The 67,918-nt window shown below is 45.3% G+C and overlaps 1 protein-coding gene across 1 annotated transcript; it reads right to left on the bottom strand.

The window, feature by feature from the left end:
• Window positions 1-7,649: 7,649 nt before the first annotated feature.
• On the bottom strand, window positions 7,650-44,742 carry ATG4D (autophagy related 4D cysteine peptidase). Its single transcript, XM_082243225.1, has 11 exons — window positions 44,619-44,742; window positions 35,610-35,866; window positions 32,729-32,812; window positions 30,720-30,893; window positions 28,729-29,053; window positions 25,137-25,201; window positions 21,862-22,004; window positions 15,049-15,127; window positions 14,887-14,963; window positions 14,690-14,809; window positions 7,650-8,036 (listed from the first exon to the last, which is right to left on the bottom strand). The coding sequence occupies exons 2-11, from the start codon at window positions 35,803-35,805 to the stop codon at window positions 7,863-7,865; spliced, it is 1,437 nt and encodes a 478-aa protein (XP_082099351.1). The 5' UTR covers window positions 35,806-35,866; window positions 44,619-44,742; the 3' UTR covers window positions 7,650-7,862.
• Between the last annotated feature and the right edge of the window lie 23,176 nt (window positions 44,743-67,918).

Raw genomic sequence — 67,918 nt, 5'->3', positions numbered from 1 at the left:
GGTCTGAGTAACCAATAACCAGGCCCACACCTTATCAAAGTAAGGGAGGGGAGGAGATCTTCAACCCTGTGTAAGCTCCAACACCACCCAACGTGGAGCTTTGACAGGGTTTGGATTCCTAGGTCTGATGAAGCAGCAGGGGAGCATATCGACAGTGAATAAAAGTGGGAAGAGGGGGGTTTCTACAAGAGACCCCATCACCTTTTCCCTGAAACTATATTTATAAACCTAGGCTGTCGGCATATCTCCTCTCTCAGAAGTATACTTATGGGTGGAGGATTGGTGAACCTTTGGCCCAGTGCTTTAAGTGGCCCAAAAGAGGTGCCGGTACTCTATTATAGCCTATACATTTTTTCGCGCCCCCCCCCCCACCCCACATCAGAGTCCCCACAGAGCACCCCCCCCCCCTGGCCTGGGACTCCGGAGCCGGGGGACTCACTGGTGGTGACTGGTCTGGCTCTGGAGTGGGAAATATTCTTGGGGGGGGGCAATTGAGGGCGCAGATGTCCAAAATGAGCGTACTGGTACGCTAAGGCGCACGGAGAGGTGGCGGTATGCTCAAGAACCATATTTGGAAGTGGCGGTACTGAGTACCAGTGCATACCGGCCCACTTAAAGCACTGGTTTGGCCAAATAACACATGTAGCAGACACACAGGGGTTGATTTACTTAAACTGGAAAATGATAAATCTGGTGCAGCTGTGCATGGGTAGCCAATCACCTTCCAGTTTTTTTTTTTTTTTGATTTAACAAGCTGAAGTTAGCAGCCGATTGATTTCTTTGCAGAGCTGCACCAGATTTTGCACTCTTCAGTTTTAGTAAATCAACCCTATGGTGTAGATGAGGGGTGTCCAAACTACGGCCCTCCAGCTGTTGCGGAACTACACATCTCATGAGACATTGTAAATCTCCGACATTCACAGACATAACGAGGCATGATGGGAATTGTAGTTCCTGAACAGCTGGAGGGCCATAGTTTGGACACCCTTGGCTGTAGATCGTACCCTAGGGATCCTACTAGAGATAAGCGGTGACATTTTGGAAATTTGAATTAAATGCATTGGAGTCAATAGGAGGTGAACTTTCACCACTCATCCATAGTACCAACATGTTCTATGGCAGTGGTCCTCAACCCTGGCCTACAGGGCCCACTAACAAGCCAGATTTTAAGTATTACCTTGGGGAGATGCAGACTAGAGTACTGCAATCACTGAGCAGCAAATTATATCACCCAGGATGTATTTCAGTTATCTTGCAAACCTGGCCTGTTAGTGGGCCCTGAGGACCAGGGTTGAGGACAACTGCTCTTATGGTATGTTGAAGAGCGATCCTAGAAAAATCAGGATACTCTGATCATGGAAGTGTTTGCTGGGTATACTAATAGCCCATCGATACAATTCAAGGTTTCGGTAAGGAATAGCAAGAGAGGGGTAAGGAGGGGCCACAACCCACAGACACAAGAGCTGGCCACCGTTTCCTTCTTGGGGCACTCCTCTTTTCTGCAGGAACCTGAGGGTACCGACTCCACAATTAAGGGTTTGTTGCGTATGGGTTATCTGGCCGAAGATTACCTCTGATGGAAGCAGAAATTCCTTGAATCATGGGCTGCATACTGGTTCCTAAACACTGAAGGTAACCTTGTTCTGTGACGCCCCTGAGGAACCAGTATACAGAATAGAAATAAAGAATTGTGGTTCCGTCTAATTTTATGTTACACAACAGAATCTCTTCAGAAGTGCAACAGGAACAAAAACATAGAAATATGCGAAATGTTATCTAGCTGCCAACCCATGATGGTTTCTAAGCACCAGTCTGCGTTTTCCAGCTCACAGGGTGTCCATTATACACCATACACTACAAGGAAAAGAAAAACATTCCAATAACCTCACAGACATTGCTCATTCAGGTCTGAGAAGTGAAATATGGAAAATTCCAGTTTTCAAATTTGGAACCCCGACAATGCTTAACTGATAAGACAGCAGGGCCATTACTGGTTGTTGGATATCAGCCACCTCCCTTCCATGGAAGGGCTGAACCAATATCTGTGTCTGAAGCCCTGCAAGACCCTTTCCCTCCGACAAAAACGAGACACCATTCCTTTAGCGGATACCAATAGTAGGGCACTATTCCTCCCACTGATTTTAATGATGGGGCACTATTTCTCCCACTGTACACCAACAATGGGGCACTATTCCTCCCACTGACACCAACGATGGGGCACTATTCCTCCCACTGATACCAATTATGGAGCACTATTCCTCCCACTGATACCAATGATGGAGCACTATTCCTCCAAATGACACAAACAACGGGGCACGATTCTTCCAAAAATGACACAATGACCACTATTCCTCCAAATGACACGAACATTGGGGTACTATTCCTCCAACTGACACCAATGATGGAGTACTATTCCTCCCACTGACACCAATAATGGGGCATCATTCCTCCCACTGACACCAATGATGGGGCACTATTCCTCCAAATGGCACGAACAATGGGGCACCATTTCTCCCACTGACACCAACTATGGGGCACTATTCCTCATCCTTCTGACCAAAGGAGTTATGAAATTGTGTTTTATTCCAATTGACCACCAAGCCTGATGCATTATCTACTTCCTGCTGACACTGGGGCATTTTCTACTTTCACTGGCCACAGTCTGGCCCTCTTAAGTCTGAAGGACAGTAAACAGGCCTTTTGTTTAGAAAGCTTTGAGACCCTGATACAGAGGATTGCTCATAGGTTTGGATGCTGCTAGTTTTTAAAAAGAGACCTTGTCACGGTAAGAATACCAAAATGTATGCAATGCAGGCAGGCCCTCCGGAACCTTTGCTTCAGCCATATGTCAGGTCAATATGACTAGGCAAAGTTATGACACTTCCAGGTAGGGTTGGTGCTTGCTGCTAAGCCCATCACATTTCTATCGATTCATATCTATGATGAGCTGCCTTACTGTCCAATAGAAATGTGCTGAAGGAAGGAGCAAGCCAGTTGGGCTTCTGGGCTTTGCCTAATCATAACTCCTGACATTTGGGCAAAGCTAAAGATAATGAAAGCAGTTTGGTGGACCTCTGGGCACAGCAAGCAGATTTCATCATTCTTAAACATTAAGTGCCGGTTCACACTAGTATGACTCGTCAGGCGACTTGTCAGCCTGACAAGTCGTGGCCCGTCGCGGTCCATTGTGTAGTATAGGAACGGTTCTAATAGGAGCGACACAAGTCGCTCTGACTTAGAAAAAGGGTCCTGTACTACTTCGGGGCGACCTGGAGCGACTTGCATAGACATTCATTTTATGAAGTCCATGCAAGTCGTGCTGAAGTCGCGCTGCACGCGACTTCACAGGTCGCCCCCCGAAGTCTTGCCGCTGCAGTGTGAACCGACACAAAATCGTCCCCTCGCTACGTTACATAGAGAGTCATTGGCTCAGAACAAGGATGCAAGTCCTAACTGCATTGGCTACAAACGTGCTCCAAGTCAATGACTCTCTAAAGTTTTGCATCAAGGAGGACAGGTTGTCTCCTGCTTCTAGAGAAGAAGGTGAAAAGAGGGGAAATGTGATATTTGCTAATTTTTTGGTATGCCTACATGCAAGAAAAATGAAGCTATGTTCACCTAAAAGTAAAAAAGGTCTCCACCGTCAGCACAACAAACCACTTTATAAGTGTGAATGAACCCAGAGATAACTCCTCCCCAGCATAGTGCCCATAGCAAATCAGATTCTACCAGTAGACCCATTCCAATTGACTGCTATAGGCAACCAAATCAGATAAACTCATCAATGAAACCCAATGTCTTATGATATTTGCAACCAATTTTTAGTATTGTAGGCGGGTCCAGTGGTCAGCAATTTCATTAACTATGGACATCTCAATCCACAAAGTGTAGTCTTGCCCTGGGTGATACATGTAGACTGCTGCCCAGGAGCTGGAAAATAGCAGCAGGTACATTCCCAACCCTTTACTAGATCTATAGATTATTACAGCAGAATGGACTATCATACAATAGAGCACCATTTTGGATGGAGTGTGGAAAAAATTAAGTCAGCCGTAGATGATTCAAATCTCGGTCGGTTCAGAAGGGACCGGCCGAGATTCGAACCATGCAAGTACAGGCTGCAGGCAATCAACATAGGTACAACAAGCCTGTGGAATTTTACAATGCGATTATAGCTTAGTGTTCTCCCGGCGGGAACAGCTCCCCCCACCCCCAGGGGAACACAATGGCTCCGCAGGAGGGATTCCCCGTACAACACTGACTGTTGTTCAGGGAATCGAGTGATTTTCTTTCCTGCAACCATGCTCCACCTATGGCTGGCTTTAGACCCCTAGCAGTTTTTATTGCTACGTGGGTCCCTCTTCCTGTCCTGGCAACACAAGCTGTGAGCTTAAATCTGAAGGCTCCTCCATGCAGTGGGGCTGCACCCGTGCTGCAAGTGGTAACTGCTAGTTTAGGCCTAAAGGGGAGTAAAAGCATTTTACTTACCCAACCCCAGCTCCCCCCAGTGGATGGCATCCACCCATGCTCCAGCACTTCACTATCCTGTCCAATCGCAGGGCTATGATCCCTAGATTGGTTTGGATGACATCGGGACCTTAGCCCGTTGGTGGGGAGAAGATGCTAAGGGGACCTGTGAAGGAGCGGAGGATGGGGTAAGCTAAACTTTTTGTCCCCTAGGCCTAAATAAGCAGTTAAACCTTGCAGTGTGGGCAAAGCCCCACTGCAAGGCAGAATTTTCAAGTATTGCGGAGTTGGGCGGTAAGTTCCAGTTTACTATTTTACTGAGTTGACACCCACTGTTGGTGAATAAGCCCACCTGGATCTGTATCATGTGTGTCATATCAAGAGGATATATTATTATATATATTAGTGGCCTGGGATTTTAAATTTTCACCAAGAATACAAAATAACTTAAAATTAATTAAATTCACAATATTTATTAATACAATTAAAAAAAAAAAGAGAAAATAGTCTGCACAATATTAAAAGAAAATGTACATAGATTCAAAGCATACACATTATAATATATTTTATATATATATATATATATATATATATATATATATATATATATATATATATATATATATATATATATATATATATATATATATATATATATATATATATATATATATATATATATAGTAGTATAGCACATCTTCAATGCTTTACGTTTACAAAAAAAAAAAAAACACCACATTTCAACTAAATAGTCTTCTTCAGGGAGTTGGTATAGAGGTATGATGTGTACTATATACACATGTGAATAAACCAAAAATACAAAAAAAAATTAATATTAGGTTTTGAATTTTTGGTTTGGTTTATTCACAAGTGTTTAGGTTACAGATCATACTGCTATACCAATCCCCTGAAGAAGACTTACAACTGTCAAGTTGAAACGTTTTGGGGTATTTTGGAAGCTTTAAGCATTAAAGATGTGCTGCACACTATAATAAATATATATATATATATTTATTAGTATAGCACATCTTCAATGCTTAAAGTTTAAAAAAAAACCACCACATTTCAACTAAATAGTCTTCTTCAGTGGGTTGGTAGAGAAGTATGATGCATACTATATACACACACATGTGAATACACATGTGAATAAACCAAAAATACAAAAAAAGTAATAAAATATTAGGTTTTGAATTTTTGGTTTGGTTTATTCACATGTGTTTAGGTTACAGATCATACCGCTATACTAACCCCCTGAAGAAGACTTACAACTGTTAAGTTGAAACGTGTTGGGGCATTCTGGAAGCTTTAAGCATTGAAGATGTGCTGCACACTACTATATTATATATATATATATATATATATATATATATATATATATATATATAGCAGTTTTCAATCTATGTACATTTTCTTGTGCTTGTCCTAATATGTTGCAGACTATTATCTCTTTTAATAAAATTATATTAATAAATATTGTGCATTTTAATTCAGTTGTCTGCATTCTTGGTGCCAAAAAAAAAAATCCCAGGCCCCTAATTCACCTTCTTAATATATAGAGATGTGGCACCTTGAAACTACTTAGGGTTTAATGAAGACTATCAATTATCTGTATCCTATGTTTGTATCTACACTGGGGCCTTGCGTCTCTGGGGGGTTCCATAAAAGCAGACAAGGAAAAAATCAGCTCACAGCATTGCCCCTGTATGGTCACCAGGACGGGAAGGAAGAGGGAACCTCCCCAGCAAGTAAACAAAACAGCAATAAAAGCCTAATAAAGTATCTAACCCTTTCTTACCCCTACTCAAATATAAAGCTGGCCATACATTTTGGCCAGTTCCTGGCTTGGCCTCCTCCCTCCTGACATCTTTTAAAGAAGATCAGGCTGAAATCAAAAAGTCTATCAGTGCATGGCCAGTTCAACATTAAAAGATACAAAACACACGTAAGGAAAGTAATACAGCATGGCGTTTGTGTTCTGTAATCCTGTAGTAAAAGTTTTTCTATTTTTTTTTTATTTTCTTTTTCTTGGATTAGAGTTTTACCTTAAAAACTGTGAGGGGGTAACCCTCAGCAGCTGTACCCAACACACGCCCTACAAATCAACACAATTAAAAAGAAAGAAAAGGGAAGGGGGAAGGAGGAACCCATTAAAATACATAACTTATAGCTGCCAAGATCAATTTTTCTGCATGGAGGCCTGAATGTCACAACGTATGCACTCGTCTTGTAGACGCGCCTATGGCTTTTGGTGGGGAAAAAAAATCATGGAAAGAGATTCTCCGTATTTATACAGCCTTCGGCTCCAAAGAAAGGTGTTCCATGAAAAAGAAAAAGATCTCAAGATGACGTGTTGTTTGCCTTCAAACAAAAACAGGAATTCCACAAGCAAAACCACTGGCCGGGTCCATAATACCTAAAGGGACAAGCTAGACTCTGAAATGTATGTTGTCCCATTAGAGCAGGCAAAGGGTCCATGGATACCCAAAAAACCCTGTATGAAAAGCAAAGCGGTTTCGGAGTGGTTACAGGCTGAGAGATCCTGACTTAACCTGGCCCTTAAGCTCTAGGCCACCTAAGAATCTGAGGGTTTTAGATCAAACTAATCCTTAAGCTTTGGGCCACCTAAGGAGCTGAGAGTTGTAGAACAGGATATCCCTCAAGCTCTGAGCCACCTAAAGACCTAAAGGTTGGAGACCATGGTAATCCTTGGGACACCTGAGAAGCTGATGATTGTGGAACAGGGTAACCCTTGAGCTTCAGGCCACCTTCAAAGCTGAGGGTTGTAGAAAAAGGGTAACCCTTGAGCTCTGGGCCACCTGGAGAGCCAAGGGTTGTAGAACAGGATAAATCTTGAGTTTCTGGCCACCTAAGAATCTGAGGGTTGTAGATCAAGCGAATCCTTAAGCTTTGGGCCACCTAAAGAGCCAAGAGTTGTAGAACAGGATATCCCTCAAGCTCTGAGCCACCTAAAGGTTGGAGACCATGGTAATCCTTGGGACACCTAAGAAGCTGATGATTGTGGAACAGAGTAACCCTTGAGCTTCAGGCCACCTTCAAAGCTGAGGGTTGTAGGACAAGGGTAACTCTTGAGCTCTGGGCCACCTGGAGAGCCAAGGGTTGTAGAACACGATAAATCTTGAGTTTCTGGCCACCTAAGGAGCTGAGGGTTGTAGAACAGTAGAGCCTTCCATGTAACAGCATAGCGTACCATAGTGTATCAGAACAGAAAATGACCGAATGACGAGATGGGAGATCCTTGTAACAGCAATATTCGGACACACGCACATAAAATGGATTGTTCCTCGTTAATTGCTGCCCTCTGGTCTTCACACCATTGGTTGGATCTGTTTCCAGTGTTGCACTGTGTAAGCGGGGAAGGCACCTTTCCTTGTGGACTATAGGAACTCAAACTCATCTGAGCTTGGCCTCTTAGTCATTGCACTCCTTTTGTGGCGAGCAAAGGCAAAAGAGGAGAGCGCCAGTCCCTCGGGGGCATGGAGTTCCTGAGCCTGGCCATCAGAGATACTAAACACGGGGTACTTCTCTTCTGCAGATGGAGAACTTAATACCTAGTGGGCAAAGAAAAGAGAATATATATATGACAAAGATAGAACAAGTGTTTCACCTATCGTACATGTTAACTTACCGATACCGAGACGGCTTTGTTTAGGTACTTACCGATACCCATATTGAAAGGGGTCCATATAGAAAAACTCTTTCCACACACTTTACGTAGTTTGTTTGGGCCAAGCTGTCCCTCACTAACCTGTGAAACTGCTAGATGTGCAGTAATCAACTGTTTATAGCTGCAGCTACATACAGCATACCTCACGGTGTTCTGGGTGCGAGCCGAGACTTCCTGTCTCATACCCGGAATAGAGAAGGGTCCACCGCAGCAGCGCTTAGCTGTTCAGAGCAAGCAATGTGTTCTATCAATGAATACAAAGCTTCCTCTGAGTCAGAGAGGCGGGCTGATGATTCCGCAACCTCTGACTCAGCCAATCAGAGGAGGCTTTACATTCATTGCTTGCTCTGAGCAGCTCAGCGCCGCCACGGTAGAATCTCCTGTATTCCGGGTATGAGACAGGACGTCTCGGCTCGCACCCGGGATACAGTGCGGTATGTTATATGTAGCCGGAGCTACATACAGTTTATAGTGCACATCCAGCAGCCTCACAGGTTAGTGAGGGAAAGTGTGTGGAAAGATGGAGGAGTTTTTCTTTAACCAGTTACGGACCGCTCACCGCATATATACTGCAGCAGGCAGCCCCCTCCTGTTGAATCGACGTAGGGCTACATCGGTCGTGCGCCTGCAGCTAGGGGGCAAGTGCGCCCCGTTGTAAATACAGCTGACCGTTCTCTCTGGAATGATCACAGAGCATAGATAGTAAACGCGATAACTTTTGCGCAAACATATCAGAATACGCTTATTGCGATTTTTCTTTACCAAAAATATGTAGCAGAAAACAAATTGGAATAAAATGTTAAAAAAATTTTTGATTTTTAAATTTTTTTTTTGGGAATGTTATATAGCAGAATGTGAAAAAAAAAAAAAATTATATATATATATATATATATATATATATATATATATATATATATATATATATATATATATATATATATATATATATATATATATATATATATATATATATATATATATATATATATATATATATATATATATATTTTCAGAATTGTCGCTCTTTTTTTTTTTATAGCGGGAAAAAAAAAAAAAAAAATCGCACAGGGGATCAAATACCACCAAAAGAAAGCTCTATTTGTGGGAAAAAAGGACATAAATTTTATTTGGGTACAGCGTCGCCCGTCCGCGCAATTGTCCGTTAAAGTAATGCAGTGCTGAATCGCAAAATATGGCCTGGTCATTAAGGGGGGAAAATCTTCCGGTCCAGAAGTGGTTAAAGGGTCCAAATTTGGGCAAAAAATTGAAGCTTTTTTGTGGAAAAGACTTTTCCTAAGACCTGTGCAATTTGTTTCATTACGAATCGCAATTTGGACGAACTTTTCATTAGCCGAAAATTCAGGTGTATCTGAATTTCCGAATCACAAAAAAATTAAACAAAGTAACAAAATTTCAACAAATTATCCAAATTTGAGTTTGAAAATGAATTTGAAATAGAAACATATTGCAATAAATACAGTAAAGTGCACAATATCTCCTAGATTGTAAGCGCTAATGAGCAGAGCCCTCGGATTCCTCCTGTATTGAAACTGTACTGTCTGCCCTCATGTTGTAAAGCAAACTAAATTCTGTATTATAATAATAAAAAAAAAAAAGTGAAAAAAAAATAAAAAAAAGTGAAAAAAAAAAAAAAGGGGGGGATTCCTACTTAGGATGCTTTATAGAATACAAAAGAATAGAATAGAATAGGATAAAATAAAATGGAAGAGCAGAACATACAATAATAAAATGTAGCAAAACAGAATAGAAAAGAAAATAGAATAGAATAGATCAGAAAAAAAATTTAAATTGAATTAAATGAACATAGACGTCTTTCCAAATTTGAACTTCCAATCGAAATGAAAATAATGCATGTACGAAATTAATCTGAATATAGGAAACAAACTTCAAAAACCAAATCGTTCTAACATAACGAATATGACAAAATGAAATAATTAAACTTGACGAACAATTCCAAAACGAAACAAGACAAAGTTTTCTGTTGTGCACATCTCTACTTTTCCTACTAATACTGATCTTTGATACATTTTTTTTTTTTAAAGCCATGTGACTGTTTACCAGTTGTCATAAATATGAAAAAGCGGTCTATGAACAGCTCAATCCAACAAATGAGCAAGGATTGAGCCATTTGTTCCATTACAGAAGCACAACGGGGGCAAAAATGACAGATTCTGACATTACTGAAATATTTATGACAGTGGCAGCCCGTCCATTGGGGGCGCAGGGACGCCGCCCCCCCCATCCATGCATCCGGTCCCCTAATCTACATGCAGAGCGCCAAATGCATGGATTCCAATGGGTTTTTTTTTTAAGCATGTGATTAGAGCCAGAGGCTCTAATAGGCTTCAAAAAAGGGTGGGCTCGGGGCGCAGAGCACTGCGCCCTGAGCCCATTCAGTTGTGTGACAATAGCGAATGAATATTCACTATTGTCACACGGATTCTCCTCCTGGCCAATCAGGAACCAGGTCCTGAGATCCGTTTCCTGATTGGCCGAAAGGAGAAGCCATGCTATTAGCCAAGGAGGAGGAGGGAGGAGACGCAGGGGGAGCCCGACCCTCTGAGGAGACTGAGGGGGAAGCCGCCGCTGCCTGCCCTCCACACGTCAGTCTAGGGTGAGTGAGCCAGCAAATGGGGGCTTATTGGTGTGCGGGCTGGAGCTGGTGTGGTCTGGGGGGGGGGTATGGTGTGCGGGCTGCAGCTGGTGTGTTCCTGGGGGGTATGGTGTGCGGGCTGGAGCTGGTGTGGTCCGTCTGCTGCCCCCCTTGGCCCATGGAACACCAGCCGCCACTGATTTCTGAATGACTTTGCCAATCTGCCGCTCTTCTCTGACCTGCTTTCACTAAACTAGTGACTTGCATGACTAGAGTGGCAGGTCCAGGGTGACACCTGCCTATCTATGGTCAAGTAAAGGGAGCTTACAATCACAGAACACTGGATAAGGACTGTCACTCTCATACTTCAGTGATCAGGCCTAGTGGCCAATCGCTAGGCTGAGAACTATCACATGACTAAAACATGTCGTCAACTCTCCCACCGGCTCTGCAACCAGCCAACATGGAGTTTTTTGGTGGGATTGCTGGAGAGGCATTACACGGAGTCTTTACAAATTTACCAATCAACTGCAGAAAACCAGCATTTCTGCAACTGACAATAGACGGACCTATGTGAGTTCAAATGGCCATTTGTAGTTTCTATCGGAAACCTATTTGACAGGTGACAATGCAGGAGCACAATTAGGAGACAGGGACAGAACGTTGTCATTCCTTCCATTGTTCTTAAAAATCTTCCATTCTTTAACCACTTTACCACCGGAGGATTTTGCTGTCTTCCGTCCAGGCCACTTTTTGCGATTCGGCGCTGTGCGACTTCAACTGACAATTGCGCGGTCGTGCAACGCCGTACCCAAACTAAATTTACGTCCTTTTTTTCCCACAAACAGAGCTTTCTTTTAGTGGTATTTGATCACCTGTGCAATTTTTACTTTTTGCGCTATAAACAAAAAAAGAGCGTTTATTTTGAAAAAACAATATTTTTAACATTTTTTTTATATGAAATTCCCCCCAAAAAAGATGTAAAAACCAATTTTTTTAAAAAATTTTGGCCAATTTGTTTTCTGCTACCTATGTTTGGTAAAAAAAAAAAAAAAAAATCGCAATAAGCGTATTTTGATTGGTTTGCGCAAAAGTTATTGCGTTTACTAACAAAGGGAAAGATTTCTGTCATTTTTGGTGTTTTTTTTTTTAACGCGTAATGGCGGCGATCTGCGTTTTTTTTTGTGGTACTGCGACATTGCGGCGGACAGATCGGACCCTTGACTGACATTTTTGGGGGTACCAGTGACATTACTGCAGTAATCAGTGCTATATATATGCACTGTTACTGTAAAAATGACACTGGCAGGGAGGGGTTAATGTATGCCTGGTGCTTACTGACGTGTAGGGGGGGAGGTGACTGAGTGAGACATGGACAGATCGGATGTCCAGCTATGCTGAACAGTCCGATCTGTCACTCCCTGTCACTATGGAGATCCGTCCGCTTGTGTTTACACAGGCGGGCGGATCTCCACACTAGATCCCCGGCGATCGGGGCAGAGCAGCGGCGATCGCCGCTGCTCCTCCCCTGGCCCGACTCCCGCTGTGAATGAAAACAGCGGGAGCGAGCCTCCGGCGGCGCGCAAGCGCCGCCCAGAAGGGGGAGTGTCTGACGACGTTAATACTACGTCGTCAGACGATAACGAACCACTCTGCCGCAGTAGTATTACCGCGAGCAGACGTAAAGTGGTTAATACTTCACAAAATACATCATTTCAGTACAGCAGTTGGATGCCTTTTAGCCTTGACCGCCTTATCCGATAAGGCTGAAACGCGTCAACTGCTACAGTGAAATTAGGTCTTTTGTGGAGTATTAATAATTAAAAGAATTTTAGGAGCAACGGACAGAGTTGTGGATAGTTTTCTTGGATAATTATGCTTGTAACGGTGCAATTGTGGAACAAACACCCTTCGGCTCAGAGGCATGTCTCTCAATGATTGGGTTGAAGCACCATTTTTTTTGATTTATCGACAGAATGCTGTCACCCTATAACAGGAAGTGCCCGAACAACAAAAGTACAGTTGCCCTTCAAAGTGAAACCAAAGACCCCTCCACCAGTTTCCACTTTTCAGTTCGCCCTCTCTTGTTTTCTTCTCTTGGTTACCAGGACTGCAATTTTAACAGGAATCTGGAAATTCTGGGAATGTGAATCCTACCCTTTCCTGGACTGTTGCCAGCCTGGTCACTAAGTCAACAGGATCTTAAAGTATTGTAATTGACTTTGCTGAGCATATTTGCATGAAGTTTAGTGCTGCTTTAAATGGAAATCTTTGAATCAAGAATAGGGTGAAGTCCCCGGGTCCAGCCCAATGGAATAGTGTGAATTCCCAGGGTCCAGCACTATGGAATAGAGTCGGGTCCAGCACTATGGAATAGAGTGAATTCCCCAGGTCCAGCCCTATGGAAAAGTGAGTTCCCCGGGTCCAGCCCTATGGAATAGAGTGAATTCCCCGGGTCCAGCCCTATGGAATAGAGTGAATTCCCCCGGGTCCAGCCCTATGGAATAGAGTGAATTCCCTGGGTCCAGCCCTATGGAATAGAGTGAATTCCCCCGGGTCCAGCCCTATGGAATAGAGTGAATTCCCCGGGTCCAGCCCTATGGAATAGAGTGAATTCCCCAGTCCAGCCCTATAGAATAGAGTGAATTCCTTGGTCCAGCCCTATGGAATAGAGTGAATTCCCCAGTCCAGCCCTATGGAATACAGGGAATCCCCCGGTCCAGCCCTATGGAATACAGGGAATCCCCTGGTCCAGCCCTATGGAATACAGAGAATCCCCTGGTCCAGCCCTATGGAATACAGGGAATCCCCTGGTCCAGCCCTATGGAATACAGGGAATCCCCTGGTCCAGCCCTATGGAATACAGGGAATCCCCTGGTCCAGCCCTATGGAATATAGAGAATCCCCTGATGTGGCTGTATTCCCTGGTCTGGTCTATGCAGTTGAAAGGATCCCCTTGTAAGGCCCTATGAAATAGAGGGAACCCCCTTGTATGGCCCCCATGGAATACAGAGAATCCCCTTGTATGGCCCCCATGGAATACAGAGAATCCCCTTGTATGGCCCTATGGAATACAGAGAATCCCCTGGTCCTGGTGTTTGGAATAAAGAAAATGTCCTGATCTGGATTTATGGAATAAAAGAGAATCCCCTGGTCCGGATTTATGGAATAAAAGAGAATCCCCTAAGCAACACAGAGAATCACCTTGTATTGCCCTATGGAATACAGAGAATCACCTTGTATTGCCCTATGGAATACAGAGAATCACCTTGTATTGCCCTATGGAATACAGAGAATCCCCTGGTCTGGCTGCATGGAATAAAGAGAATCCCCTGGTCCGGATGTACTATATGGAATAAAGAAAATCCCCTGGTCCAGATGTATGGAATAAAGAGAATCCTCTGGCTCGGATGTATGGATAAAAAGAGAATCCCCTGATATGGTTGTATGGAATATAGAAAATCCCCTGGTCTGGCTGCATGGAATAAAAGAGAATCCCCTCGTCTGGATGTATGGAATACAAAGAGTCGCCTGGTCCAGATGTATGGTATACAGAGAATCCCTTGGTCCAGATGTATGGTATACAGAGAATCCCTTGGTCCGGTAGTATGGAATAAAGAGAATCCCCTGGTCTGGTAGTATGGAATAGAAAGAATCCTCTGGTCCCGCTGTATGGAATCCCCTGGTCTGGTAGTATGGAATAGAAAGAATCCTCTGGTCCGGCTGTATGGAAGAGAGAGAATCCCCTGGTCTGGTAGCATGGAATAGGGAGATGTCCCTGGTCTGGTAGCATGGAATAGGGAGATGTCCCTGGTCTGGTCCTATGAAACAGCTGGAGAAGACCAGCTGACTAGGTGTAGCTTATTCTGGCAGCCCACACACCCTCCTTGTACCGATTAATTATGAGAAGCCTTGTTCTGTACCTTTAACAGATGGTCACACAGAGCTCCGAAGTCCGCTCGATTCCTAGCATAGAAAGCGAACGTGCAGCTAGGATCCATCTTCAGGATGGACATCTTCCGGGGGGAGTTGCAGTGGAAACTCTGCAGAGGTAATACATAGATATCAGACAAAACAGAATCCTCCCCTCTTCCTCCGACTTCTACAGAACACAACTTACTTCTAAGGGGAAGTCCTTTTTGCCGGTATCGATGTAGTTCTGGCAGTAATGGGGATCCAGGTATAATAAATGGTTATCTAAAGATATACAAAGGTAAAACACATGATCAAAGTCCTGAAAATAATTAACTAGCTATAAAAACAATATGATGTGGGTACGAACCTTGGTAGCCAATGAAATACAGCGAATGTTTTGGTTTTCCACCAATAATGCCCAGACAGGACGGCATCTGTAGGAACTCCTAGAAGAAAAACATTCAAGGTGGAGGTGTGCTGGATAACATGGACAATAACTACATCCTATTGGGGTTTACAAATGGTCTCTTAGGGCTCGTTTACACATGCTTCAAAATGTGGCATTGGACAAGCTTTTTTAAAGTGCTCTGAAGGCCAATTAAAGCTCCTGTCACTAAATAAAAGGGTAAGCTTACAGTCCTGTGCACATGTTGTGTTTGCTTAGCTTTGATCAAAAATTATCCCCCATGTCACTTTCTTGGTGCTTCAAAGTGTCTCCAAAGCCTCCAAAGAAGTTTATGACTACGCTCGCTAACAGCACCTGTAGATTTTGAGAGGTTTTTATTCAGCATTAGCTTTGCTTTGTTTTGGAGGTATTGCCGATATGGGATATCCCAGGATGCACTGGAAAACCAACAAGCAAACCGGAAAGACAGCAGCAGTCATGTCACGTTCATGTGTATATATTTTGGGAGTGTCTGGTGCAGACATCACATCTGAAGTTCAGCCTGGAGAAGCAGAAAGGTGAGGGGATGCAGACTGGAGTGGAGCAACTAGAAGACGGCATAAGTGGCGTGCCACATGGGAACGCTGTAGCGGAAGGTGAATGGGGACCAGAGAGAGAGGACTGAGCATTAGAGGATCAGCAGAACTGGGAGACCGGAGCAGGAGAAACTAGCGATGTCACACAGGGTGAGGTGAGGATCAGCAGAGCTGGGGGTTACTACTGAGTGGGGGAGGGAAATCAGCAGAGCTGGGGGTTACTACTAAGCAGGGGATCTGCTGAATGAGGGTACTAATGAGCTTGGGATCTGTGGAATGAGGGTACTAATGAGCTTGAGATCTGCGAAACGAAGGTACTAATGAGCTTGAGATCTGCAGAACGAAGGTACTAATGAGCTTGAGATCTGCAGAACGAAGGTACTAATGAGCTTGGGATCTGTGAAGTGAAACGAGGGTACTAATTAGCTTGGGATCTGCAGAAGGAAGGTACTAATGAGCTTGGGATCTGCAGAAGGAAGGTACTAATGAGCTTGGGATCTGCGGAACGAGGGTACGAATGAGCTTGGGATCTGTGGAACGAGGGTACGAATGAGCTTGGGATCTGTGGAACGAGGGTACGAATGAGCTTGGGATCTGTGGAACGAGGGTACGAATGAGCTTGGGATCTGTGGAACGAGGGTACGAATGAGCTTGGGATCTGTGGAACGAGGGTACGAATGAGCTTGGGATCTGTGGAACGAGGGTACGAATGAGCTTGGGATCTGTGGAACGAGGGTACGAATGAGCTTGGGATCTGTGGAACGAGGGTACGAATGAGCTTGGGATCTGTGGAACGAGGGTACGAATGAGCTTGGGATCTGTGGAACGAGGGTACGAATGAGCTTGGGATCTGTGGAACGAGGGTACGAATGAGCTTGGGATCTGTGGAACGAGGGTACGAATGAGCTTGGGATCTGTGGAACGAGGGTACGAATGAGCTTGGGATCTGTGGAACGAGGGTACGAATGAGCTTGGGATCTGTGGAACGAGGGTACGAATGAGCTTGGGATCTGTGGAACGAGGGTACGAATGAGCTTGGGATCTGTGGAACGAGGGTACGAATGAGCTTGGGATCTGTGGAACGAGGGTGCCAATGAGCTTGGGATCTGTGGAACGAGGGTGCCAATGAGCTTGGGATCTGTGGAACGAGGGTGCCAATGAGCTTGGGATCTGTGGAACGAGGGTGCCAATGAGCTTGGGATCTGTGGAACGAGGGTGCCAATGAGCTTGGGATCTGTGGAACGAGGGTGCCAATGAGCTTGGGATCTGTGGAACGAGGGTGCCAATGAGCTTGGGATCTGTGGAACGAGGGTGCCAATGAGCTTGGGATCTGTGGAACGAGGGTGCCAATGAGCTTGGGATCTGTGGAACGAGGGTGCCAATGAGCTTGGGATCTGTGGAACAAGGGTGCCAATGAGCTTGGGATCTGTGGAACGAGGGTGCCAATGAGCTTGGGATCTGTGGAACGAGGGTACCAATGAGCTTGGGATCTGTGGAACTAGGGTACTAATGAGCTTGGGATCTGTGGAACGAGGGTACGAATGAGCTTGGGATCTGTGGAACGAGGGTGCCAATGAGCTTGGTATCTGTGGAACGAGGGTGCCAATGAGCTTGGGATCTGTGGAACGAGGGTACCAATGAGCTTGGGATCTGTGGAACGAGGGTACTAATGAGCTTGGGATCTGTGGAACGAGGGTACTAATGAGCTTGGGATCTGTGGAACGAGGATACTAATGAGCCTGGGATCTGTGGAACAAGGGTACTAATGAGCCTGGGATCTGTGGAACAATGGTACTAATGAGCCTGGGATCTGTGGAACGATGGTACTAATGAGCCTGGGATCTGTGGAACGATGGTACTAATGAGCTTGAGATCTGTGGAGCGCTGGTACTAATGAGCTTGAGATCTGTGGAACGATGGTACTAATGAGCTTGGGATCTGTGGAATGAGGGTACTAATGAGCTTAGGATCTGCTGAGATTGGGGAGGGGGGTGTCTACTGGGCCCCTTTAAAACAAATAGCAAACTTTTGCTAGGCTTCATTAGGGCTTATTTACACTTGGTTTGACTTCAACACACATTAAAGCGCTTACCGCTTCAGCATGCTTTTTTTAAGGGTTTTTGATGCTTCAGTGAGGTTTCAGCTGTGCTTTTTGTTTTTTAAAGCTTTAATGAAGCTTGGCAGATGCCCTGTGTGTGTTGATATCTCATACCTGCGAATTGTCCAAAACAAAGCAAAGCTAAAGCTGAATAAAAGCCTCTTAAAAGCTACAGGTGCTGTAAGCGAGCTTTGTCATAGACTTCTATGGAGGCTTCGAAGCACCACTAAAGTGACATAGGGGATCATTTTTTAAGCAAAGCAAAGAAAACACGTGTGAACAGGACTGTAAGGTAACCATTTTATTTAGTGACAGGGGCTTCAATTGGCGTTCAGAGAGCTTTAAAAAAAAAAAAAAAAAGCATGTCCGGAGCCATGTTTTGAAGCAAGAGGGAATGATCCCCTAGCCCGAGCTGCTGACTTTTAGTATAAGGACAATTACCTGTCCAGGGATGCATTTTGAATCGGCTTCAGGTGTAGTAGCCGGCATCTGAAGTAAGGAAAAAAACAAGAAGTGAAGCCTTGCGGCTTCACCGCCGGTTTCCTGCTGTGCCTTGTGAATGGTCCCGCAGTCTTCTGGGACCTGTGAGGTGTCCCAAAAGACTGCAGAGGAAAGAAAGGGGGGGGGGGGTGAACTTCCAGCTCAGTTCACTGTGTCAATCTGAGCCGGAAATGGAAGTGGGTACGTAATAAAAGCAGGTTCCCTGCTACCCCCCCCCTCCCCCCAAAAAAGTGGCAAATGTGGCAGTGGAGGGTGCAAGCAAGCAGAACTTCCCCTTTTGGGTGAAGCTCGCTTGAAAGTGTTAACAAACCATCACAGAAGCATCACTGGATCATTACAAACACATCAAAAAAGCATGTTGACGTGGTAGGCGTTTTAATGTGTGTTAAAGTCAAAGCAAGTGTAAATGAGCCCCTACGGAGTTCTCATATTATATATATATAATATTTTAACTATATACAGGGGAGGACTGGGCCAGGGGGGCAATATTGCCCTCTGGGCCGCTCCGATTCCCCATAAGGCTGCACCACTCCTGTCACAGACATGCCTAAAGGATTCCTGGTGAATAGAAGTAAAGAGTCCCCGCAGCTGGCCTACTGGGTGCAGGTTGAAGACATGGACAAAGCGCAGCCCCCCCCCCCCCCCCCCCCAGCATGGATGGTGTAAACTGTGTCTGAGCAGAGGCTGGTTCCATAACCCACTGGAGGCTCCTCTGCCCCGGCCAGCCCCAACTGAGCTGTCTCAACTCCCCCCAACCTTCCCCTACTGGCCAGGTTGGGAACCCGGATTCAGCCGGGAAGTAGAGAGTATCTGGAGCAGGGCTTCAGCCTGGAATGGGGGTCAGGAGGAGGATTGGGAGAGTGGAGATGGGAGCAAGGGAAAGAGGAAGGGGAGCCGAGTCACTGGGCCATGGGCCTCTGGTTTGTACGAAAGAAGCCAACCTGTCCCTGACTGACTATATATGTATAATTTTTGTATACAGTATTTTTATTTTTGTAATTGTACCTACATACTATCAACCGCAGAAGTTGTATACAAGGAAACTGGACTTTTATACGGTGTCTCTTAATTCGTTAATATTTTATTTTGGAGAGTTCAGCTTTGATCCCCTTTTAGCACTTTAAGAAATATTCAGATTTCAGCTCATAAACCTCTTTGATTTTATCACCTCATTGCCTTAAAATTTAGGATAAACTTACTCACACTATCAAAAGATAGACTTCTTATGTTACAATTTCATTTTATGCATTTTGTGGTCTAGACTTGTTTTTCAGGGCAGAAGGCAACTTTAAAATAAATACGTCCCAACAGATTTTCCCGTTTAATAGGTAGATTGTATTTTTTATTATTATTTTTGACAACTTAACTTTTTTTATACTTCTGACTCCAAAACCATTGGTGTCTTGCTCTTATTTTCTTACATCTCTTGGGTTCTACCCAACACGCCTGAGAGGTCTTTTAGTGTTTTGGGCACTGCCTATCCAGTCTCATAGTGCTTAATGTCCTTTAGACCTTATAGAAGTAATCCTTGAACCGGTACCACCTAACCATACTCCCTCAACCCTCAATGTGACATAGGCTTAACCCGTCAACAATATAGGCTGTTTGGGACTTTAGATGTGACACAAGCAGGTAATGCTTAGCGTCTCCATCCCTGTGAACTGAAGGTTAAGGGGATTAAGAGAGGTGCATGGAGACCAGCCAGCCCCCAGTCTGCTGTACTCACCCACCAGTCTGCTAACCAACCAAGTAGGCCTGTCTCACGATATAGGTAAAAAACAGGGGTTTAGTTGACACGCATTTGCAAACGCATGTGTAAGCTGCAAGGCCCCTCCACGGCACCCTGTGTTACTTGCAGTCCTAACACTAACAAATTTGAGTGTCTCCACAATGGAAGCTTCTCAGCTAGTCCATTTCAGTTTGTACCACTGCTACAACACAGCTAATTAGAGCTATGATATATTTAGACCAGTCATTGATGGGAGCAGGTTGGGGGGAGGATTGGGCCACCTCCAGTCCCACCTGTCTCCCATCCATCCATTAGCAACCATGTGCTTCTATTGTGGAGACACTCAAATTTGTTAGTCTTAGGACTGCAGGTAACACAGGGTGCCATGGAGGGGCCTTGCAGCTTACACATGCGTTTGCAAATGCGTGTCAACTAAACCCCTGTTTTATACCTATATCGTGAGACAGGCCTACTTGGTTGGTTGACAGACTGGTGGGTGAGTACATCAGACTGGGGGCTGGCTGGTCTCCATGCACCTCTCTTAATCCCCTTAACATTTAGTTTTTTAGGCTTAACCCGTTGCCGCCCATGTAACACATACAGTATTTTGTCAAAACTATTGGGACCCTTGCCTTTACTTGCACATGAACTTTAATGGCATCCCAGTCTTAAGTCTGTAGGGTTCAAAATTGAGTTGGCCCAGTCTTTGCAGCTATAATGGCTTCAACTCTTCTGGGAAGGCTGTCCACAAGGTTTAGGAGTGTGTCTAGGGGAAGGTTTGACCATTCTTCCAGAAGCGCATTTCTGAGGTCAGGCACTGATGTTCTATGAGAAGGCCTGGCTCACAGTCTCTGCTCTAATTAATCCCAAAGGTGTTCTATCAGGTTGAGGTGAGGACTCTGTGCAGGCCAGTCAAGTTCCTCCACCCCAAACTCGCTCATCCATGTCTTTATGGACCTTGCTTTGTGCACTGGTCATTTGGTGGAGTGGGGTTGTTTTTTCAGGGGGTTGGGCTTGGCCCCTTAGTTCCAATGAAGGGAACTCTTAAGGCGTCAGCATACCAAGACATTTTGGCCAATTTCATGCTCCCAACTTTGTGGGAACAGTTTGGGGATGGCTCCTTCCTGTTCCAACATGACTGCGCACCAGTGCACAAAGCAAGGTCCATAAAGACATGGATGAGCAAGTTTGGGGTGGAGGAACTTGTCTGGCCTCAACCCGATAGAATACCTTTCAGATAAAAAAGAGCGAAGACTGCGAGCCAGGCCTTCTCGTCCCAACATCAGCGCCCAACCTCACAAATGCGCTTCTGGAAGAATGGTCAAACATTCCCATAGACACACTCCTAAACCTTGTGGACAGCCTTCCCAGAAGAGGAATTGAAGCTGTTATAGCTGCAAAGGGTGGGCCAACTCAATATTGAACCCTAGGAAATAAGGCTGTGACGCCATTAAGGTTTGTGTGTGTGTAAAGGTAGGCGTCCCAATACTTTTGACAATATAGTGTATGTGCGCCAGCAAAGAGGGTAGGTATTAAGGCCCACTTAATGCACATATACATCTTTGGGTGGCATATGTTTCTGTGCTGAGAACGCACTCACTGCATGCTTTCAGCTAAGGGACTGAGCTGTCAGACAGCTCCCATCCTTTAGTAATTAGTTTAGATTGGAAACTGATGGGACCAGCTTACAATCATGTGACCATTCTGACAGCCAATACCAGTGCTCATGGGATTAGGCAGACTTTCCCATCCTATGGGTGTAATAGCCCAGTTAAAGGGACACCAGGGCTGGTGGGAAGGGGTCAATAGTGTATGCCTGTTCATGGCAAAGAACAAGCTCATCACCAGCCCCCACCCATTGATCCCATTACCTTAATACACTGCTTATATACTGGGTTAAAGTGCTCTCCGCCAAGACGAACGGGTACAAGGATGATAACCGCCCTCCCTCCATGGTTCTTCTCGGAGAGGGAGTCCCCAGGATCCATTAGCCGCTCCACATCCACCTTGTACACTGCACAACAAAGAAGATACCCATACAGATAATAGAACGGGTGACGGTCCTGTAGATTACAACTCTGTGGTACAAATATATGTATACCATAACAATATGGAAAAATTAATTCTTGCAGGTCTGTAATACTTTGGGTAATGGTGATGGGGGGGGGGGATGACAGGGGTTGCATAGTAGCTGTTCTAGAAGCATGCTTAGCTTTTAATGAATATGTGAACGCACAATACAACTCCCTCTATACAGGCTAACACCCTCTACCCCTCCACCCCCAGTCTGTCATGATTGCTGCTGCCAGACTCATCCATCATACCAACCGCTCACTGTCCACCACACCTCTCTGCCAATCCCTCCATTAGCTTCCATTCAGTGTCCTCCACCCCCTCTGCCAATCCCTCCACTGGCTTCCATTCAGTGTCCTCCACCCCCTCTGCCAATCTTTCCACTAGCTTCTATTCAGTATCTTTCACCCCTCTCTGCCAGTCCCTCCAGTGGCTTCTGATTAGTGTCCTCCACCCCTCTCTGCCAATCCCTCCACTGTCTTCCATTCAGTGTCCTCCACCCCTCTCTGCCAATCCCTCCACTGTCTTCCATTCAGTGTCCTCCACCCCTCTCTGCCAATCCCTCCACTGTCTTCCATTCAGTGGCCTCCACCCCTCTCTGCCAATCCCTCCACTGTCTTCCATTCAGTGTCCTCCACCCCTCTCTGCCAATCCCTCCACTGTCTTCCATTCAGTGGCCTCCACCCCTCTCTGCCAATCCCTCCACTGTCTTCCATTCAGTGTCCTCCACCCCTCTCTGCCAATCCCTTCACTGGCATCCATTCAGTGTCCTCCACCCCTCTCTGCCAATCTTTCCACTGGCTTCTATTCAGTATCTTTCACCCCTCTCTGCCAATTCCTCCACTGGCTTCCATTCAGTGTCCTCCACCCCCTCTGCCAATCCCTCCACTGGCTTCCATTCAGTGTCCTCCACCCCTCTCTGCCAATCCCTTCACTAGCTTCCATTCGGTGTCCTCCACCCCTCTCTGCCAATCCCTTCACTGTCCTCCATTCAGTGTCCTCCACCCCTCTCTGCCAATCCTTCCACTGTCTTCCATTCAGTGTCCTCTACCCCTCTCTGCCAATCCCTTCACTGGCATCCATTCAGTGTTCTCCACCCCTCTCTGCCAATCTTTCCACTAGCTTCTATTCAGTATCTTTCACCCCTCTCTGGCAGTCCCTCCAGTGGCTTCTGATCAGTGTCCTCCATCCCTCACTGCCAATCCCTCTACTGGCTTCCATTCAGTGTCCTCCACCCCTCTCTGCCAATCCCTCCACTGTCTTCCATTCAGTGTCCTCCACCCCTCTCTGCCAATCCCTCCACTGTCTTCCATTCAGTGGCCTCCACCCCTCTCTGCCAATCCCTCCACTGTCTTCCATTCAGTGGCCTCCACCCCTCTCTGCCAATCCCTCCACTGTCTTCCATTCAGTGGCCTCCACCCCTCTCTGCCAATCCCTTCACTGGCATCCATTCAGTGTCCTCCACCCCTCTCTGCCAATCTTTCCACTGGCTTCTATTCAGTATCTTTCACCCCTCTCTGCCAATTCCTCCACTGGCTTCCATTCAGTGTCCTCCACCCCCTCTGCCAATCCCTCCACTGGCTTCCATTCAGTGTCCTCCACCCCTCTCTGCCAATCCCTTCACTAGCTTCCATTCGGTGTCCTCCACCCCTCTCTGCCAATCCCTTCACTGTCCTCCATTCAGTGTCCTCCACCCCTCTCTGCCAATCCTTCCACTGTCTTCCATTCAGTGTCCTCTACCCCTCTCTGCCAATCCCTTCACTGGCATCCATTCAGTGTTCTCCACCCCTCTCTGCCAATCTTTCCACTAGCTTCTATTCAGTATCTTTCACCCCTCTCTGCCAGTCCCTCCAGTGGCTTCTGATCAGTGTCCTCCACCCCTCTCTGCCAATCCCTTCACTAGCTTCCATTCGGTGTCCTCCACCCCTCTCTGCCAATCCCTTCACTGTCCTCCATTCAGTGTCCTCCACCCCTCTCTGCCAATCCTTCCACTGTCTTCCATTCAGTGTCCTCTACCCCTCTCTGCCAATCCCTTCACTGGCATCCATTCAGTGTTCTCCACCCCTCTCTGCCAATCTTTCCACTAGCTTCTATTCAGTATCTTTCACCCCTCTCTGCCAGTCCCTCCAGTGGCTTCTGATCAGTGTCCTCCATCCCTCACTGCCAATCCCTCTACTGGCTTCCATTCAGTGTCCTCCATCCCTCACTGCCAATCCCTCTACTGGCCTCTGATCAGTGCCCTCCACTTCTCTCTGCCAATCCCTCCACTGGCATCCATTCAGTGTCCTCCATCCCTCACTGCCAATCCCTCTACTGGCCTCTGATCAGTGCCCTCCACTTCTCTCTGCCAATCCCTCCACTGGCTTCTAATCAGTGGCCTCCACCCCTCACTGCAAATCTATGCCCTGGCTTCAATTCAGTGTCCTCCATCACTCTCTTTGCCAATCCCTCCACTGGCCTCCATTCAGTGTCCTCCCCCATTCTCTGCCAATTCCTCCACTGGCTTCCATTCAGTGTCCTCCACCCCTCTCTGCCAGTCCCTCCAGTGGCTTCTGATCAGTGGCCTCCACCCCTCACTGCAAATTTATGCCCTGGCTTCAATTCAGTGTCCTCCATCCCTCTCTTTGCCAATCCCTCCACTGGCCTCCATTCAGTGTCCTCCACCATTCTCTGCCAATCCCTCCACTGGTTCTGATCATCCAACAAATAAAATTCAAACTAGTAACCTACAAAGCCATCCACAACTCTCCCCCCAGATACATCACCAACCTTCTTGAACTCCCTACCCTAATCTGTCCATCTATCTCCTATTCTGTCTGCCTTTAGGTGACTCCTGAAAAAATTAATTTCTTTAAAAGGGAAGCCTCTACCTATCAACTGGAATGCTACTTTCTCAATTTACTCACAGTTATTACCTCTTGTATCACTAGCCCTTTCCTTTTAGTAATGTAAACGCTCAGTAGCAGGGCCCTCCTCACCCCCTTGTCTTGTATTGTAACTGTACTGTTGGCTTTTATTTTTTTAAAGTGCTATGTAAATCCTGAACACCACCACCACCGAGAGCAGATCATACCTGTACAGTCCTGGGAAACATACACCGATAGTTCAGGGACGTGTGAGGTGTTCTCCAGTGCTTTCCTGACAGAGATACAGAGACACACAAATGAGGAGAGCAAGGCGTTCATCAAAACCAAATGACGTCGAGCGGTGACATCGAGGACAGCTAACAACTAGACCAGCTGTACTCAACATGTGGGACCCTAAGGGCTTGCTAGAGGTTACTGGATTTCCTGCAAGCGGGGGACCTTTTCTGATCCTCAACATTGGAAGTGGTACTTCATTTGTGGAATTATGAACCACAAATGAAAATGGGACCCTTCTCACTGATCATCAATGCATAGGGGTCCTTCTCCAATGGATGGGGGATCTTCCTTACTGACCCCCAGCAGCAGATGAGGGTTCTTCTCTACTGACTACCAAAAAAAAAAAAAAAAAAAAAAAAGAAAGAAGTCCTTGCATGCACGGGGGGCCCCTCTCTACCGTGTTCCAATGCACGGGGGGCCCTTCTCTACTGGCTACCCATGCACGGGGGGGGGGGGGGGCCCTTCTCTACTGACTACCAATGCACAGGGGGGGGGGGCCCTTCTCTACTGACTACCAATGCACGGGGGGGGGGCCCTTCTCTACTGACTACCAATGCACAGGGGGGGCCCTTCTCTACTGACTACCAATGCACAGGGGGGGCCCTTCTCTACTGGACTACCAATGCACAGGGGGGGGGGCCTTCTCTACTGACTACCAATGCACAGGGGGGGGGGCCCTTCTCTACTGACTACCAATGCACAGGGGGGGGGGGGGCTTCTCTACTGACTACCAATGCACAGGGGGGGGGCTTCTCTACTGACTACCAATGCACGGGGGGGGCCTTCTCTACTGACTACCAGTGCACGGGGGCCCTTCTCTACTGACTACCCGGGCATGGGGGGCCCTTCTCTACTGACTACCCGGGCATGGGGGGCCCTTCTCTACTGACTACCAATGCACGGGGGGCCCTTCTCTACTGACTACCAATGCACAGGGGGGGCCCTTCTCTACTGACTACCAATGCACAGGGGGGGCCCTTCTCTACTGGACTACCAATGCACAGGGGGGGGGCCTTCTCTACTGACTACCAATGCACAGGGGGGGGGCCCTTCTCTACTGACTACCAATGCACAGGGGGGGGGGCTTCTCTACTGACTACCAATGCACAGGGGGGGGCTTCTCTACTGACTACCAATGCACGGGGGGGGGGCCTTCTCTACTGACTACCAGTGCACGGGGGCCCTTCTCTACTGACTACCCGGGCATGGGGGGCCCTTCTCTACTGACTACCCGGGCATGGGGGGCCCTTCTCTACTGACTACCAATGCACGGGGGGCCCTTCTCTACTGACTACCAATGCATGGGGGGGCCCTTCTCTACTGACTACCAATGCATGGGGGGGCCCTTCTCTACTGACTACCAATGCACGGGGGGCCCTTCTCTACTGACTACCCGGGCATGGGGGGCCCTTCTCTACTGACTACCAATACACGGGGGGCCCTTCTCTACTGACTACCAATGCACAGGGGGCCCTTCTCTACTGACTACCAATGCACGGGTGGGCCCTTCTCTACTGACTACCAATGCACGGGGGGCCCTTCTCTACTGACTACCAATGCACGGGGGGGCCCTTCTCTACTGACTACCAATGCACGGGGGGGCCCTTCTCTACTGACTACCAATGCACAGGGGGGGCCCTTCTCTACTGACTACCAATACACGGGGGGCCCTTCTCTACGGACTACCAATGCACAGGGGGGACCCTTCTCTACTGACTACCAATGCACAGGGGGGGGGGGCCCTTCTCTACTGACTACCAATGCACAGGGGGGGGGGCTTCTCTACTGACTACCAGTGCACAGGGGCCCTTCTCTACTGACTACCCGGGCATGGGGGGCCCTTCTCTACTGACTACCCGGGCATGGGGGGCCCTTCTCTACTGACTACCCGGGCATGGGGGGCCCTTCTCTACTGACTACCCGGGCATGGGGGGCCCTTCTCTACTGACTACCCGGGCATGGGGGGCCCTTCTCTACTGACTACCCGGGCACGGGGCCCTTCTCTACTGACTACCAATGCACGGGGGGCCCTTCTCTACTGACTACCAATGCACGGGGGGGGCCCTTCTCTACTGACTACCAATGCACGGGGGGGCCCTTCTCTACTGACTACCAATGCACGGGGGGGCCCTTCTCTACTGACTACCATGCACAGGGGGGGCCCTTCTCTACTGACTACCAATGCACAGGGGGGGCCCTTCTCTACTGACTACCAATGCACAGGGGGGGCCCTTCTCTACTGACTACCAATGCACAGGGGGGGCCCTTCTCTACTGACTACCAATGCACAGGGGGGGCCCTTCTCTACTGACTACCAATGCACAGGGGGGGCCCTTCTCTACGGACTACCAATGCACAGGGGGGGCCCTTCTCTACGGACTACCAATGCACAGGGGGGGCCCTTCTCTACTGACTACCAATGCACAGGGGGGGGGCCCTTCTCTACTGACTACCAATGCACAGGGGGGGGGGGCTTCTCTACTGACTACCAGTGCACGGGGGCCCTTCTCTACTGACTACCAGTGCACGGGGGCCCTTCTCTACTGACTACCTGGGCATGGGGGGCCCTTCTCTACTGACTACCCGGGCACGGGGGCCCTTCTCTACTGACTACCAATGCACGGGGGGCCCTTCTCTACTGACTACCAATGCATGGGGGGGGGGCCTTCTCTACTGACTACCAATGCATGGGGGGGGGGGCCCTCTCTACTGACTACCAATGCACGGAGGGCCCCTTCACTATTGACTACCAATGTGAAGAGATGGATACATAGGGCCTGATTTACTAAAGGAAAATAGTCTGTGCACTTTGCAAAAGTGCAGTTGCACTCGGCTAAAGCAGTTGCTCCAGAGCCTAGTAGATGAGCAGAAGCTTTGACTTCCCATCATCCAATCGCGTGCAAGCAAAATTGCTGTTTTTTTTTTTTTTTTATTTTCCTTACATGTGATTGGGTATCCTTGACAAAGTGGATCTTTACCTCAATTGCTGAGTTTTGGAGTAAATCAACCCCATAGTGGTCACTGTATGCCTGACGAATGGGACTCCGAGTGGCTCCTATAATGTTAAATATTGTAATCTCTGGGATTAAGGCCCATTCTGGCATGCTGGTGATATGTGATCTCTTGTACAGAGCGGAGGGTGTCATCTATCCATTGACTACAGCAAACTCATTGCTGAAACAAGGTTGCTAGTACGGTTTGGTGTGCCGGTTTCATTTTCTCGCCCTATAATTTGATCCTTAGCTATATACAAAATATCTATCCACACACCCAGCCAAACGAGTCAGAATAGGGACACAACCCATTTCTCTGCTGGCTCATGGCCTGATATCCTGTATCAAATTATTTATTTATAAAATAAGGATTGTATCAAAGTAATGAAAAAAAAAATGGTATAAAAGCAAATGATTAATAAAATATGTAAACATTTTAAAAAATAGTTAAGCAAAAACCAATAGAAGTTCCATACAAAAAAAAAAAAAAAAAAAGAAAATACTTGGACAGATTCCCTTTCAATCTCACCTCAAGATGTGAGCCACAATACTGGGGCCATACCAATCACCAGCCTTCTTCCCGAAGCTCTCCCCTAATTTCACCATGTGGTGTAGACCAAAGGGGGAATCGGGGTAGTCGGACAGCCATTGTAGGATGTCCCTGTGGATCTGCTCCTGGTGAGGGTGCTGTAAAAGACGTCTATGTGGAAGGGATTCCCAGGGGGAGTGTATATGACTTGGCTGACTGGAGGCCGATGATGCCGTGGAGAACACACTCATGTTGGATGGAGAGGACGATCGGATGGGATCCATGTCTACAAAGTGCGTGATTAAGGCTTCTGGCCAGTACCAATCTGAAAGATAAAGCCGTGACAAGCAAAACGGTCAAATCTGCAGACTGTCCTAAATCACTGCTATCCAACAATAATGGTGAGGATTTCTTTACTGAATTAGTGGTTTGTGTGACCCAAGCAAGAACGTCACTGAATCCAGAAGAGGTTAGATGTGCTGAGACTATACCAGAGGAAGGGGCACAGGTGGCAAGGCAGGGTTCCTCTAGACAGGCTTCACAGATGTAACTAGAAGATCGGACTGTCGTTTCAACAAGGCAAGATGCCTGAAGAAGATGAAGAAGGCATGCCCAAATGTCTCTGACCTTGCCTTGCTGACAAAGCTACATGGGGAAGTTGGGCACAGAAGTGAGCTGATAGAAGAAAAGATGCCCTATCAAAGCTCTTGAGATATTTGTCCACGGGTCTTTTAAGGAAACCAGGCACTGGAATAATCTTGGCCTTATTCAGATTTGAAGACTTGAATAATCATCTTTGGGAGAAGAGGACTGTTATTGGATGAGCTCTGGTAACATCACAGCCCCCCCCCCCACCCCATACATTACAGTCCTACCTTCACGTCACACCATCTCTTTACATCAATGTCCTCAGTCCCCCCTTCACATCACAGCCCCCCTCTTTTAAATCAATTTCCACAGCCCCCCTTCACATCACTGTCCCCCTTCCTCCACTTTTACATCAGTTTTCTCAGTCACCCTTTCACATTACACATCCCCCTATACATCACAGCCCAAAGCCCCCCCCCCCCTTCACATCCATACCCATGGTTCCCCACTTCAAATCAAAGCTCCCCCTTTTTTACATCAATGTCCACAGTCCCCCCCCCCCCTTTACATCAGTGTCCTTAGTCCCTCCTTCACATCACAGCCCTCTCCCCCCTTTAACATTGTCTTCAGTCCTGTCTTTCATATTACAGCCCTTTTACATCAGTGTCCCCAACCCCTTTTTACATCAGTGTCCTCAGTCCCCCCTTCACACTTATCAGGATCCTTAGTTGCCCCCCTTAACATCACAGCCCCCCACCTTTCACATTACAGTCCCTCTATTACAGCAGTGACCTCGGTCCCCTCTTCACATGACTGTCCCCTCTTACATCACTGCCACCCCCTTATATCACAGTCCACTTCACATCACATCACAGCCACCCCCTTATATCAAATTCCACTTCACATCACATTCCACCCCCTTATATCACAGTCCACTTCACATCACATTCCACTTCACATCACAGCCTTCTCCCCCTTTACATTGTCTTCAGTCCTCACTTTCATATTATAGCCCCCCTATACATCAATATCCCCCAACCCCTTTCTACATCGGTGTCCTCAGTCCCCCCTTCATATTAAAGTATCCTCCCTTAACATAGGGATCCTTAGTTGCCCCCTTCACATCAGAGCCTCCCCTCCCACGTTACATCAGTGTCCTCAGCCGCAAACACCCCCCCCCCTTCACATCACAGTCCCAGACACCCCCTTATATCACAGTCCACATCACAGACACCCCCTTATATCACAGTCCACATCACAGACACCCCCTTATATCACAGTCCACTACTCATTACAGATACCCCCTTATATCACAGTCCACTACTCATAACAGACACCCCCCCCCCCCACACACACACACACACACTCCATTGTCCTGACCTCTTTTTGTGAGTGGGACTGACCTCTGTTAAGAAGATGCACCAGGAGAGCCTGGGCCAGTAACATCTGGGCGCTCCTGATCATACAGCCCCAACCACAATCCGTGGTCAGCTGTGTCCCCTCCAGTGCAGGGAAATCTCGTCTGTATGTCAGCCAAATCCGAGACACAAAATCCTTCTGGAAACTCTCTATGTCATCTGTGAACACAAGAGAAGGAAACATCACAGTTTGCTCATCTGGGAGGATGGCGGCACGCATGTATGGGCAAGTGTGGATGGTGGGTCAATAGCGCAGATAATAGATATAAGATGGTTGGATGATCCAGACCTAAACATACATGCTCCTTCCACTGTGGTATCTATGTTTATGTCCTTAGCAGATGCCCCAAATCCAGCCTTAATTTAGTAGAAATAATTTTAATTCATCAATTTATCTGGAAATCAGATAGTCGGGGGGTGCCTGTAGAGGTCACATAGTGTTCTTAGATGCCTTTGGTAGCCCCTCACATACAACACATGGACATTATTTTGCTTGTCGATGTCAGCAAGGGGCGGCCGCACTGCCATCTGAACAGGAGTAACTTTGTGGGACCGGTTGTCTCTGATGGGGAGTAGGCTCATGGGACCAAAGAATAGGGTAAGTGATTCAGTCTATTATATGCTCCCCAGACTGAGTGCCAGCCTATTATGGGGGAGGAAGGGGGTTACCAAAACTTTATTTAAGGGCTTAGTAAAAGTTCAATGAAAACATTTTACGCCAATAAGATAAACCATAAGCAGGTCTCAGCAAAATCTGGCTAAGCCAAGCATGTAATATATACAGTAGGCCAAACTGAGCAGAATATTTAAGGTGCCACAATATGTCTGCTGAGGGCAACATCTTAGACATTTCACTAACATTACTAGCATGCATGAATAATTTCCTGACATGTCACCATACACAAAAACCGTATCATTTCTCAGAAAGGCTCCATCTTTTATTATTAAAAAAAAAAAAAAAAAAAAAAACACACCCTTCCGTCCAGTGACTCTGTCTAGGCTGAAATGATGTCATCAACCTGCTGCAGGCAGAGGCAACATTTCCTCAGTCTCCTCTCCCCCAGTAATCAGCCTGAAACATTGCAACTTGATAGCAAGTTACAAGGTGAAAGGCTGCAGCAGGGGCTACATGATCTCTGAGCCAGCATCTTAGTCCAGGAAGTAGATGTTGACTCTGGATTAACATAGCAGCAGCGATTCCTCCTGGTATGGGTAATGTATTGATGCATGTTCCCCTTGATATTTGATTTCTGTCCCCTGGTGTCATTTGCTCACTGTGTGAGGGCGATTCACTGCCCCGGGGTTTTTTTTTATTTCTAAACACCATGAGCATTTTTATGTGCACTCTCTAGCATTTATTATGAAAGCTTTGTGTAATGATTGAAGTTTGTTTTAGTTTGGAGTTATCAGCTGTGTAGCCACGCCCGCAAGGGCGGTGTCCCCTCCCATAATTCTGAAGGTCATGTGGAGGCCTGGTCCATTGTATATAAACCATGGATCCAGGAATTGCCTTCAGGCTCTGAGGAAGAGGCACGGCCTCGAAACGCGTCAGCCCTCCTTTTGTAAAGAGACTGCTCTATGGAATTGAAATGCTGAAATATCACGAATGTTTGTGAGTAGATGATTTTAAAGTTTATGTTATTAAAAAGTAATAATGCGCAAGGCTGGTGCGCCCTCTTTTTTTCCTTTCTTTTTTTGCAGTGTTTGGTCGACCGTCCCTGGTCGTTGAGGGCAGCAAAGCTTAGCCTTGGTGGATGCCAATTGAAGTTCCGTGTTAGAGGCAGCCTGAAGACCTAGTTCTAAGCGCAGGAGCAGGGTGCTCAGCATCCCTTTTTTTCGTTTTTTGGATGATGCCTGAACAAAAGATGGCCCTGTCCTTTTGGAGAAAAAAAATAAAAAATAATAAAAAGCAGATGAAGGTATGGTCGTGCACAAGGACCAAGAATGACCGGTTTGACGTCCCTACTAAACCATACCCGTGTACCGGCTCTCACCTTCCAGTCTGAAGTGGTAGTGTTTCCCCAGCAGGTACAGAGGAGATGATCTACTGAAAGTTGTCCTCATTTTCACAGTCCACCCTTGAAAAAAAAAAAAAAAAAGACAACTCAAATGAGAAACCATGACAATGTGATTTGTAAATGCCTGGTCACTTGCACCTTGTTGTTCATGTTGTTATAAAATCTAAAAGGTGAACTGTGACAAACAAATTGTGTAATGATGAATATAGTGCCAAGTTTAGCAGGGAACGGGTCCCCGATCATCAGGTGTGAGATTGATTAGAGACAGGAGGGTGCTGCCCACTAATGAAACGATTCTCCAATCAGTCAGAGCTCCCTCCTCTGGAGACAGGTTCCTAGAGGAGCAGTGTTCGTAGGTGGACATACAAGAAGCTTGTGTGAAGACCTGTCTGGCCTTAAAGAGGGCATTCTAACAAGTCTGTGCTATAGAAGGCCGAGGGTCTAAGCCAGCCATTCTCAAATTAGGGTCCTGCCAAAAGATTGCTAGGGGTTCCTTGAGCTTTGGCCAATTGACTACCGATTTGATAGTACCGAATAGTTCTGAGGCCAACACAACATTGAAGAGCCAGCGACATAACACCAACATTTCTTTTTAGCGGTCTGTAAGGAAAGGCATTCTTGCCACTGGTCACCAAGGTAAAAGGGAGCAGCATTCTTGCCACTGACCACCAACGTAAGGAGCAGCATTCTTGCCACTGACCACCAACGTAAGGAGCAGCATTCTTGCCACTGACCACCAACGTAAGGAGCAGCATTCTTGCCACTGACCACCAACGTAAGGAGCAGCATTCTTGCTACTGGCCACCATCGAAAGCGGCATTCTTCCCACTGACCCCCAACGCAAGAGGCATTCTTCCCACTGACCCCCCAACGCTAGAGGCATTCTTCCCACTGACCCCCCAACGCTAGAGGCATTCTTCCCACTGAGCCCCAACGCAAGAGGCATTCTTCCCACTGAGCCCCAACGCAAGAGGAATTCTTCCCACTGACCCCCAACGCAAGAGGCATTCTTCCCACTGACCCCCAACGCAAGAGGCATTCTTCCCACTGACCCCCAACGCAAGAGGCATTCTTCCCACTGACCCCCAACGCAAGAGGCATTCTTCCCACTGACCCCCAACGCAAGAGGCATTCTTCCCACTGACCCCCAACGCAAGAGGCATTCTTCCCACTGACCCCCAACGCAAGAGGCATTCTTCCCAGTGACCCCCAACGCAAGAGGCATTCTTCCCAGTGACCCCCAACGCAAGAGGCATTCTTCCCAGTGACCCCCAACGCAAGAGGCATTCTTCCCACTGACCCCCCAACGCAAGAGGCATTCTTCCCACTGACCACAAACGTAAGAGGCATTCTTCCCACTGACCACAAACGTAAGAGGCATTCTTCCCACTGACCACCAATGTAAGATATTGATTTTAAAAAAGGTCCCTCTGAGGTAATTAGAGAAAGGCTGATCTATGCAAATCAAATAACCAGGAGGCAAAAAAATGACTTTGTACCTATGTGATACTGAGAACCATGGTATAGGGTACACATTGTGTATAGGGAGTTCTGTTGAAGCATTACAGTGGACAAGAGCTCTAAATAATGGTCAGTGGAAAAATGTCCCAAATATTGGTGATCAACAGAGAAGGACCCCCCTTACATTAATGGTCAAAAGTGGGCTTCTCACATTGGTGAATTGTGGGGAAGGACACCCATTAATTGGTATTCAGTTGAGAAGTGCTCCTGTACATTCATGGTTAGTGGAGATGTGCCCCTATAATAGTTGTCAGCAGAGAAGGACTTCAGTACATTGCTGGTCATTGGGAGAAGGACCTCCTTATTTTGGTGGTCAGAAGAGAAACACACTCTACATTGGTGGTCAGTGGAGAAAGACCCACCTCACATTAATGGTCAGTAAAGGGCTCCCTACATTGGTGGTTGGTGGGGGAAGGGCCCCCTTTTCCATTGGTAGCTGAGAAGTACTCCTGTACATTAATAGTTAGTGGAGAAGTGTCCCTTCTATGGGTTGCCAGCAAAGGACTCTCGTAAATTGCTGGTCATTGGGAGAAGGACCTCCTTATTTTGGTGGTCAGTGGAGAAACGCCCCTTTAAGTTGATGGTTAGCAGAGACGGAACCCTTACCTTGGTGGTTTGAGGAGAAGTTGGTGGGTAAAGAAGCGCCTTCTTTAATTGTTAGACAGTGGGGAAGGGCTCCCTACACTGATGATCAGTAGGAAAAGGCTTCCTTACCTTGGTATATATAGAAGAATACCACACCAATGGTCTCTAAATACTGAAAAGCTGCTAGCACCACAAAAAGAACAAATAAATAGTGTTTAAAAAATATATCAGAAATGTGCAGCGATAATAAAGTGACAAGAATGACATATTGGGGCCACCACTGATAGGGATTCCCATAGATCCTACGCTAGTGTTACAAAGTGAATCTCCTAGCTAAAATTCGTAATTTAAATATAAAAAAAAAAAAAAATTATAACCAAAAGGTTTACATACGATAGTGTCTGATTTTCTAAGTGCCAAAGATGGGAACGGGTGCCATTGAAATCAATAAGCTGTGTCATGTGACTTAATGTGTCCAAATTCGCATGACAAGCCATACTAGTGGAAACAGCCTAAAACTCATTACTCACATGTAAGGAGCAATATAAATGGATCTGTATCCTTCTAAAAACTTTCACAAAAGTTTCTTTGTAGCTAATTTCTTTCATATATTGTGCCGGTCACATGCCAACCCCCCCTTCTGGATTCACCAGAAGTTATACCGCAGCAAAATTTAAATCAGCAAAATGTGTAAAAACAACAACGGGAAAAGTAAAAGCTCATGATCATAAAACTCAAATTTTCTACTCACCGTATTTAACATTGTTCCATGCCGTCATCAGCTTGCTTTTTAACTTGTCCACCTCATCCGTCTCACCATCTCGGGGTGATCCTTGGTAGCCCATCTTGGCCTGTTCTTGGTGAGAACTCAGGTTCCTGAGGACCTCCGTCTTACGTCTACTGCCAGGACTGCCATACTGAGCTGCCGTGGGAGAAATTGAATTCATTTATCCAACCTTGCTTCCCAAAGATGGAGAGAGCACGACCAAAGCAACTAGGGCACAGGTCCTGCAAGAAGAAATGCCAGTGGTCATTTAGGTGGCGAGTGAGGATCTGGAGAGCATTTCAGTGCATACATAGAATTGTGTCATTACATGCTTTCAAATTATTGTCCCATTGGTATGTGACCCCCAGATCACTTATCTAAATTCGTCCCCAATGCTTCTTCACAATGCTTTTGAGCCTGTACCGAACGAGGCACTTTAATTCATATTTGGTGGACTTGTCCTATTGCTTCCTATTTTTGGCTTAAGGTCTATTACTAAGGCCCGTTTCAGCCTTGTACACTCCAAAGTTGCGCCGACTTTAGAGTGCAAGTTTGGATGGGTGCAACTTGGATACGACTTTGGCTTTGACCAGTGATAATGGACAACTGTTGCACAGAAGTTGCATTGTATAACATTCAGGTACAACTTTCATGCAACTTCTGAGGGTTAACATTGAAGTCTATGGCCCTCAAGTTGCATAAAAGTCGGACCAAAGTAGTGCATGAACTTCTTTGAAGTTACTGCAACTTAAGTATGCGCATATATGAATGGGTATCATTGGAATGCATGGGGAAACGACATGTCGTGCAACTCGGATTTCCAAAGTTGCATTACAAGTTGCACAAGTGTGAAAGGGGCCTTACACTGTTTGCTTCTCCATGTTGGTCTCAATCGGAATCCTTGGAAGACTCTCCTGCATATGCCCATTCCACATCTAAATAAATTACAACAAAGCTGGTGGGGTATGTCTTGCTGGGGGCCAGGCAAACCTTATCTGAAACCTAGAGACATCCATCCAGGCAGATCTTTGTTACAAGGGTGGACGGAAGGAGCCCCTTATTCTGATGGCAAGGTCCATGATGTGGCCAATATATATGGATATATAGAATATACTCTCAAAGTTATCATAGGACCCCAAACTACAGGCAACGGACACGTTGATGTAGTATCATACGAGGAACATTAATGGGGTCTCTATTAAGACCACTGTGTACACAGTGGTCTTAATAGAGACCCCATTAATGTTCCTCGTATGATACTACATCAACGTGTCCGTTGCCTGTAGTTTGGGGTCCTATGATAACTTTGAGAGGATACTGAATGGGAATTTCCTTCCGAATCTGCATGGTTGTAGTTGCTTTATTGCACACCCCCCTTATATACCCACCCGCACTGATTTGGTCCTCAACGCATGTGTCCGCTAAGGTCTCTATCGCAGCTGGAAATATCGATCTGCCTTGGTCTCTCTGGCCCCGAGGAAGCCCTGTGGTGAAACGCGACGGCTTGCTGGGGACACTAGACCTGGCTATCTAGAGACCGTAACATCTATTGAGATACACTGTATCAGCATTCCCCATGGGAATATATTTCTACATATGCAATTTTATTTTATCTATTTTTGTTATGTATTTATAGTATATTTTGTACATGTTTGTACAATAAAGAGAGTCATTTTTTTAAGCTTTCTTTTGCATCATCTTTAGAAGAGGCTTCCTTCTGGGACGACAGCCATGCAGACCAATTTGATGCAGTGTGCGGCGTATGGTCTGACCACTGAGAGGCTGACCCCCCACCCCTTCAACCTCTGCAGCAATGCTGACAACCTCTGGATATGACACTGAGCACGTGCACTCAACTTCTTTGGTCGATGGCGAGGCCTGTTCTGAGTGGAACCTGTCCTGTTAAACCATTGTATGGTATTGGCCACCGTGCTGCAGCTCATTTTCAGGGTCTTGGCAATCTTCTTATAGCCTAGGCCATCTTTATGTAGAGCAAACATTCTTTTTTTCAGATCCTCAGAGAGTTCTTTGCCATGAGGTGCCATGTTGATCTTCCAGTGACCAGTATGAGAGAGTGAGAGCGATAACACCAAATTTAACACACCTGCTCCCCATTCACACCTGAGACCTTGTAACACTAACGAGTCACATGACACCGGGGAGGGGAAAATGGCTAATTGGGCCCAATTTGGACATTTCCACTTAGGGGTGTACTCACTTTTGTTGCCAGCGGTTTAGACATTAACGGCTGTGTGTTGAGTTATTTTGAGGGGACAGCAAATTTACACTGTTATACAAGCTGTACACTCACTACTTTACATTGTAGCAAAGTGTTATTTCTTCAGTGTTGTCACATTAAGGCTCCGTTCACATCTAGGCGTTTTGGGGCGTTTTTGGGGCGTTTTTCTGCTCTAGGATCAGCTCTCAAAACGCCCAACAAGACAAATCCTATTCATTTCAATGGCCCCTGTTCACATCTGAGCGTTTTGACGCTGTATACAAAACGCCCAATGCTCAAAAAAGTAAATGAGCTTCTTTTTGGGCAGATTACAGGCGTTTTCCATTGATCTCTATTCAATCTAAAAACGCCTGCACAAAAATCGCGGTAAAAATCGCGGTAAAATCGCGGTAAACGCCGCAAAAATCGCGGTAAAATCGCGGTAAAAAACGCGCGAAAAACGCTACGCTCAGGTGTGAATGTAGCCGAAAAGATAGAATTAAATATTTACAAAAATGTGAGGGGTGTACACACACATACACATATACAGTGGGTACGGAAAGTATTCAGACCCCCTTAAATTTTTCACTCTTTGTTATATTGCAGCCATTTGCTAAAATCTTTAAGTTCAGGGTCCTCTCACTAGGCACCCCCTCTACGCTTCAGGGTCCTCCCACTAGGCACCCCCTCTACGCTTCAGGGTCCTCTCACTAGGCACCCCCTCTACACTTCAGGGTCCTCTCACTAGGCACCCCCTCTATACTTCAGGGTCCTCTCACTAGGCACCCCCTCTACACTTCAGGGTCCTCTCACTAGGCACCCCTTCTACACTTCAGGGTCCTCTCACTAGGCACCCCCTCTACACTTCAGGGTCCTCTCACTAGGCACCCCCTCTACACTTCAGGGTCCTCTCACTAGGCACCCCCTCTACACTTCAGGGTCCACACACTGGCACCCCCTTTGCTCTTCAGGGGCAACACTGGCACCCCCTTTACACTTGCTCCTGCACTGGCTAGCTAGCTCCTGGATCCCTTTGACCTTCACCAGAGTGGTCCCCTCTCACTAGGCAGACCCCCAGGGGCAGTTTGCAGTACTCACAAACTGGGAATGCTTTCCTGAAACTTAACCCCGCTTAGCTCCGCTGGTCCTCAGCACACCGGATCCTCTCTGCAGCTCAGCTCTACTCTCTCTGTACCCTCAGTCAAGCCGCCTGGGACACCCTATACTGCTGACAGGAGGAGAGACAGCCGTACTTTCCCTCCTGGGACTCTGCGTCATGCAAAAAATGTGAAAAATATTGTTATTTTTTCAAAATTTACGCTCTTTTTTTGTCTATAGCGCAAAAAGTAAAAATCACACAGGTGATCAAATACCACCAAAAGAAATCTCCGTTTGTGGGGAAAAAAAGGACATCAATTTAATTTGGGTACAGTTTTGCACGACCGCGCAATTGTCCGTTAAAGTCACGCAGTGCCGAAAAGCAAAGTAGGCCCTGGTCAGGAAGGGGGTAAAATCTTCCGGGGCTTAAGTTGTTAAAGGCGAAATGAAGCAGCGAGCACCAGACACTCATCTATGAGAAGTGTGAATGCCTCGGATGAACAAGAAGCGTGATCCTGCTACCGGGGGACCCAAGACCCATTGGCTTGAAAAAAAGCCTGGTCATGTGGGCTGCCATAGTCACATGGCTGGCTCTCCTCCAATCACGAGGATCTCTCTGCTATGCTAAGGAAGGAGATCGCTATGGGGCACCATAGGCCCCACACCATGGTCAGTATTCCATGAATGAGCTGAGAAATGCAGGCGGTGGTGTGCATCATAATCCGTAATCTAAATAGAGTTGCGCTTAACAAATAAAAATAAATTAAGACATTCCAAAGAGTGATACCACAAAGTCCATCCAATCACAAAGTGCACTTGTCATCACCCAAATGATACGTGATCCCGCGTGAAAAAAGGCCTCCACCTCATAGATTGGCTGCTTACCAAATAGTATTGACTTCCTTTCATGGAAGGTCTCTCTCACTTGTGGCTATAGCCCAGCCTAGGTCTCTGTTCAATTAAGGGTACTTAGATTAAAGAGAACGATACCCACGGCTCTTGAGGAGACTGGGTATAAGCATGTAGAGTGAGGGCATTTTAGAAGACAGGGTATGAGCATGTAGAGTGAGGGCATTTTAGAAGACTGGGTATGAGAATGTAGAGTGAGGGCATTTTAGAAGACCGGGTATGAGCATATAGAGTGAGGGCATTTTAGAAGACCGGGTATGAGCATATAGAGTGAGGGCATTTTAGAAGACCGGGTATGAGCATGTAGAGTGAGGGCATTTCAGAAGACCAAGTATGAGTTTGTGGGGGCATTTTAAAAGATCAGGTATGAGAATGTGAGGTGGGGGGCATTTAGAAGACCGGGTATGAGCATATAGAGTGAGGGCATTTGCGAAGAGCCCAGGTATGAGCATGTAGAGTGAGGGCATTTTAGAAGACCAGGTAGGAGCATGCAGAGTGAGGGCTTTTTAGAAGACTGAGTATGAGCATGTAGAGTGGGGGCTTTTTTGAAAACCAGGTATGAGCATGTAGAGTGAGGGCATTTCAGAAGACCAGGTATGAGAATGTAGAGTGAGGGCATTTTAGAAGACTGGGTATAAGCATGTAGAGAGGGCATTTCAGAAGACCAGGTATGAGAATGTGAGGTGGGGGGCATTTAGAAGGCCGGGTATGAGCATGTAGAGTGAGGGCATTTTCAAAGAGCCCGGGTATGAGCATGTAGAGTGAGGGCATTTCCAGGGCTCAGGTATGAGTATGTAGAGTGAGGGCATTTCAAGAGCTCAGGTATGAGCATGTAGAGTGAGGGCATTTTAAAAGACCAGGTATGAGCATGTAGAGTGAGGGCATTTTAGAAAACCAGGTATGAGCATGTAGAGTGAGGGCATTTTAGAAGACCAGGTATGAGTGTGTGAGGGCATTTTAGAAGACCAGATATGCGAATGTAGAGTGAGGGCATTTTAGAAGACTGGGTATGAGTGAGTGGGGGCATTTCTGAAGACCAGTGAGTGTGTGGGGGCATTTTAGAAGACCAGGTATGGGTCTGTGGGGGAAGAGGAGAACCTGTCACTTGCTGAACCTCCTGTTTTTAACCCCCCCCCCCCCAGCCAACCACATGATAGAGGCTAAAGAAGGTCCAAAATGTGACTTGGGGCCATATTTCATGTTACATTCATCTTTAGGACATAATATTACATAGTTACATAGTAGGTGAGGTTGAATAAAGTCAATAGTCCATCCAGTTCAACCTGTGTAGGTGTGTGTGGCTGTAATCATCTCACATAGCCCTAAATGTCCTGATCCTTGAGATGTAAGTCTAAGAGTCTTTTGAAAGCCACCATACTTCCCGCAGAAACCACCTCTTGTGGTAGACAATTCCACAATCTTGTAGCCCTAACAGTAAAGAACCCCCCACATTGCCTAAGGTTAAAACGCTTCTCCTCTAATCGCATTGTATGCCCTCGAGTCCTCATGCAATCCCTTCGACTGAATAGCTGTTCTATGCCGAGATCTCCATTGAGATATTTATAAATTAGTATCATGTCCCCTCTCAGGCGTCTCTTCTCCAGGGAGAATAAATCAAGCGATTGCAGACGCTCTTCATAATTAAGGTCCTCCAATCCCCTAATTAGTTTAGTTGCCCTTCTCTGGACTCTCTCCAGCTCCAACCCATCCCTCCTGAAGACTGTCGACCAGAACTGAACAGAATACTCCAGATGCGGTCGGACCAGAGTTTTATAAAGTGGAAGGATTATAGTCTTATCTCTGGAATACATCCCTTTCTTTATGCATGCTAATATTCTGTTGGCTTTGGCAGCTGCTGCTTGACATTGCATGCTATTGCCTAGTCTATCATCAACCAAGACTCCCAGCTCTTTCTCCATTTTTGATTCCCCCAAGGGTTCCCCCCCCTAACGTGTATTGTGCTTTTATGTTTTTAGTCCCCAAGTGCAAAACCTTACACTTCTTCACATTAAACCTCATTTGCCATGTCGTAGCCCACTCCGTTATTTTTTCCAGGTCATTCTGTAGGATATCTGCTTCATGCTGTGCAGTTATTGCCCTGCCCAATTTTGTGTCATCTGCAAAAACTGATAAAGAACTCCTGATCCCGACCTCAATGCAGTTTATGAATAAATTGAACAAGGTTGGTCCTAGGACTGAGCCTTGGGGGACCCCGCTTACTACCTCAGACCAGTCTGAGTATGCGCTGTTTATTACCACCCTTTGGATACGCCCTTTTAGCCAGTTCCGTATCCAAGAGCAAACCCTGCTGTCGATACCTGCAGACCTTATTTTATAAATTAAGCGCTTGTGGGGAACTGTATCAAACGCCTTAGCGAAATCCAAGTACACCACATCCACTGGTCTGCCCCTTTCTAGCTCACAGCTCACCTCCTCGTAGAATGTTAAGAGATTGGTTTGACAAGACCCATTTGTAAACCCGTGCTGGTTACTGCTGATGATGTTGTTGTCTTTAGCATACTCTACGTCTACGATATAGTCCCTTATCATCCCCTCCAGAAGTTTACATACTATCGATGTCAGACTGACAGGCCTATAATTTCCTGGATATGCCTCTGACCCTTTTTGAATATCGGAATCACGTTAGCCTTCCTCCAATCCCCTGGTACATCTCCTGTCTTACTACTGTCAGCAAAGATCAGGAACAGTGGTCTAGATATAACCTTACTGAGTTCCTTGAGTACTCTCGGATGTACGCCATCCGGGCCTGGTGATTTGTTTGTGTTAAGTTTATCCAGCCTTTCCCTGATTTCACCCTCTGTTAGCCATAGTGGCAAGTCCTGTGTATTACTACTAACCATATAGTCATGGTCAGTGTACCCCTCCTTTTCCTGTGTAAAGACTGATGAGAAAAAAGCATTCAGCACGGTTGCTTTTTCAGTGTCCTCTGTAACCATCCTCCCATCATCGCTAATTATGTGTGCAATATGCTCTGCCCTAGTTTTTTTGCTGTTGATATTTTTAAAGAATTTCTTTGGGTTTTTTTTACTATCCTCCGCTATTTGTCTCTCAAAGTTGATTTTAGCCATTTTGATTTCGTGTTTACTTTTCTTATTTGCCTCCTTGTATTGCTGGAAAGCCGATACTGTGCCCTCTGATTTATATTTCCTGAAGGCCATTTTTTTTTTTCCCTTAATACGTTTTTTAACGCTACGGTTTAGCCAGCCAGGTTTGGCTTTGTCTCTTCCAAATTTATTTCCCATAGGATTGCACTGCAAGATGCATTTGTTTAATATATTCCTAAAGAATTACCATTTTTTCCCTCTGTGGTCAGTGATCCCAGGGTTTGGTCCCAGTTTACCCTTTCCATCAATGAGTACAATTTTGGAAAGTTTGCTCTTCTGAAGTTTAGGGTTCTTATGTTCCCCACTTGCCTTGTTATATTGTTATTTACGCTAAATGTGATCATCCTGTGATCGCTAGAGCCCAGGTTGTCCTGGACTCCTACCTCCGAGATTATGTCTGATATAAAGATGGTCGCATCCCCCCCCCCCCAATATACCCGAAACACACAGGGTACTTCTCCTTTGACTGTCGGAGCTCCGCCTGCACAGCCTCATCATCCAATCACAGGGTTCTGTGAATGTGTAGATTTCAAGATCCATGGAAAGTGACATCACCACGCCCACAGTCCATGGTTTATGACACCAGCCAATGACAGAAGGTCTGTACCTCTAATCACCCGGGGCTGGGAGTATGAATAGTGGGTGATAAATATGGGGTGCTCTCAGGTATGTGTGACCCCCATCTTATTCCCAGGACTGAGCAGCCAATCACCAGCCTCAATATTGTCACCTGGGGTAGGAGGACAATAAAGTGTAATATAGTGCAGATTGCTTGTCCTTATATGTGGTGGCTGCATTCCTTTCCTGGTCACCCGGTGATCCTGCCAGGAACACGCATCCTGTCCTAGGGGGACAACAATCACTGTACTAATGGAGGAGCAAAGTGATAGGACTACAGGACACCCTCCCCCCTCTCCATAACATGGGGGTGTTTTGTAGTCCTTGGAGGGAGCCGCTAACAACGTATCCCGTCACAGATCCCCCAACAACGTATCCCGTCACAGATCCCCCAACAACGTTTCCCGTCACAGATCCCCTAACAATGTATCTGATCAGAGCACAGGGGAGAGAGGAGGTGGGGAGAGAGAAAGAGGGGAGAGAGAGAGGGGGGGATGGGGGAGAGAGAGAGGGAGAGAGAGAGGGGGGGATGGGGGAGAGAGAGAGGGGGAGGAGGGGGGGAGAGAGAAAGAGGGGAGAGAGAAAGAGAGGAGAGAGAAAAAGAGAGGAGAGAGAGAAAGAGAGAGGAGAGAGAGAAAGAGAGAGGAGAGAGAGAGAGAAAGAGGAGAGAGAAAGAGGAGGGGGGAGAGAGAGGGGATGGGGGAGAGAGAGAGGGGGGAGGAGAGGGGAGAGAGAGAGAGGGGGGAGGAGAGGGGAGAGAGAGAGAGGGGGGAGAGAGAGAGAGAGAGGATGGGGGGAAGAGAGAGAGGGGATGGGGGAGAGAGAAAGATGGGAGGGTAGGGGGGGAAAGAGAGGAGGGAGATAGGTGAAAGGGGGGAGGGGGGAGAGGGGAGGAGGAGGAGGTGATCAGTCATTAAATAGAAGCTGTCACTCTCCCAGGATCAGCCCAGTGTTGGGTTATAGAGGAGAGGTGTCCCCATACATACAATGTCAGTGTGTCCCCATTGGTGACCCCGCACATCCTACCTCCTATACAGCCCACCGTCACACCACAACCATCCAGGGGAAACCTTCTAGAGGAGCCTTTTCCCGTACAAGAGGGAGACTTCTCCTTCCTGGATTCATGATTCTTACCAGGCATCCACTTCCTCTTCTAAGGGACTACACCTCCCATCATGCCTCAGCCATCTCCTCTATAGGACTACACCTCCCATCATGCCTCAGCCATCTCCTCTATAGGACTACACCTCCCATCATGCCTCAGCCATCTCCTCTATAGGACTACACTTCCCATCATGCCTCAGCCATCTCCTCTATAGGACTACACTTCCCATCATGCCTCAGACTTCTCCTCTATAGGACTACACATCCCATCATGCCTCAGACTTCTCCTCTATAGGACTACACTTCCCATCATGCCTCAGACTTCTCCTCTATAGGACTACACATCCCATCATGCCTCAGACTTCTCCTCTATAGGACTACACTTCCCATCATGCCTCAGCCATCTCCTCCATAGGACTACACTTCCCATCATGCCTCAGCCATCTTCTCTATAGGACTACACTTCCCATCATGCCTCAGCCATCTTCTCTATAGGACTACACTTCCCATCATGCCTCAGCCATCTTCTCTATAGGACTACACTTCCCATCATGCCTCAGCCATCTCCTCCATAGGACTACACTTCCCATCATGCCTCAGCCATCTCCTCCATAGGACTACACTTCCCATCATGCCTGATCCATGAATGTGTAATGAGTTGGAGGGGGTCAGGCAGCAGCTGGGACATAGTCAGTGTACAGGGAGGAGGATCGCTCTGTGATTGGACAATGTCATACGTGGGATCCCCAGCATGGATTTATTCTGGTTTTACTCCTCTGTATTCATCTACAATCTGGGAGAACAATGGGGGACAGGCAGGAAAATCCTGTTTTTGTTTGCAGCTGTTCTTCTTCCTGTATAATAAACACAATGCAGGGAAGGAGATTGTTATGTGTGTGGTGTGGTGGAATAAATTGGTTGCTATGAAAAGGAAGAGATCTGCACAGATATGAAAATCCTACAACCTATGAACAGCGATCTGCTACCAGCGATGTCATCACTATAGTCGCTGATCATTTATCACCAATAGGGGGGCTTTATATTTCTAGCAGCGACCAATCACATTCATATCACATGTACAAAGATTACTAAGATACCTTCAAGATAATACAATAATAATAATATATAACAGATAATAATACTAATACAGTATATACATATAATAAGAAATATATATATACTAAAAATAAGAATAGACCCAGAAAATACAAATATTAAAGATAAGGAAATACAATACAATAATAATAATAATAATGACAATGATACTAATAATGGTAACATATAAATGTAAGATTAAAGGTAAGATATTATGTAGGTAATAATATAATTATGTAAATATAATAATATATATCTAATATTAAGAGCCGGTTCACACTGGGGCGACCTGTCAGGTCACCGTAGGTCGCCTGCCATAGAGAAGCTGCGGACCCGTTCTAATAGGAGCGACACAAGTTGATCCGACTTAGAAAAAGGGTCCGGAGCTTCTTTGGGGCGACCCGGAGCGACCTGCATTGACTTCAATGTTATGAAGTCCGTGCCGGCTGCTCCGAGGTCGCGGTGCGAGCAGTGCACCGCGATTACACAGGTCGCCCGGCAAAGTCGGCTCGCCCCAGTGTGAACGGGGTCTAAAGGTAACATAATATACACAATACAATAATAATGACAATGATACTAATAATGATAATAATAAACTATAAAGAGAATACACAGAGAATATTAAGCTATAAACATAACAATAATAATAATATATACAGTACATGGAATGTTAAAAATATAAGATAACAATTCTCATCTCTCTCTCTGCCTTTCTCTACTCTCTTTTCCCTCTATCTCTCTCTTCTACTCTATTTTCTCTCTCCCTTTCTTGTCTCTCTCTTCTCTCTCTCGCCTCTCTCTTCTCACCCTCTTTTCTCTGTATCTCTCTTCTCCCCATGTCTCTATTGCCTCCCTGTCTCTCTCTCTCTCTCTCTCTCTCTTCTCCCTGTCTCTATCTTCTCTTCTCTCTCTCTTTTCTCTGTCTCTTATCTCCCAGGTTCTCTCTTCTTCCTGTCTCTGTCTCTCCCTCTCTCTTCTCTTTCTCCCTTTTCTCTGTCTCTCTCTTCTCACTCTCTTTTCTCTCTCTCCTCTCTCTTCTCACTCTCTTTTCTCTCTCTCCTCTCTCTTCTCACTCTCTTTTCTCTCCTCTCTCTCTTCTCACTCTCTTCTCACTCTCTTTTTTCTGTCTCCCTCTCTTCTCCCCATGTCTCTCTTGTCTCCCAGGCTCTCTCTTCTCCCTGTCTCTCTCTCTTCTCTCTCTCTCTTCTCCCTTTCTCTCTCTCCTCTCTCTCTTCTCCCTCTGTCTCTATCGTCTCTCTCTCTTCCCCCTGCCTCTCTCTTCTCTCTCTCTCTTCCCCCTGTCTCTCTCTTCTCTCTCTTCCCCCTGTCTCTCTCTTCTCTCTCTCTCTTCCCCCTGTCTCTCACTTCTCTCTCTCTCTTCTCCCTCTGTCTCTATCGTCTCCCTCTCTTCTCCCTGTTTCCCTCTTTTCTTTTTCTCTCTTCCCCCTGTCTCTCTCTTCTCTCTCTCTCTTTCCCCTGTCTCTCTCTTCTCTCTCTCTCTCTTCTCCCTCTGTCTCTATCGTCTCCCTCTCTTCCCCCTGTCTCTCACTTCTCTCTCTCTCTTCTCCCTCTGTCTCTATCGTCTCCCTCTCTTCTCCCTGTCTCTCTTTTCTCTCTCTCTTCTCCCTCTGTCTCTATTGTCTCCCTCTCTTCTCCCTGTCTCTCTCTCTTCTCCCTCTGTCTCTATCGTCTCCCTCTCTTCTCCCTGTCTCTCTCTTTTCTTTTTCTCTCTTCTCCCTGTCTCTCTCTTCTCTCTCTCTCTCTTCCCCTTGTCTCTCTCTTCTCTCTCTCTTCTTCCTCTGTCTCTATCGTCTCCCTCTCTTCTCCCTGTCTCTCTCTTCTCTCTCTCTCTTCTCCCGCTGTCTCTATCGTCTCCCTCTCTTCTCCCTGTCTCTCTCTTTTCTTTTTCTCTCTTCTCCCTGTCTCTCTCTTCTCTCTCTCTTCCCCCTGTCTCTCTCTTCTCTCTCTCTCTTCTTCCTCTGTCTCTATCATCTCCCTCTCTTCCCCCTGTCTCTCTCTTCTCTCTTTCTCTCTCTCTCTTCTCCCTCTGTCTCTATCGTCTCCCTCTCTTCTCCCTGTCTCTCTCTTGTCCCTGTCTCTCTCTTCTCTCTCTCTCTCTCTCTCTTCTCCCTCTGTCTCTATCGTCTCCCTCTCTTCTCCCTGTCTCTCTCTCTTCTCCCTCTGTCTCTATCGTCTCCCTCTCTTCTCCCTGTCTCTCTCTTTTCTTTTTCTCTCTTCTCCCTGTCTCTCTCTTCTCTCTCTCTCTTCCCCCTGTCTCTCTCTTCTCTCTCTCTCTCTTCTCCCTCTGTCTCTATCGTCTCCCTCTCTTCCCCCTGTCTCTCACTTCTCTCTCTCTCTTCTCCCTCTGTCTCTATCGTCTCCCTCTCTTCTCCCTGTCTCCCTCTTTTCTTTTTCTCTCTTCTCCCTGTCTCTCTCTTCTCTCTCTCTCTTCCCCCTGTCTCTCTCTTCTCTCTCTCTCTTCTCCCTCTGTATCTATCGTCTCCCTCTCTTCTCCCTGTCTCTCTTTTCTCTCTCTCTTCTCCCTCTGTCTCTATCGTCTCCCTCTCTTCTCCCTGTCTCTCTCTCTTCTCCCTCTGTCTCTATCGTCTCCCTCTCTTCTCCCTGTCTCTCTCTTTTCTTTTTCTCTCTTCTCCCTGTCTCTCTCTTCTCTCTCTCTCTTCCCCTTGTCTCTCTCTTCTCTCTCTCTTCTTCCTCTGTCTCTATCGTCTCCCTCTCTTCTCCCTGTCTCTCTCTTCTCTCTCTCTCTCTTCTCCCGCTGTCTCTATCGTCTCCCTCTCTTCTCCCTGTCTCTCTCTTTTCTTTTTCTCTCTTCTCCCTGTCTCTCTCTTCTCTCTCTCTTCCCCCTGTCTCTCTCTTCTCTCTCTCTCTTCTTCCTCTGTCTCTATCATCTCCCTCTCTTCCCCCTGTCTCTCTCTTCTCTCTTTCTCTCTCTCTCTTCTCCCTCTGTCTCTATCGTCTCCCTCTCTTCTCCCTGTCTCTCTCTTGTCCCTGTCTCTCTCTTCTCTCTCTCTCTCTCTCTCTTCTCCCCCTGTCTCTCTCTTCTCTCTCTCTCTTCTTCCTCTGTCTCTATCGTCTCCCTCTCTTCTCCCTGTCTCTCTCTTCTCTCTCTCTCTCTTCTCCCGCTGTCTCTATCGTCTCCCTCTCTTCTCCCTGTCTCTCTCTTTTCTTTTTCTCTCTTCTCCCTGTCTCTCTCTTCTCTCTCTCTCTTCCCCCTGTCTCTCTCTTCTCTCTCTCTTCTTCCTCTGTCTCTATCGTCTCCCTCTCTTCTCCCTGTCTCTCTCTTCTCTCTCTCTCTCTTCTCCCGCTGTCTCTATCGTCTCCCTCTCTTCTCCCTGTCTCTCTCTTTTCTTTTTCTCTCTTCTCCCTGTCTCTCTCTTCTCTCTCTCTTCCCCCTGTCTCTCTCTTCTCTCTCTCTTCTTCCTCTGTCTCTATCATCTCCCTCTCTTCCCCCTGTCTCTCTCTTCTCTCTCTCTCTTCTCCCTCTGTCTCTATCGTCTCCCTCTCTTCTCCCTGTCTCTCTCTTCTCCCTGTCTCTCTCTTCTCTCTCTTCTCTCTCTCTCTTCTCCCTCTGTCTCTATCGTCTCCCTCTCTTCTCCCTGTCTCTCTCTTTTCTTTTTCTCTCTTATCTCCCAGGTTCTCTCTTCTCTCTCTCTCTTCCCGCTGTCTCTCTCTCTCTTTCTCTCTCTCTTTTCTCTGTCTCTCTTCTTCCTATATCTCTCTCGTCTCCTAGGCTCTCTCTTCTCCCTGTCTCTCTTTTTTCTCTCTCTCCTCACTCTCTTTTCTCTCTTCTCCCTGTCTCTCTCTTTCTCTCTCTCTTCTCCCTGTCTCTCTCTCTTCTCCCTGTCTCTCTCTCTCTCCCCACTGAAGTAGCAGCAGCAGCAATAGCCACTAGATGGCCCCATCACACTGCCGAAGCAGCAACAATAGCCACTAGATGGCGCCATCATGCTGCTGAAGCAGCAATAGCCACTAGATGGCGCCATCACACTACCAAAGCAGCAACAATAGCCACTAGATGGCGCCATCATGCTGCTGAAGCAGCAATAACCACTAGATGGCGCCATCACACTGCTGAAGTAGCAGCAGCAGCAGCAATAGCCACTAGATGGCGCCATCATGCTGCCGAAGCAGCAATAGCCACTAGACTAGAATAAATTTAAGCAAAATGACATAAATCTTTCCCGCAGTTTGTAGATGCGATAACATTTGCGCAAACCAATAAAAATACACTTCATGGGATTTTTTTTTTTACTAAAAATATGTAGCAGAATACAAATTGGCCTAAATCGATGAAAAAAAAAAGATTTTTTTTTATTATTGGGAATGTTATATAGCAAAAAGTGAAATGTTTTTTTTTTTTTTCAGAATTGTCACTCTTTTTTTTTTTTTTTTGTTTTTTACTAGTAAAAAAATAAATAAATAAATAAAAATGACATAAATCTTTCCCCTAGTTTGTAGACGCGATAACTTTTGTGCAAACCAATCAAAATACACTTATTGGGATTTTTTTTTTTTGTTTACCAAAAATATATAGCAGAATACAAATTGGCCTAAAATGAAGAAAAAAATGTGATTTTTTTAAAAAATTTTTTATTGGGAATGTTATATAGCAGAAAGTAAACAAAAATTGTTTTTTTTTTTTTTTCAGAATTGTCGCTCTTTCTTTGTTTTTTACTAGTAAATAAATAAATAAAGATGACATAAATCTTTCCCCTAGTTTGTAGACGCGATAACTTTTGCGCAAACCAATCAAAATACGCTTATTGCAAATTTTTTTAATCAAAAATATGTAGCAGAATACAAATTGGCCTAAAATGATGAAAACATTTGATTATTTACATTTTTTTTTTATTGGGAATGTATATATATATATATATATAGCAGAAAGTGAAAAATATTTTTTTTTTTATAGAATTCTCGCTTCTTTTTTTTGCTTTTAACTAGTAAAATAATAAATAAATAAATAAAAATCACATAAATAAATAAAAATGACATAAATAAAAAATAAATAAATAAAAAAAATGACATAAATAAAAAAATAAATAAATAAAAAAAATGACATAAAATTTTCTCCTAGTTTGTAGATGCGATAACTTTTGCGCAAACCAATCAAAATACACTTATTGGGATTTTTTTTACCAAAAATATTTAGCAGAATACAAATTGGCCTAAAATGATGAAAAAAAAAATAGATTTTTAATTTACTAATAAAAAAAAAATAAATAAAAATGACATAATTAAACAAATAAATAAATAATTAAAAATGACATAAATAAAAAATAAATAAATAAATAAAAATGACATAAATCTTTCCCCTAGTTAGTAAATGCGATAAATTTTGTGCAAACCAATCAAAATACATTTATTGGGATTTTTATTTATTTACCAGAAATATGCTGCAGAATACAAATTGGCCTAAAATGAAGAAAAAAATTTGATTTTTAAAAAAAAAAAAAAAATATTGGCAAAGTTATATAGCAGAAAGTAAACAAATATTGTTTGTTTGTTTTTTTTTTTCAGAATTGTCGCTCTTTTTTTATTTTTTTACTAGTAAAAAAAAATAAAAAATAAAATAAAAATGACAAATGTTTCCCCTAGTTTGTAGACGCAATAACTTTTGCGCAAACCAATCAAAATACACCTATTGGGATTTTTTTTTAATTTTACCAAAAATATGTAGCAGAATACAAATTGGCCTAAAATGATGAAAAAAATTTGATTATTTACATTTGGTTTTTTTATTGGAAATGTCATATAGCAAAAACTGAAAAATATTGTTTTTTTTTTTTCAGAATTGTCGCTCTTTTTTGTGTTTTACTTGTAAAAACAACAAATAAATAAATAAAAATGATATAAATAAAATAAATAAATAAATAAAAATTACATAAATAGAAAAAATTAATAAATAAATAAAAATGACATAAGTCTTTCCCCTTGTTTGTAGACGCGATAACTTTTGTGCAAACCAATCAAAATACTCTTATTGGGATTTTTTTTTTTTTTATCAAAAATATGTAGCAGAATATAAATTGGCCTAAAATGATGAAAAAAAATTGATTTTTAATTTTTTTATTTTTTTTGGGAATGTTATATAGCAGAATGTGAAAAATATATATGTAACTATTTTTTTTTTTTCAAAATTGTCGCTCTTTTTTTGTTTATAGCGCAAAAAATAAAAATCGCAGAGGTGATCAAATACCACCAAAGGAAAGCTCTATTTCTGGGGAAAAAAGGACATCAATTTTATTTGGGTACAGCATCGCACGACCGCGCAATTGTCAGTTAAAATAACGCAGTGCCGAATCGCACAAATATGGCCTGGTCATTAACCACTTCCTGTCCTATAGGTGATTGACGGAGGGAAGGATAATGCGCTCTGCGTGCCCCCCAGGCAGAGCGGTGATCGGTGCTGTGGTAAATCTCTCTGACACACCGTATCTCCGATCTCGGTAAAGAGCCTCTGACGTAGGCTCTTTACCATGTTACCAGCCGTGTCCAATCACAGCTGGTCACATAGTAATCAGGAAGTGCCGTTGATCGACTTTCCTCAGTACGTGCCGGACAGGGGGGGTCTGCACTGGTAATCAGGACATCGATTACCAGAGCAGACTCTTAGGGGGGGGGTGCCACTAGAACCAGGGATGCCCACCAGGGATGGCAATCAGGGCTCAAGGAGCCCGCCAGTGCCTTGCCCATCAATGCGGCCTATCAGTGCCCAGCAGTGCCGCCTTTCAGTGCCCATCAATGCTGCATATCAGTGCCCAGCAGTGCTCATCAATGTGGCCTATCAGTGCCCAGCAGTGCCGCCTATCAGTGCCCATCAATGCTGTATATCAGTGCCCATCAATGTGGCCTATCAGTGCCCAGCAGTGCCGCCTATCAGTGCCCATCAATGCTACATATCAGTGCCCATCAATGCCACCTATCAGTACCCATCAATGCTACATATCAGTGCCCATCAATGCTGCATATCAGTGCCCATCAATGCTGCATATCAGTGCCCATAAATGCCGCCTATCAGTGCCCATCAATGCTGCATATCAGTGCCCATCAATGCTACATATCAGTGCCCATCAATGCCGCCTATCAGCGCCCATCAATGCTGCATATCAGTGCCAATCAGTGCTGCCTATCAGTGCCCATCAATGCTACATATCAGTGCCCATCAATGACGCCTATCAGTGCCCATCAATGCTACATATCAGTGCCCATCAATGACGCCTATCAGTGCCCATCAATGCTGCATATCAGTGCCCATCAATGCCGCCTATCAGTGCCCATCAATGCTACATATCAGTGCCCATCAATGACGCCTATCAGTGCCCATCAATGCTACATATCAGTGCCCATCAATGCTGCATATCAGTGCCCATCAATGCCGCCTATCAGTGCCCATCAATGCTGTATATCAGTGCCCATCAATGTGGCCTATCAGTGCCCAGCAGTGCCGCCTATCAGTGCCCATCAATGCTACATATCAGTGCCCATCAATGCCGCCTATCAGTGCCCATCAATGCTACATATCAGTGCCCATCAATGCTGCATATCAGTGCCCATCAATGCCGCCTATCAGTGCCCATCAATGCTGCATATCAGTGCCCATCAATGCTACATATCAGTGCCCATCAATGCTACATATCAGTGCCCATCAATGCCGCCTATCAGTGCCCATCAATGCTGCATATCAGTGCCCATCAGTGCTGCCTATCAGTGCCCATCAATGCTACATATCAGTGCCCATCAATGACGCCTATCAGTGCCCATCAATGCTACATATCAGTGCCCATCAATGACGCCTATCAGTGCCCATCAATGCTGCATATCAGTGCCCATCAATGCCGCCTATCAGTGCCCATCAATGCTACATATCAGTGCCCATCAATGACGCCTATCAGTGCCCATCAATGCTACATATCAGTGCCCATCAATGCTGCATATCAGTGCCCATCAATGCTGCATATCAGTGCCCATCAATGCCGCCTATCAGTGCCCATCAATGCTGCATATCAGTGCCCAGCAATGCTACATATCAGTGCCCATCAATGCTACATATCAGTGCCCATCAATGCCGCCTATCAGTGCCCATCAATGCTACATATCAGTGCCCATCAATGCCGCCTATCAGTGCCCATCAATGCCGCCTATCAGTGCCCATCAATGCTGTATATCAGTGCCCATCAATGTGGCCTATCAGTGCCCAGCAGTGCCGCCTATCAGTGCCCATCAATGCTACATATCAGTGCCCATCAATGCCGCCTATCAGTGCCCATCAATGCTACATATCAGTGCCCATCAATGCTGCATATCAGTGCCCATCAATGCCGCCTATCAGTGCCCATCAATGCTGCATATCAGTGCCCATCAATGCTACATATCAGTGCCCATCAATGCTACATATCAGTGCCCATCAATGCCGCCTATCAGTGCCCATCAATGCTGCATATCAGTGCCCATCAGTGCTGCCTATCAGTGCCCATCAATGCTACATATCAGTGCCCATCAATGACGCCTATCAGTGCCCATCAATGCTACATATCAGTGCCCATCAATGACGCCTATCAGTGCCCATCAATGCTGCATATCAGTGCCCATCAATGCCGCCTATCAGTGCCCATCAATGCTACATATCAGTGCCCATCAATGACGCCTATCAGTGCCCATCAATGCTACATATCAGTGCCCATCAATGACGCCTATCAGTGCCCATCAATGCTACATATCAGTGCCCATCAATGCTGCATATCAGTGCCCATCAATGCTGCATATCAGTGCCCATCAGTGCGGCCTATCAGTGCCCAGCAGTGCTCATCAATGCTGCCTATCAGTGCCGCATATCAGTGTCACCCCATCAGTGCCTGTCAGTGTTCATCAGTGCAGGAAACAACATATTTATTTACAAAATTTTATAACATAAATAAAAAAACTTTTTCTTTTTTTTCAAACTTTTCGGTCTTTTTTTTACTTGTTTAGCAAAAAAGAAAAAACCTTGCGGTGATTAAAAACCACCAAAAGAAAGAAATCTCTATTTGTGGGGGAAATGACATCAATGTGGTTTAGGTACAGTGTTGCATGACTGCGCAATGGTCATTCAAAATGCAACAGCGCTAAAAGCTGAGAATTGGCCTGGGCAGGAAGGGGGTGAGAGCGCCCGGTACTGACGTGGTTAAGGCCACTTTCACACTCATACCACTCCAAAGTTGCATGACTGTGGAGTGCAACGTTGATGCAACCTTGGAGGCCTTTAGCTTTTGACTGACTCCAAAGTTGTGCGACTTTGACGCCCTTAGCTGTACGCCATTTTTATAATTTAGACCTCTTTCATACTTGTTGCGATTTTTGACTGGACTTGAAGCAATGCCTGAGTAACCTTGAGGCCTACAGTCCTCCAAACACATCAAAGTCGGTCCAAAGGTAATGCAGGGACCACTCTGAAGTCGTTGTGACTTGAAGTCGCACAGATATGAACGCTACTCATTGGAAATAATGGGGTGCGACTTTGCAGTCCAAAATCTCGGGACAAGTTCTACAAGTGTGGAGGGGGGGGGGGGTCTAATGCGTTTTTGAGGTCCATGGACATATAAGGCATTGCTTCAAGTCCAGTCAAAAATCGAAGAAAAATCGCAGCAAAAAAAATAAAATTATGCAACTTTTAGGTCGCATAAGTGTGAAAGGGGCCTAAAAGAAAGCAACAAAATCTTTTTGACCTTTATTTGCAGGTCACACCGATGCGGTGCAAATCGGGTGAGAATTTAGAGCAGCACATGGTGTAAATTATCGCATTGCAATGTAAAGGGAAAAAAAATATCTGCTTGTGCGACTTAGGACTGTAAAGTTGTATGACAAGTCGTACTCCATGAGTTCCAATGGGCACCGTTCATATCTGTGCGACTTCAAAGTGCTCCCTACACTACTTTGGTGCGACCTCAAGATTGCACAGGCATTGCTTCAAGTCACGTCAAAGTCGCACAAGTGTGAAAGGGGGCTTATAAACCATAAATGATGCTAAAAAGAAACAAAGTTTGTTAACCACTTTACCACCGGAGGAGGGGTGGACTGACAACTCATGGGGCCCCCGGGCAATCAAAGATCATGGGGCCCCCTGTGTCCACACTCAAGCCACACCTACAAATTGCAGCTCAGCCACATAGAGTGGGCATTTAAATATCTACCACAGCATAGCCTGCATGGAAGTTCCTGGCTTCTTTCTGTAGTGTGTAGCCTCTCATGGGGCCCCCTACTGACCCTGGGCCCTTGGGCAGTGCCCTAATCCCCGAATGGTCAGTCCGCCCCTGCACCGAAGGATTTTGCTGTATTACGTCTGGGCCACTTTTTGCGATTCGGCACTGCGCAAATTTAACTGACAATTGCGCGGTCGTGCAACGCCGTACCCAAACGAAATTTACGTCCTTTTTTCCCCACAAAAAGAGCTTTCTTTTGGTGGTATTTGATCACCTGTGCGATTTTTACTTTTTGCGATATTAATAAAAAGAAGCGACAATTTTGAAAAAATAACAATATTTTTCTACTTTGACAGCTAAAAAATATCCAATATATTCAATTTTTGTCATATATTTAGGCCAAGATGTATTTAGCTACATGTCTGTGACAAAAAAATTCTCAATGAGCGTATTTTTAGCCGCTTTAAGACTGGAAGGTTTTACCCCATTCCTGACCAGGCCATATTTTGCGATTCGGCACTGCGTTACTTTAATGGACAATTACGCGGTCGTGCGACGCTGTACCCAAATAAAATTGACGTCCTTTCTTTCCCACAAACAGAGCTTTCTTTTGGTGGTATTTGATCACCTGTGCGATTTTTAATTTTTGCGCTATAAACAAAAAAAAAGCGACAATTTTGAAAAAATAAGAATATTTTTCACATTTTTTTATATGAAATTCCCCCCAAAAAATGTAAAAATCAAACTTTTTTAACATGTTAGGCCAATTTGTTTTCTGCTACATATGTTTGGTAAAAAAAATCGCAATAAGCGTATTTTGATTGGTTTGCGCAAAAGTTATCGCATCTACTAACTACGGGAAATTTATGTAATTTTTATTGTTTTTTTTTTTTTAACTAGTAATGGCGGCGTTCTGCGATTTTTTTTGCGGGACTGCGACATTGCGGCGGACAGATTGAACCCCTAACTGACATTTTTGACACTTTTGGGGGTACCAGTGACATTACTGCAGTAATCAGTGCTATACATATGCACTGTTACTGTAAAAATACACTGGCAGGGAAGGGGTTAATTTTATTGGAGAGGGAGGGGTTAATGTATGCCTGGTGCTTACTGACGTGTGTGGGGGGAGGTGACTGAGTGACACAGGGACAGATCACATGTTGAGCTATGCTGAATCCTGCAATCTGACCCTGTCTGTCACTTAGGAGATCCGCCCGATTTGTTTACACAAGTGAGCGGATCTCCACAGTGGATTCCCCGACGATCGGGGAAGAGCAGAGGCGATCGCCGCCGCTCCTCCCCTGGCCCGACTCCCGCTGTGACTGTATACAGCGGGAGCGAGCCTCCGGCGGCGCGCCGCCCACAAGGGGAGGAGTCCAGTGACATAGGTCTACGTCGCTGGATGATAACGAGCCACTTTGCCGCAGTACGCTCCATGTGAGCGGTCGGCAAGTGGTTATAAAAATAAATAAAATAAAGTTTGTAAAACACGTTTTGTATACACATATAAACATATAAAAATGGTTAAAAAATATATATTGTGGATATTTAAAAAAAAAATAAAAACTTTCCAATAAAGTTATATTAACCACTTGCCGACCGCTGCACGACTATTTACTGCGGCAGTCAGCCCCTCCTGGGCAAAGTGACGTATTGGTACGTCACTCGCCTGTGAGGCTCTAGGGGGCGAGCGTGCGCCGCCGGAGGTGCGCTCCCGCCCCCGCTTGCTCCCTAACATCTCTGTGCATGTGACCGGCGGCTTCGATGTCCGCCGGTCACTCGCGATCTCTCGGTGCAGAGGGAGAAAGGCAGGCGGCTGATGTAAACAAAGCTGCCTGTCATTCTCCCCTGTGTAAGAACAGAGATCATACGATCCTGCTATGTAGGATTGTATGTCTCTGTGGTTACATCACAAGCCACGCCCCCCCACAGTTAGAATCACGCCCCTAGGAACACACTTAACCCCTGCATCATCAATGAAGTTAACCCCTTCACTGCCGGTGTCATTTTTACAATAACAGTGCATATGTATAGCACTGATTACTGCAGTAATGTCACTGGTACCCCAAAAGTGTCAAAAATGTCAGTCAAGGGTCCGATCTGTCTGCCGCAATGTCGCAGTCCCGCAAAAAAATCGCAGATCGCCGCCATTACTCGTTAAAAAAAAAACAATAAAAATCACATTAATCTTTCCCTTAGTTAGTAAACGCAATAACTTTTGCCCAAACCAATCAAAATACGCTTATTGTGATTTTTTTTTTTACCAAACATATGTAGCAGAAAACAAATTGGCCAAAAAATGTTAAAAAATTTTGATTTTTACTTTTTTTTCTTGAGAATTTCATATAAAAAAATGTGAAAAATATTGTTATTTTTTCAAAATTGTCGCTCTTTTTTTGTTTATAGTGCAAAAAATAAAAATCGCACAGGTGATCAAATACCACCAAAAGAAAGCTCTGTTTGTGGGAAAAAAAGGACGTAAATTTCCTTTGGGTACAGCGTCGCACGACCGCGCAATTGTCCGTTAAAGTCACGCAGTGCCGAATCGCAAAATAGGGCCTGGTCAGGAAGGGGGTAAAATCTTCCGGGGCTTAAGTGGTTAATGTATTTCGTTGTTTGGCATTATTGTTTTTTTATGTTCTTCGGTCAATTATATAAAAAAAAAAAAAAACTGGTGAAAAGGAAAAAATGTTTTTGTATCAAAATATCACCGGGATCCTATGCATTTAATGAAACTTTATAATACCTAATGTTTATCTAATGTTATTTCTGTTATTGGATATGCTTATCCATATATTCTATGTTACATGATTGTTAATTTTCATTACTTCAATAAAGCATCTTTTTGTGAAATAAAAAAAAAAAAAAATCACCGATGTTCAAGAATTGTTTTATGAATAAAAAACACTTTCTGTAATCATAAAAAAATAAATACATATCTGTGAAAAAACATTGCAGTAACTTATAAAAATGGTTTAAAAACAAAATATATTGTGGAAATTTAAAAAAAAAAAATAAAAACTTTACAATAAAGTTATATTAATGTATTTCCTTGTTTGTCATTATTGGTATTTTATGTTCTTAGGTCAATTATACATAAAAAAAAAAAAAAAAAAAAAATATATATATATATATATATATATATATATATATATATAAATGCTGTAATCAATAATAGCGACTGTGTTGGTAATTTATAGATTATGTGTTCCTGTTCTGTAGTAATCTTTTTATTTTTTTTTTGGGGGGGGGGGGACATTTCATGAAAAAATCTTTTTCCAAAAAAAAAATGCTGGATTTAACATGTGTCTGTAAAATGTAAAAATTTCCCGGGTAGTCAAGTGGTTAATTAGGTGTGGCACTCCTTCCAGGTCGTACAAATGTGAAAGGGGCCATATAGATAAATTATGATAAAACACAAGTTTGGTAAAAAAAAAAATACATAAAATAAGGTTTGTAAAACACGTTTTGTAAAAAAAGAAAAAAAAAAAACGGTGTTAAGGAAAAAATGTTTTGTATCAAGATATCAACAATGTTTAAGACTTGTTTTATGAATAAAAAACACTTTCTGCAATCATAAAAAAATAAATAAAATAAAAATAAATACATATCTGTGAAAAAAACAATGCTGTAACACATAAAAATGCTTAGAAAAATATATTGTGGATATTTAAAAAAATATATACTTTCCAATAAAGTTATATTAATGTATTCCTTGTTTGTCATTATTGGTATTTTATGTTCTTCAATTCTATGGTCAATTATATATTTAAAAAAATGATGTAATCAATAATAGCTACTGTGTTGGTAATTTATTGTGTTACTGCTCTCTAGTATTTTTTTTTTTGGTGGGGGGGGGGGGGGCAAATTTCATGAATAAATCTTTTTTTTTTTGGGGGGGGGGCAAATTTCATGAATAAATCTTTTTTTTTTGGGGGGGGGGCAAATTTTGTGAATAAATCTTTTTCCAAAAACAAAAAAAAAAAATGCTGGATTTAACATGTGTCTGAAAAATGTCAAAATTTCCCAGGTAGGCAAATGGTTAGTTAGGTGTGGCACTCCTTCCAGAGCGTACAAATGTGAAAGAGGCCATACATGATAATTGATTCTAAAACACAATTTTGTTAAAAAATAAATCACATTTTCTAATAAAAGTTTTGTAAAAAATAAAAAAAAGGAAAAAAGGAAAAAAGGAAAAAATGTTTTGTATCAAAATATCAACGGTGTTTAAAACTTGTTTTATGATTAAAAAACACTTTCTGTAATAAAAAAAAAACAAAATAAATACATATCTGTGAAAAAACAATGCTGTGACGTATAAAAATGTTTAACAAAAATATATCATGTTGATATTTTAAAAAAAAAATACTTTCCAATAAAGTCATATTAATGTATTTCTTGTCTGTCATTATTGGTATTTTATGTGCTTAGGTCAATTTTATTTAAAAAAAAAGAAATGCTGTAATAATAATAGCTATTGTGCTGGTAATTTATTGATTATGTGTTCCTGTTCTCTGGTATTTTTTATTTATTTTTTTTTTGGAGGGGGGAGGGGGATTTCATGAATAAATCTTTTTTCCAAAAGAAAAAAATGCTGATTTGAATGTGTGTGTAAAATGTAAAAATGTCCCAGGTGGGCAGATGGTTACCTAGGTGTGGTCCTCCCCTCCCCCCTCCTGTTTGACACACCTGAGTTCATCAATAATCCCCAACACTCGGCTTTTATATAACACACAATCTGATCTCTACTACAGATAATGGTGCTGAACCCCCCAAACACAATCCTCTCCCCGCTATCAGTGCGGGGGTCTCACTGTCACCCATAGCAACCAAATATATCCCCGATCCTCCTGTACAGATTCAGAATAAATCCAGGGGTGTCTCTATGGAGGAATCACCAATCAGAGAGAAGATATGTGTTGTATCCCATAGCAACCACACGCATGCGCAGGAGATCACCCCGGCATACAGGATCTGTGGGGGATTTGATCAGCGAATTCTAATGACCGATTTATATTGGAAATGATATTGGATGTATTTCCTACAATAAACTGCCTCATAGTTTTCTAAATGAAGGCCAACATAACATGGGGTGCACATACCTGTAACATGGGGCGTACATACCTGTGACATGGGGCGTATATACCTGAGACATGGGGGGCACATACCTGTGACATGGGGTGTACATACCTGTTATATGGGGCGTACATATCTGTGACATGGGGCGTATATACCTGTGGCATGGGGTGCACATACCTGTGACATGGGGCGTACATACCTGTGACATAAGGCGTACATACCTGTGACATGGGGTGTACATACCTGTAACATGGGGCATACATACCTGTGACATGGGGTGTACATACCTGTGACATGGACATGGGGCATACATACCTGTGACATGGGGCGTACATACCTGTGACAAGGGGTGTACATACCTGTGACATGAGAAGCACATACCTGTGACATGGGGCGTACATACCTGTGACATGGGGAGTACATACCTGTGACATGGACATGGGCATACATACCTGTGACATGGGGTGTACATACCTGTGACATGGGGCATACATACCTGTGACATGGTGCGTACATACCTGTGACATGGGGTGTACATACCTGTGACATGGACATGCGGCATACATACCTGTGACATGGGGCATACATACCTGTGACATAGGGTGTACATACCTGTGACATGGGGTGTACATACCTGTGACATGGACATGGGGTATACATACCTGTGACATGGGGTGTACATACCTGTGACATGGAGCGTACATACCTGTGACATGGGGCGTACATACCTTTGACATGGTGCATACGTACCTGTGACATGGGGAGTACATACCTGTGACATGGGGCATACATACCTGTGACACGGAGCGTACATACCTGTGACATGGGGCGTACATACCTGTGACATGGGGAGTACATACCTGTGACATGGGGTGTACATACCTGTGACATGGGGCATACATACCTGTGACATGGGGTGTACATACCTGTGACATGGGGTGTACATACCTGTGACATGAACATGGGGCATACATACCTGTGACATGGGGCGTACATACCTGTGACATGGGGAGTACATACCTGTGACATGGGGTGTACATACCTGTGACATGGGGCATACATACCTGTGACATGGGGTGTACATACCTGTGACATGGGGTGTACATACCTGTGACATGAACATGGGGCATACATACCTGTGACATGGGGTGTACATACCTGTGACATGGGGCGTACATACCTGTGACATGGGGAGTACATACCTGTGACATGGGGTGTACATACCTGTGACATGGGGCGTACATACCTGTGACATGGGGTGTACATACCTGTGACATGGGGCGTACATACCTGTGACATGAGAAGTACATACCTGTGACATAAGGCATACATACCTGTGACATGGGGAGTACATACCTGTGACATGGACATGGGCATACATACCTGTGACATGGGGTGTATATACCTGTAACATGGGGCGTACATACCTGTGACATGGTGCGTACATACCTGTGACATGGGGTGTACATACCGGTGACATGGACATGCGGCATACATACCTGTGACATGGGGCATACATACCTGTGACATAGGGTGTACATACCTGTGATATGGGGTGTACATACCTGTGACATGGACATGGGGCATACATACCTGTGACATGGGGTGTACATACCTGTGACATGGAGCGTACATACCTGTGGCATGGGGCGTACATACCTGTGACATGGTGCATACATACCTGTGACATGGGGAGTACATACCTGTGACATGGGGCATACATACCTGTGACATGGGGCATACATACCTGTGACATGGGGCATACATACCTGTGACCAATGTTCCCTCTAATTTTTTACTGGGCTGAGCAAATAAAAAAATTTCTGAGCGCAGTGCTCCCCAACCTTTTTATCGCCGCGGACCGGTCAACGTTTGATCATTTTTCTGTGGCCCCCAATCAATGCAGAGTGCCCACAGCATTGCCCCCAATCAATGCAGAGTGCCATAGCATTGCCCCCAATCAATGCAGAGTACTACAGCATTGCCCCCAATCAATGTAGAGATGCCAGCGTGCCCCTTTTCAATGTAGAGGTGCCAGTGTGCCCCCTTTCAATGTAGAGATGCCAGTGTGCCACCTTTCAATGTAGAGATGCCAGTGTGCCACCTTTCAATGTAGAGATGCCAGTGTGCCCCCTTTCAATGTAGAGATGCCAGTGTGCCCCCTTTCAATGTAGAGATGCCAGCGTGCCACCTTTCAATGTAGAGATGCCAGTGTGCCCCCTTTCAATGTAGAGATGCCAGCGTGCCACCTTTCAATGTAGAGATGCCAGCGTGCCCCCTTTCAATGTAGAGATGCCAGTGTGCCCCCTTTCAATGTAGAGATGCCAGTGTGCCCCCTTTCAATGTAGAGATGCCAGTGTGCCACCTTTCAATGTAGAGATGCCAGTGTGCCCCCTTTCAATGTAGAGATGCCAGTGTGCCCCCTTTCAATGTAGAGACTCTTCAGTCCCGAGTCTAGTAATGGTTCTGCCATTTTTTCAGTTTTTAATTAATGCAGAGTGCCCACAGCATTGTCCCCAAATCAATGTAGAGATGCCAGTGTTCCCCCCCCCCCCGTGCACTTACCTCATGGTCACGGGCGGCAGCTTCTCTTCAGTTCATTCCCCGGCTTCCTGCCTCTCCTCAGTCCTCCTGACTCCCCGAGTCCCGGCGCCTCTTCCTCGGCCAATGGCATGAAGTTGGCCTTTCGGCCAATCAGGAAGCGGGAGGACCCGCTCCCTGATTGGCCAGGAGGAGGATCCGTGTGACAATAGCGAATTTTCATTCGCTATTGTCACACAATGGGCGTGCTCTCGCGGCGCACGCTCTGCTACACGGCCGCCACGTCTGCGGCTGCGCGGTTTGAATAGGTGCTTGCGCGGGACCTTCATTCACACTGCGCGCCCGCGCATGCGCGCAGGCTAAAGGGAACACTGCCTGTGACATGGGGCGTACATACCTGTGACATGGGGCGTACATACCTGTGACATGGGGTGTACATACCTGTGACATGGGGAGTACATACCTGTGACATGGGCGTACATACCTGTGACATGGGGCGTACATACCTGTGACATGGGGTGTACAAACCTGTGACATGGGGTGTACATACCTGTGACATGGACATGGGGCATACATACCTGTGACATGGGGTGTACATACCTGTGACATGGGGCGTACATACCTGCGACATGGGGAGTACATACCTGTGACATGGGGAGTACATACCTGTGACATGGTGTGTACATACCTGTGACATGGGGTGTACATACCTGTGACATGGACATGGGGCATACATACCTGTGACATGGGGTGTACATACCTGTGACATGGAGCGTACATACCTGTGACATGGGGCGTACATACCTGTGACATGGTGCATACATACCTGTGACATGGGGAGTACATACCTGTGACATTGGGCATACATACATACCTGTGACATGGGGCGTACATACCTGTGGTATGGGGAGTACATACCTGTGACATGGGGCGTACATACTTGTGACATGGGGAGTACATACCTGTGACATGGGGCGTACATACCTGTGACATGGGGTGTACAAAACTGTGACATGGGGTGTACATACCTGTGACATGGACATGGGGCATACATACCTGTGACATGGGGTGTACATACCTGTGACATGGGGTGTACAAACTTGTGACATGGGACGTACATACCTGCGACATGGGGAGTACATACCTGTGACATGGGGAGGGGAGTACATACCTGTGACATGGGGTGTACATACCTGTGACATGGGGTGTACATACCTGTGACATGGACATGGGGCATACATACCTGTGACATGGGGTGTACATACCTGTGACATGGGGCATACATACCTGCGACATGGGGAGTACATACCTGTAACATGGGGAGTACAAACCTGTGACACATGGGGCATACATACCTGTGACATGGGGCATACATACCTGTGACATGGGGTGTACAAACCTGTGACATGGGTTGTACATACCTGTGACATGGACATGCGGCAAACATACCTGTGACATGGAGCGTACATACCTGTGACATGGGGAGTACACACATGTGACATACATACCTTTTACATGGGGTGTACAAACCTGTGACATGGGGCGTACATACCTGTGACATGGGGCATACATACCTGTGACATGGGGCATACATACCTGTGACATGGGGTGTACAAACCTGTGACATGGGGCGTACATACCTGTGATATGGAGTGTACATACCTGTGACATGGGGTGTACATACCTGTGACATGGACATGGGGCATACATACTACCTGTGACATGGGGCGTACATACTTGTGACATTGACACTGTTTAGTTTTTTTTAAATGCAGTGAAATGTGATTTTTCTTAATTAAAAAAAAAAAAAATGGCATTTTAAAGACCGCTGCACAAATACAGCATGACAAAAAATATTGCAATGACCGCCATTTTATTCTCCAGAGTCTTTGCTAAAAAAATATATATATATATAATGTTTGGGGGTTCTAAGTAATTTTCTTGCAAAAAATACTGATTTTAACTTGTAAACAAAAAGTGTCAAAAATGGGCCTGGTGGGTAAGTGGTTAAGGACCCTCGGGCGTAAGCCATCTGGTTCTGGTGACTTTTTTATGTTTAAGTTTTCTTATTTCTGAGTTTGTCTTCTGTTAACCATTTGGGTGCTTCTTGAAACGTGTTATTAACTTTAAAATTACAGTCTAGGTTACTGTATCCCCCCAATTCTTTTGTGAAGAGTGAGGAGAAAATTGTATTTAGAACCTTTGCCTTCTCTTTGTCCTTTATAGCCATATCCCTCTCGTCATCCTTTATGGGGCCAATATGTTCTGGCCTCACTTTCTTACTATTTATATACTTAAAAATGTATTGTTTTTTTTTTTTTTTTTTAACGCTCTTCTGCTATGTGCCTTTCGTGTTCTATCTTAGCCGCCTTGATTGCGCTCTTACATTTCTTATTGCATTCTTTGTAATGTTGGAATGCTGCCAATCACCCCTCAGCCTTGTATTTTCTGAAGGCCTTTTCTTTTATATGCATTTTTACGTTGGAGTTTAGCCACCCAGGGTTTATTTTAGCTCTTTTAAACGTATTCCCCGTTGGAATGCACTGGCCAATCCCTTTATTTAGTATGTTCCTCAAGCACTCCCATTTTTCCTCCGTGTTCTTTGTTCCCAGGGTTCTATCCCATTTTATATTGTCTAGCAAAAAGCACACTTTAGAGAAGTTGGCTCTTTTGAAAACCAGTGTCCTTGTATTACCCTTGAGTTTCCTATTTCTGTGGTTTATACTGAAACTAATTGACCTATGGTCACTGTTTTCCAAAGTTGCCCATATTTCTCCATCTGCTATCAGGTCTGTATTGTTGGTAATCAGTAGGTTTAGTAACGCATTGTTTCTTGTCGGTGCGTTCACAATCTGACCCATGAAATTGTCATGCAAAACATTTTGGAAATGGTGAGCCTTAGATGAATGCGCGGTTCCATCTGCCCAGTCTATATCTAGATAATTAAAATCCCCCATTTTATTGACATTTACCATCCTTGCCGCCATTCCAAGCTGTGATAGGAGGTCCGCCTCCCCCTCTTCCCCCTGCTTGGGGGGCCTATAGCATATGCCCAATATTATTTTCCCCTTATTACCTTCCCTTTGAAGCTCTACCCATAAGGATTATACCTCCTCCCTGGTTCCACTCATGATATCGTCCCTCATATTTACTTGCACATCGTTCTTGATATACAGGCATACCCCTCCCCCCTTTTTACCTTCCCTATCTCTGTGACCCAGTACCAGCACAACAGCACTTTGTACGCTGCTTCTAAAATGGCAGTATTAAAGGAACATTTAGCTACAGAAGGCCAGGCCCTGCTCCAATCTGCCGGGTCGATCTCAGTTCCCAAATCTCGTTCCCACTGGGACACATAGAAAAGCGAGGTGAAAGATGATCAGCCATTCAAAGATGGGTAGAGAGTAGAGATAAGGCCCGGAGAGCCCCGGGAATGTAGACAGATATGTTCAAAAGTGGTTGTCTGGAACAGATAAGAGGAAGTACACCGCAGAGAAGCCATCCAGTGTTGGAGCTGGAGAAAACAAAAGAATTCTGACTGGGGAGCGTCATAGGACTGACAAAAGGCAGACCACGTTGGTGGAGTATGCGTGGTCAATAGACAGCAAACCTGGAGAAAGCCTCGAAGTCCACCATGCAAGCGCCTGAGGCTTGTTGAGGCTAGGGGGGAACAATGGGTTATTAGTAATGGGTAGCAGGGGCAGAAAGGGAGACATAAGGGTGCTTGAATACCTCACTGAATCCCACAACTTTTAGCTATGTCACATGAGAATGCGTAGTTTCTGAAGATGCCATAGGAGCACCTATATAGAAAGAGGGGCACAATTAGGGAGTTCCAGGAGTACCCACAGGGGGACATCAGAGGAAGCACGGAATAGTGTCAATTGGGAGATCAGGGCCACTAGGTAATAGTTGGCGACATGGGGAACCCCAGGCCTCCTTGTAAGAGATTCTAGGGCATGAATTAGCAGAGATAATGTGTAAGATTCTGCTCTGGAGCAGGTGTAGAAAATACTGAGAAACTTGCACAGGTGCGGTGCGGAAATAGTACAAGAGTTTCAGTAAGATTGTCATTTTCACCGAGTTTATATGGCCTATCCAGGACAGGTGGGGGAATTGCCAGGACTGCATAAGGGTGGTCAACGATCGAAGCACAGGGTAGTATTTGGCTGCCAAATGTGAGGAATAGGTAGGGGTTAGTCAAATCCCCAGATAATCAATGGACGAAGATGCCCAGCGAAAGGGGAAGTAGGATTGCAAGCGTGCGACTAGGTCAGGATCTAGGGAGACATTCCGGGCCACAGA

The sequence above is a fragment of the Pelophylax lessonae genome (genome assembly GCF_965119305.1).
Source record: "Pelophylax lessonae genome assembly, chromosome: 1".
In the NCBI taxonomy this organism is placed as follows: Eukaryota; Metazoa; Chordata; class Amphibia; order Anura; family Ranidae; genus Pelophylax; species Pelophylax lessonae.
The sequence above is the reverse complement of the archived record's forward strand: the minus strand, read 5'-3'. Positions and strand labels throughout refer to the sequence as shown.

Coding starts and splice junctions, on each gene's coding strand:
- ATG4D (XM_082243225.1), bottom strand. CDS start 35,805: ATGAATTCAATTTCTCCCACGGCAGCTCAGTATGGCAGTCCTGGCAGT. Junction 29,054..30,719: donor GGTGCATCTTCTTAACAGAG/GTCAGTCCCACT, acceptor TTTATCTTTCAG/ATTGGTACTGGCCAGAAGCC. Junction 22,005..25,136: donor TGTTTCCCAGGACTGTACAG/GTATGATCTGCT, acceptor TTTGTTGTGCAG/TGTACAAGGTGGATGTGGAG.